General features: G+C 41.3%; 1 protein-coding gene and 1 pseudogene across 1 annotated transcript; one reads left to right on the plus strand and one right to left on the minus strand.

Moving 5' to 3' along the window:
• Nucleotides 1-11850: 11850 nt before the first annotated feature.
• LOC144458986 (uncharacterized) lies at nt 11851-33380 on the minus strand. The gene is made up of 3 exons (XM_078163013.1): nt 33356-33380; nt 31179-31439; nt 11851-12579 (listed from the first exon to the last, which is right to left on the minus strand). The coding sequence occupies exons 1-3, from the start codon at nt 33378-33380 to the stop codon at nt 11972-11974; spliced, it is 894 nt and encodes a 297-aa protein (XP_078019139.1). The 3' UTR covers nt 11851-11971.
• A 2800-nt stretch (nt 33381-36180) lies between these two features.
• LOC144458941 (uncharacterized) lies at nt 36181-37513 on the plus strand (annotated as a pseudogene).
• The last annotated feature ends 34576 nt before the right edge of the window (nt 37514-72089 follow it).

Below are 72089 nucleotides of genomic sequence, written 5' to 3' on the forward strand. Positions count from 1 at the left end.
GTATCAACAGATATGCTTTTTATGTATTTAACTCTTTATCTTCTCTTTTATTTTCTTGGCATTCCGTCCGCGCAGACCTGCCTTCCGACACAACACTCCTGCCCCTACAGGCTTAAAGGAGTGCCGACAAGATAGGCAGCGGTAACCACGGATATGCTTTTATGTATCTCTTCTCTTTTTTCTTACTCTTTTTAACTCTTTACCAGTTATTTTTCTCTTCCCTGTGTAACTCTTACAGGTTCCTTCTTCTCTTGTGCACTTCTTATTCTTGTTTGTCTTCTTAATACTTTAACTACCTTACTGCTTGTACTACATTTGTTACCATACATTCAGCACACACACATTCACTCTTTCCGCTCCAAGATCACACTTATTGTAGCAGACTCAACTGCCTCCAGTGATGTTAGTTGTATCTCAGTGATATCCCTAATTATCTTCCAATCAATCAGCACATCATAATTAGGTTCTTTAGGGGAGGGAAATTTGCCAAATACCTTTGACCTGGGCGGCCCCAGTCCTGCACCCCAGACACACCCGGTTTAGGCAGAAAAAAGCTCTGCTTACCTTTTTTGGTGGCCACCTGTATGTCTGGCGTGCAGCCCAGTGCTCCCAGTCTCCGGCTCTGACTTCCTTTCCCTCCTGGCTGGCTTGCCACTTGATGAAGAGAAAATGGGTGCCTGGAATTGGGCCAGATGGCTCCCAACCTCGTCCTCACCTTTTCTTCAAATCGTCCTCTGTGTTAATTTAGTATCTTAGGTTCGGTTGGCTGGTACTCAGAGAAACACTGGAGACCAATTGAATCCGGCACAATCGAGTTTAATGTGTTCACAACCTTTAACACATACAACTCATGAGTCAGGCTCCGGAGCAAGACTGAAGATTCACTTTCTGAGCTCTCCCTTTTATGCTGGTGAAGATTCGAGAGAATCTCCACCCTTTTCCTTTTAGTCCTTCCTACCCGGGCCCAAACCTACTGGTGGCAGGCCTTTTTGCCTTTGTTCAGACATGTCCGAACATGCCCAGGCATGTCTTAATGGTGTAATCTTTTTTCCCCGGCCTGGAAATCCCCAAACTCTCCCACCATTATGTTCGAACTCAGGTTCACACTATTTTTTAAAAACATATGGAACTTGGGGACTATTTCTATAAGGTCCCTTGTGCCTTCATGCAATATAAAACCTTAGAGTGTGTGTGTCTATTATCACACTTCCAGGCAGTACATGGTATGGTATGTGTGTGTTTTCAATATATGAATACAAAACTTGTGTAAAAGTGTTTGGCCATACATGGATACATAAAAACATTATTATATGAACTTCAACCTTAATCAACTTTACTAATTAATGATTAATGATTAAATTTTACACTACAACACCCAGCGTGGGGGCGTCTCTCCCCATGGAAAAGAACAGTGGGCAGTGCGCATTGTTCCTGGATGCAAACAGATCGGCAACTGCCCTGCCGAAAAACAACACCAGATTTCCTCGACCACCTCCGGGTGCAGTCGCCATTCCCCTGGGGTTGGGTCACCCCTGGAGAGCAGGTCCGCCCCCAGGTTCACTTGCCCGGGCACATGCATGGCTCTGAGCGACAGGAATCGTGTGCCTGCCCATGTCCACAGCCTGTGTGCCACCCTGCAAAGGCGTGGGGAGCCCAAGCCCCCCTGCCTGTTGACATAAGCCGCCGCCGCCGTGCTGTCCTTTCTCACAAGCATGTGATGGCCCTGCAGGCTCAGTGCAAAGTGCCGAAGTGCCAAGTAAATGGCCCTCAGCTCCAGGACAGTGATGTGTTGGTCCATCCAGGCACCACTCCAGCTCCTGCTGGTGCCCTCACCCTCGTGGACCGCGCCCCCTCCTGCCAGGGATGCGTCCGTAGAGATCACCTGGCGACGCAGCACTGGACCCAGCAAACTCCCCCTGGAGATGTTGGCCGGGGTATCCCACCATTTGAGGGCCAAACGCAGCCTTCTGGTGACCCACACTGTGGCTTGTAGGTGCCTCTGTGGGCATAGCCCCCAGAAAAAGAGACACCTCTGTACTGGGCGCATGTGCAGAAGAGCCAGTGGCACCACCTGTACTGTCGCCGCCATAAGGCCCAAGAGGCGAAGACAAAGCCTCCAGGTAACCTTGGCTCCCAGTGAAAAATGAGAGAGGCAAATCCTGAGGGATTCCTGCCTTTCCTGTGTCAGTGTCACCAACCCAGTCCTGGCATCCAGCCACATGCCCAGGAACTGGGTGGTCTGTGCGGGCTGTAATCTGCACTTTTTTTCGTTGATACGCAGCCCCAGACTCCTGATGTGTGCCAACAACACTGATACATGGTGGCAACACTGCTCCTCCGTCTGAGCACATAACAACCAATCGTCGAGGTAGTTCATTATCCTGAGACCCTGACACCGCAGAGGCCCCAAGACCGCGTCCATACATCTGGTGAAGGTGCGGGGGGCCAGAGAGATGCCGAAAGGGAGGACACAGAACTCGAAAGGTTCTGCCTTCGAAGGTGAACCTGAGAAACCGTCTGTGCCCTTCCCAGATCGGTACTTGAAAATAGGCATCCTTGAGGTCGACAGATGCAAACCAGTCGCCTACCAGGATAGCCTGCTTCACCCTCGGTGTAGTTAACATCTTGCACTTCAGAGGTCGGAGGAACTTGTTCAGTCCCCTGAGGTCTAATACTGGCCGGAGGGTATCGTCCCGTTTCGGGACATGGAAATAACAGGAATAAAACCCCACCCGCTGGTTCTCCCTCCCCACCTCCCTGATGGCCCTCTTCTTGAGGAGAGTGGAGATCTCTGAATGCAGAGCCCCTCTGTGCTGCAGGTATGCAATGATTGAAAATGCAGCCAACCGAGTCACAGGAGGGGTGCGTATAAACTGTAGGCGGTACCCCTGGGTCATTGTAGAAATAACCCAGGGGTCTGCCCTCAGAGCTTCCCATGCCGCACGAACCCCCTGAGGACAGGGTCCAGCTTGGGATGGCCATAGCACCATGCATTTTGGTGAGCAAGGCGTCCATCATTTTGCAGTTTTTACTGGGGCAGCCACCTTTCCCAAGAACTGACTTAGATGGAGACACCAAGGCCGCCAAAGCCTGGTCCACCGGAGGTAACAGCCCACAGCCTATCTTCTCCCAATCATGAACCACCGCTAGGCGTCTACAGAGCCCAGACCAGCGACATGATGGTGTCTGAAACTGCTTCCGGAGCACATCCTCCAAGTCCGAGAGGAGGGGCACCAGGAAGCGTGTGGACTGCCCCCCCCGCCTCATCATCAACACGGGAGAGGGCAGGCCCCTGATCAGATGGCAACTCAATATTCAACGCAACAGCTGCCCTGCTCACAATCTCCTGAAGGAGAGGGGGCTGCTGCTCACATTCTTCCATGACTGTCCACCCTTGCTCCAAGGGGAACACATAATTGTCTGAGGGCTCCAGGCTCATAATATCAATCTCGCTATCTGACTCTGAGTCAGATTGGCAGCCCCTATCAGCCCCAACTGATATCATGGTGGAGGGTCCAGGGGCGGGAGGCTTGCTAGTTGTCGCCTGCGGTCCATGTGACACAGACCGCTCATGCCCGACTGATTTAATCACAATATTGGAGGGTGAAGGGGAACCTATGCCAGCTGGACTCTGCACTGCTGGAGCCACAGTCCTACGGCGCTTGGCCAACTGCAGTCCATGAGCAGGTGTGGGTGGCTGTGTTCTAAACACATGGCAGCAGGCCTCCCTTAATCTCGCTGACAAACAAAAACAGCTCATGCATGAGGATGGGTCATCCCTTGCCATGAGTGCATGATCAATGCCTAAACAAATCACACAATTATCATGGCCATCCTCTGCAGGCATTTTTGCATTGCAGCCCCTGCAGGGAGGTCCCTCCCGACTTGCCATACTGACGTACCGGGCAAACCAGGAAGTGCCCTCGCACGCTGTGCCTTATGTTTGTAGCAACAGCAGCTAACTGTTGCTACGGTGGTTTGTGGACACAGCAGCGAGCCTCCACGCTATTCCCACCGACTCGGTCGGTTTCGACAGTGGATAATGTGTTTCAGTGTTTGCTGTACACACACAGGAGGACACGCAGGTGCGTTAGTCGGACACCCAGCGATACACCTTGCGCCACTCCCGAACGTCACCGGGCAGAGAGGGATGCCACACCACGCCCGCCGACCAAGTCAGCTTCGGTGGTGGACTATACATGGGCGCATTAGCAGAGCGGATCGTGCAATACGCTTACAGTACCCCTTTCCAAGTTACTTTTCCAAACTAAGGATAAGAGAATAAAGAATAAAGGCAGACCAGCAATCCCAAGAGGGGCCCGGAGACCGACTCTTTGCTCACACAAACGGTAAGTGGATCTACGCTAATCTCCCTTCTCAACAACACGTATGCTCTCATGTCTCCTACTGCCAGAGTGAAAATCAATGAATCAGTGATTACATGCGCACCTGGGGCTTTTAAGCCCGCGCATGGGCCATGTAGTGGTGTGTCTTAAATAAATATCCACGTCAACTGTCCCAGTGGGATCAGTCCCCATACATATGGAATATGTAACTGTGTGGAGAGATAGTCTCGATACGATAGAGAACAAGACATTTCAGTGTAAGATACATACAATGTAAGATTTAATGTTTTATACCATTTTCTGGTTCTTGTTATGTATTAAACGAATTGTATTGTTTTGTAAACATTTTCTTTAAGGCCTTGGCAGTATTGCTAATTTTACAGTTATGCCAATAAAGTAAATTAAATTGAAAAAACTGAAATTGAGAGAGACGGAGAGACTTTTTTTTTTTTCTTTTTGCTTTTACAGCAACTTTTATTTACACCATTACACAGAAATTTAGAAACAGGTTGAGGAGCTGCTGGTCGGACAGGTGGAGGAGCTGCTGGTTGGGCTGTGGATCCCATCGTCTCCTCACATTTTTTTTCATGGATCAAAAAATTGTCCCTCCTTAGAAAATTCTTTGGACAACAGCAACAGTGAAAATGTGCACTTCCGGCACATCCTCTATTGCACTTGTATATAGTAAAACCTGTAAAACAATGGAAAATGTTTAATTAGATCAACATTGAACTGTTTTTTTTAAGAGGCCTGATTCAATACACAGCAGCTAATCTATAAACGCAAGTAATGTATATAACAATATAACAATTGATCTTCACCCTGTGCTGCAAACAGAAATGCCTTATATAGTGCAGAACTGCAAGAATGAACTGATTAGTTATCAACTATTAAAATAATTCACAATTGCACACACAACTGTTTTATTTTTGTGTTTTTATGGTTTTGTCTCTTCTTTGCTCTGTTCCTTGTCTGTTCTTTGTTTTTTGGCTTCCTCTGTTTCATATATGTTTTTATCTAACATTTCTATGTACAGGGATAACAGATGGAAATTAGCCTCTGGCTATAATCTGGCATATTTACTTCACTCTGTAAGGAAAGTACATTAATGTGTACTGTCCCTTAAAATAAAATAAAATAAAATAAAATAAAAATAAACTATTTTGATAATCGATTAAGGAGTACTTTAAGAAAAGTAAGTCAAAATTCTCTCATTCTAGCTTATTAAATGTTAATATTTTCCGGTTTCTTTACTCCTCTTCACAGTAGATAGAATATCTTTAGGTTGTGGACAAAAAAGGTATTTGAGGACGTCACATGGAAACAGTGATTTTTTAGGCCAAACTAGTAAGCAATTCATCAAGACATGTATTAGATTAATCAGTAATTAATATAATAAGTTGCAGCCCTACCAATACCAAATACATTTTTCATACCTTTTCAGTCCATTGGTTATTTGAAAACTAAAACATGATTTTTAGATGACATCATGGGTTTTGCATGCAACACATTCATATGTTTTATTAGCACACTTACCTGCATGTTTAACAATGCTGCTTTTATGGCCAAGTAGGTGGGCAAACATGCAGTGGTACTGGCTGTACTTTCAACAAAGAGGACACTCAAATGTTCAGATTCAGATTCAGATTTAGAATACTTTATTAATCCCCGGGGGGAAATTGTTTTTGTTCCAATGCTCCGTGCAAAGTAGAAATAGAAATACAGCATGAATGGAAACAAGAGATAAAGATGAAGATATAAATAAAATACTAAAATAGACAATGAAATAAATAAAATAAAATATTAAAGTAGACATTAAAATAAAATAAAATAAAATATTAAAGTAGACATTAAAATAAAATAAAATATTAAAGTAGGCAATAAAATAAAAAGAAATAATAAAATAGTAAAGTAGACAATCTGAAATATATACAATATACAATGAAATGGTTGTAGCGTTATAAATGAAATGAGAATGAGTAATTATATTGTTTGTTTTGTTTTATAAATAGCCAAATGAGTCCAATCTTCAGAGGGAGTAGTTGTACAGTTTAATGGCCACAGGTAAGAATGACTTCCTGTGGCGCTCAGTGGTGCATTTAGAAGCAATCAGTCTCTGGCTGAAGGTGCTCCTCTGTTCGACCAGAGCATTGTGGAGAGGGTGAGAGCCATGCTGAAGTATCGCCCGCACCTTCGACAGCATCCTCCTGTCTGACACTGCTGTCAAAGAGTCCAGCTCCACCCCCACAACGTCTCTGGCCTTTCTGATCAGCTTGTTGAGTCTGTTGGCATCGGCTACTCTCAGTCTGCTGCCCCAGCACACCACAGCAAACAGAATAGCACTGGCCTCCACAGACTCATAAAACATCCTGTATTCGGTGTATTCGGTGTAATGACCATACTGATTTAAATAATGTTAAGTAGTATCTTATGGAGTCACTGCATTAAAGTTTTGGCATTGAAAATAAAACTTTGCCATTAAACACACTGTATTGTATTGACACTGAAAAATATTACACAGGCATTAACATATGTAAAAACATGGAGAAGCCAGCAACACTCAGTGTCCTTCATTTAAAACTTTTATTACCTCACTGGTAGGCTACAGGTGATCAAACACACAGACCGGTTTCAAACAGCATCTTCCTCAGTGTGTGAATGACAGACAATGAGTAAGACGTGTATAAATAACCTGCATTCCCAATCTCACAGCTGCATGGTATTAGATAATTAACACAGAGCACCAAGCAGGATCCTGATTATCATTTTTCTTTTTAAATGTAGCATAATATGGGACCTTTAAAAACAAGGTTTGTGGAGTGAGGTTGTGGACATAGGTAAGTCGGGGTACCCTATACATTTTTCACTCACATAGCTCTCCATTGTCTAAACACACTAGGTTTTAGGGTTGGTGCCACATCTGTATTTTTTTTTGTTTAAGCTTCTTTTTTTTTAGATAAGAGAGTCAGGTTTTTGTTTAAGTTTTGTTTTCAAGTTCAGACCCAGATTAGGCCTAGTTTTATTGTATTTCTTTCAGTTTATTTGGCACAACCACCTCGTCCCACCCTCCTCCACAATTGTGATCTTAGATTTCTGTTGCTCAATAAACCATTCTCTTTGTGTATACACATGCTCTGACTCCATCTTATTTTTGATCGTCGTGTTGATGTCTCCTTTCCACCTTGTCATCAAAGGAGTTGTAACAGTTAGTTAGACATCCTGAAAACAATGCATCTGGCCAAGGCATAAAAAACTCAGTCTATTTATAAAATATGATAAATCGACAAAAATCAAATCAGTTTTATGACCCCATAAAAAATACTATCATTGTGGAGTTCCATCTCCTTGTCAGGAGACATTTCTCTTTTAATTCAGTAACAAATGATCAATATTTTACTAAAAATGAAAGATAAGAGATGTCCAGAAACTGAAAACAAGATTTCAGTATCAGAACTTAAAGGTCCAGTGTGTTGGAATTAGGGGGATATATATTGGCAGAGATGGAATATAATAAAATAAGTATGTTTTCTTGAGTGTATAATCTTACACAACAGTAACATAGGCGTGGACATTTCCAGTTGCCTCTGTCAGACAGTAGTGTGTTGCTGAGTCAGTCATTTGGGATGAGTAAATCAACTCACCAGTCTCAAACTCTCCTCCTGCTGACTTCTGCTAGCTAGCTGCTAGCTAAAGAGGTTTTCAAATGTAAATTTCAGAAAACATTGGGGAAAGGATGGAGAAGAATGAGCACCAGCTGAACTAGCACCCTGCTAGCCATTGTACAGATATTGGAAACGAACCTGGACCACCTCTGTGCTGCATCAGTTTCCAACAGAATATCAGGAACTGTACTATGTGACCAAGATGGTGCCGCGGATGGCTGCCTCAGGACTTCGCTCTCCCCTACTTCTCCTGGTTTTGTTTGTTTTTTTAGCTTTCTGCTCCCTCTCTCTGGTCACCTTCACCAGAGAGGAACTCCTACACATTGGTCAGTCCTGCACTGGAAATTTGTTGCTGGTTTTCAGTGACCCGGCAAGTTTTGCAGAGATTTTGGTCGGAGGTGCAGCAGCTCTCCTTGAGGTGAGACGGAGACGAGGCAAGACGGGGAGTGCTGGTGAGGCTACAGCAGTGGGGATTACGTGCTCCGCTCCTGTCTATACACCTGGCGAATGTCCACTCTCTGGCAAATAAGATGGACGATGTTGGGAATTAACATATATTTACCTCACACGGTGGCACCAAATATGTTGAGAATCAACATATATTTACCTCACACGGTGGCACCAAATATGTTGGGAATCAACATATTTTTACCTCACACGGTGGCACCAAATATGTTGGGGTCACCATATATTTACCTCACTCAGCGCCACCATAAATGTTGGGGTCAACACACCAGGTTTCACACGGAGGCACCAAATATGTTGGGGTTTCGGAAATAATTAATAATTATTATTAATAATTAATAATTATGTTAAATAATGTGACTTAATTAACATTAAATCACCTCGTGGGGCACCATTCCCATAAAGGGAAAAATGATAGCCCGTTGAAGATATCAGTCTTATAAAATACACTAAACTATTAATTTGGAGTTTGATTACAGTTTTTTACAGTTGTTTACGCACTAAAATGAAAATTTTCACACAATTAACAGCTCTTTACACTCAAGAAGTAAAACACCTGTTCATAGTTGCACAACAATAAGCACAGACTCAGCTTCACACTTTTTGCAAAACATTACACACAGTGATTTGCAAAACTCTACACGCATTATCACACCTTAGACACAGATAAGGATTGTGAGGTTACTTCCTTATCATTACAAAGCCCCTGCTTGCCAACAACCACACTAATTAACGAATTGGATAATCACATCCACCTGGTGTGGAAGCACACAGGTGCTTACTGTAAACCAAGTGGACCACATGCAGTACATTGTCGTTTGGGACAATGTATCTTTCCATCGATCTGCTCTGGTCCACAATTGGTTCCATGAGCACCCTGAATTTGCAGTCTTATACCTTCCACCATACTCCCCATTCCTAAACCCAATAGAGGAATTTTTATTTGTCTACACTTTACAGTAGTAAGAAAAACTACTATTTTGTTCTGATTTTCACTGTTGATCTGTTACTGTAACTGAGTATGGTAAGAAATAAATATTTTCAGTCTGCAGCAGTCTGCAATCAGTGTTGTGTTTGTTTGTTGTATTTGTGTACTTTCTCTGTATACCTCAAAGTAATCATGAAGAATGTTGTGGGTTTGACAATATCTTTTTGTCATCTAAATTATCCCTTACATGAAAATGTCTGGCAAAAAAGTCTAGCACTAGACCAGCTATTTCCTAAAATAGGGGTTTTTACAAATGTATTTTGTATTGATCACTGTAGTGTGTAACTGACTGCAATAGTGTCTGATCATTTGAAGACTGTGTTAGTGAGATGAAAACAAAACACCATTTTTATAAATATGTGTATATGTTTTGACTGAAGTATTTCATTTTGCAAACAATCTAGGAGTTATGCAAATTGAGTGTGGTGTTTGGATAATTGTGTGAATATTTTGAAAAAAGGAGCCCTGTTTTCAAAATTGCGTGTAAACAATTGAGAAAAACTGTAATAATTAAATTAATGACAACAACCAAATTTAACAGTAACGCCTGAAGGATTTCAGAGTTCTTGACGCAGCAGAGGTTGACTATTCATTCACTCTTGTGCAACATTAAACAGACAGCAGGCATGATTCCAAAGGATTATATTTATTCACAAATTAGCAAAGCAAACCAAAACACACAAATTCTAACTAACTATATACAAGCTTAAGTTTAAGTTTAAGTTAAGTTTAAGTTCATTTACTTTATTAATCCTCCTGAGGAGAAATTCAATGTTTTCACTCTTGCTTGTCAATTACACACAGGTCCAAAAGACACACACATGCACAAACAGGACCTATACATGCACAAAGTGGAGAGATGTCAGAGTGAGGGGGCTGCCCTTGGTGAGGCGCCCCGAGCGGTTGGGGGGTTCAGTGCTTTGCTCAAGGGCACCTCGGCAGTGCCCAGGAGGTGAACTGGCCCCTCTCCAGCCACCAGTCCATAAATATATATTTGGTTTTACAGCTGTGTTTTACAGCTGTGTTTGAGGTCAGATAGGTACTATCTGAGGACAGGATGTCATGAATTTTGCCTCTAATAGTTAGAATTTTGTCATTAAAAAAGCTCATAAAGTCATTACTGCTAAGGGCTAAAGGAATACAAGGCTCAATAGAGCTTTGACTCAGCCTGGCTACAGTGCTGAAAAGAAACCTGGCATTGTTCTTATTGTCTTCTATTAATGCTGAATAATAGTTTGCTCTGGCAATGCGGAGGCCCCTCTTCTAAGTTTTGAGACTGTCTGTCCAGATTAAACGAGATTCTTCCAGTTTGGTTAATCGCCAATTCCTTTCAAATTTTCGCGATATTTGTTTTAACTTACGGGTTTGAGAGTTATACGAAGGAGCGAACTTTCTTTGCTTTTTTAACTTCTTTTTAAGAGGAGCTACAGAGTCAAGTGTTGTTCACAGCAAGCCTACGGCGCTATCGACAAAATGATCAATTCGGGAGAGGTTAAAGTCGGTATGGGAAACCTCTGTTACTGAGGGACTTGGTATTGAATTTAACGACGGAGTAATCTTTTCCTTAAATTTTGTGACAGCACTATCTGATAAACATCTAGTATAGTAACTGTTGCTGAATGGCGTGTAATCGAGTAAAAAGAAATCAAAAGTAATCAGATAATGATCCGATAGCGAGGGATTCTGTGGAAAGACTTTTAGGTTATCAATTTCAATTCCATATGTCAGAACTAGATCGAGGGTATGGTTGAAACAGTGAGTGGGTTCATGTACACCCTGACTGAAGCCAATGGAGTCTAATAATGAGATAAACGCAGTAGCCAGGGAGTCATTATCAACGTCGACATGAATGTTAAAATCGCCTACAATAATAACTTTATCTGATTTAAGAACTAAACTGGATAAAAACTCTGAGAATTCAGATACAAATTCAGAATACGGGCCAGGAGCACGGTACACTATAACAAATAAAAGTGGCTGCGAGGTTTTCCAGGTCGGATGTAAAAGACTAAGAACGAGGCTTTCAAATGAATTATAATCTAGTTTAGGTTTAGGGCTGATTAACAGACTAGAGTTAAAAATGGCTGCAACTCCCCCTCCTCGGCAGCTGCCTCGAGGAATGTGGGTATTATTATGACTGGGAGGAGTGGACTCATTAAGACTAACATATTCATCTGGACACAGCCAGGTTTCAGTGAGACTGAGTAAATCAATATGATTATCTGATATTAATTCATTTACTAACACTGCTTTAGACGATAGAGACCTGATATTTAACAGTCCGTATTTAATTCTCCTGTTTTGTCTTTCTGTCACAGAAGAGGTTTTAATTTTTATGAGGTTGTTATGCACAACTCCTCTTTGTTTAATTTTAGATTAAATAATTTAGGTGGTCGGGGGACAGACACTGTTTGTATAAAACTATGAAAACTATGGCTGGGTAACTGAACTAGAAGCTCAGAGAGGCGTATAGGACTGCGACTCTGAGTCCTGATCTCAACTCTGGGTTGTCAGGGATTTAAATTACTAATAAAGTTTGCCAGGTTCCTAGAAATGAGAGCAGCTCCATCCAAAGTGGGATGAATGCCGTCTCTCCTAATAAGACCAGGTTTTCCCCAGAAAGTTTGCCAGTTATTAATGAAACCCACATCGTTTGCTGGACACCACCTGGACAGCCAGTGATTAAATGATGACATGCGGCTAAACATGTCATCACTGGTCAGATTTGGGAGGGGTCCAGAGAAAACTACGGAGTCCGACATCATTTTTGCATATTCACACACCGAGGCAATATTAATTTTAGTGACCTCCGATTGGCGTAACCGGGTGTCATTGCCGCCGACGTGAATAACAATCTTACTGAATCTACGTTTAGCTTTAGCCAGCAGTTTTAAATTAGATTCAATGTCGCCGGCTCTGGCCCCAGGGATACATTTGACTATGGCCGCTGGCGTTGCTAACTTCACGTTTCTCAGAATAGAGCTGCCAGTAACCAGAGTTTTATCCTCAGTGGGTGTGTCGCTGAGTGGGGAAAAGCAGTTGGAAACATGAACAGGCTGGTGGTGAGCTGTGGGCTTCAGCTTGGAGCTGTGCTTCTGGCGAACCATAACCCAACCTCCTGGCTGAACGGGAGTTACCGGAGGACAGTTAGCAGAGGCTAAGGCTATGCTATGTGGCTCCGCACCGGCTACAGGGGGCTGGCTAACTACCGCAGTTACTGAATGGTTTTCCATGGTGCAGAGCCGCGCTTCTAATTCACTAAGCCTCGCCTCCAATGCAGCAAATAAGCTACAATTACCACTGTCGCTAAAGGAGGCAGAGGCATTAACATTTGGCACACCGAGCAAGAAAGAGCAGAGGGAGAAGCCATCACTAACTGTAAAGCTAATGTAGCTACCAAGGCTAGTAACGTGCAAACAACAGCTAAGAGATTAGCGAGAAAGTCGTAGAAAGGAGGAGAGCTATAAGTGCTTAAACAGAACTAGTGTGGGTTAAGACTTGGAGTAGACGTTAAAGCAACTGAAGTGAGAAAGCAGAAAGCAGGCTAGTAGAATTCACCAGAGCAGCAGAGACGCTGCCACAGAAACACCGGAAATGACACAACTCGCTTACCACAATACGTCAGCACACAACTCGCTTACCCAGTACACTGTGGATCTAGTGTGTCATGCTATGACACCAGATCTCCTGTGGAGATGGGTGTCGCATAGCCCTCTTTGTTTGAAGACAAAGAGCATGCAGAGGAAAAAGCTTTTAAATCTCCAGTTATGATTTTACCAAATGAAAAATCATCTGTGGTCCTGTGAATCCCAACAACAAGTTGCTGCTGCTCACTCATAAAAACTCGGACTTAAGCACACCTTCAGCCCTGTGTTTCACCGAGACCTGGCACAGTGAACACATCCCGGACAGCGCATTACAGCTCCCGGGATTCCAACTTTTCCAAGCGGACCGCCTCACGGAGCTCTCGGGGAAAACGAAGGGAGGTGGAACGTGCTTCTACATAAACGAAGATTGGTGTACAGACGTCACAGTGTTAAAGAAGTCATGTAGCCCTCACTTAGAGACTGTCATCATAAACTGTAAACCGTTTTATTCACGCGGGAGTTTTCTGGTCGGTGTTTACATTCCACCTCAAGAACGACGAGGAGAAAAAACATCCAGACTCCCTGCTCATCATCCTAGGGGATTTTAACAGAGCAAACCTCTCTCACGAACTTCCTAGATACAAACAGCACATCAAATGCCCCACCAGGGACTCACTGGATGACTACAGTTTTAAAGGACACTTATAGCTCTGTCCCCCATGCAGCTTTGGGGCTCTCTGATCACTATCTGCTCCATCTCATCCCGACCTACAGGCAAAAATTAAAAACTTCTAAGCCTGTAGTAAGGACTGTAAGGAAGTGGACTGAGGAGTCACAGCTGGAGCTACAGGCCTGCTTTGACTGCACAGATTGGAGTGTTTTTGAAGCTGCAGCCACAGACCTAAATGGACTGACTGACAGTGTGACATCCTACATCAGTTTTTGTGAGGATATGTGTGTGTAGACCAAGACCTTCTGTACATATAACAACAAACCCTGGTTCACACCCAAACTCAGACGGCTGGGCCAGGCCAAGGAGGAGGCCTACAGGAGCAAGGATCGGGCCCTGTACAAGCAGGCCTGAAACAAGCTGACAAAAGAGATCAGAGTAGCCAAGAGGGGCTACATTGAGAAGCTAAAAAACAGCTTCTCAGTCAACGACCCTACGTCAGTTTGGAGAGGCCTGCAGGACATTACCAACTACAGGAGACCATCCCCCCACCCTGTGGAAAACCTCCAAAAAGCAGACGACCCGACCAGCTTCTAGTGCAGGTTTGAAAAAGCCCTTTTCACACGTTCCAACCACACAAAGGGATTACCTGCACCCCCAGCTCCACCCTCCCCCCTCCCCTCTAACCTCCCACCTGCACTAAAGGTCTGTGAAGAGGATGTGTGTCGGCTCTTCCAGAGACAGAAGACCAGGAAGGCACCGGGACCTGACAGTGTATCTCTCTCCTGCCTGAGAGTCTGCTCTGACCAGCTGGCCCCTATCTTCACTGGGATCTTCAACCGATCACTGGAGCTGTGTGAAGTACCCTCCGGCTTCAAATGCTCCACCATCATCCCGGTCCCCAAGAAGCCCTCCATCACAGGATTAAATCAATCAATCAATTTTATTTATAAAGCCCAATATCACAAATCACAATTTGCCTCCCAGGGCTTTACAGCATACGACATCCCTCTGTCCTTAGGACCCTCGCAGCGGATAAGGAAAAACTCCCCCAAAAAAACCCTTTTACCGGGGAAAAAAACGGTAAGACTACAGTCCCGTCACCCTGACATCTGTGGTCATGAAATCCTTTGAAAGACTGCTGCTGCGCCACCTGAAGGACATCACAGGCCCGCTGCTGGACCCCGTGCAGTTTGCCTACCGGGCAAACAGGTCAGTGACTGATGCAGTCAACATGGGACTGCATTACATCCTGCACCACCTCGACTCCCCAGGGATTTCCGCAAGCATCCTGTTTGTGGTCTTCAGCTCGGCTTTCAACACCACCATCCCTGAAATACTCCACAAGAAGCTCATCCAGCTCACGGTGCCTGCCTCCACCTGTCAGTGGATTACCAGCTTCTTGACTGACAGGAGGCAGCGTGTGAGGCTGGGGAGCATCACATCCAGCTCCTGGTCCATCAGCACTGGTGCCCCCCAGGGGTGTGTCCTCTCCCTACTGCTCTTCTCCCTGTATACCAACGACTGCACCTCAGGGGATCCTTCTGTGAAACTCCTGAAATTTGCGGACGACACCGCAGTCATCGGTCTAATACGGGACTGTGATGAGTCTGCATACAGACAGGAGGTGAAGCAGCTAGTCCTCTGGTGCGGTCAGAACCACTTAGAGCTGAACCCTCTCAAGACTGTGGAGATGACAGTGGACTTCAGGAGAAGCCCCCCCAACACTGCCCCGCCTCACCATCCTCAACAGCACAGTGTCTACTGTGGACATCTTCAGGTTTCTCGGTACCACAATCTCTCGGGACTTGAAGTGGACCTCCCACATAGACACTGTCTTGAATAAGGCCCAGCAGAGGCTGTACTTCCTGCGACAGCTCTGGAAGCTCAACCTGCCTCAGGAACTGTTGATCATGTTCTACACAGCTATAATCCAGTCTGTTCTCTGCACATCCATCACCGTCTGGTTTGGATCTGCCACCAAACTGGACAGGAACAGACTGAAAAGGACAATCAGGTGTGCAGAGAGGATTATTGGGACTGATCTTCCCTCCATCGAGGACCTCTACAGGTCAAGGGTCAGGAAACGGGCAGGAAACATCACTGTAGACCCCTCACACCTCAGACACAATCCGTTTAAACTCCTCCCCTCCGGTAGGCGCTACAGAGCACTATTTGCCAAAACCACCCGTCACAAAGACAGTTTCTTCCCCCAGGCTGTCGCTCTCATGAACTCCTAAACGGTCACAGAGTGGCAGGTCAAACAACACTGCATCCTTGTATATTGTATATTTTTTAAAAAAATATATTTTTTACAATATTTTTTATATTTGATGCATAATTGTATATTTTTGTATATTGTATATTCTGTATATTCCACTTCTTGCCTAAATTTGTGTACTTACATCTGGTACAGAGAGAGAGCTAGTCTACCGGAGTCAAATTCCTTGTATGTACACACATACTTGGCGAATAAAGCTGATTCTGATTCTGTTTCTGATATCCTTTGATTCACCAAAACTTGACTTAATCCTGGATAGCAACATTCAACCAGGTAACTCTTTTTCTACATGCTGATCTGACAGCACAGAGGACGTAAGGAGAGAAGGAGAAGAGGAGTGTGCTTTACAGTGAAAAAGGACCAGTGTGACAATGGGAATGTCAGGTGCTGTTCTGTTCCTGCTGCGGATCACAGCTATACACCATTCAGAGGCGGCCGCTGAGCAGTGCTGCCGTGTTCAGGAGGAGCGGCCATGCGGCCATCTTGTTGAAGTCGGGATGTGTGGGCAGTTAAATCATTCCAAAACCAGAAACCATGGATTACCAGAAACAAATCTGGAAACATGGACAATTATAAAGCAGCAGCCAACAATGTAAAAAAGGACTGAATTACAGTAAACAAGTTTCAGGTGAAGTGTGCAATAGTCAGGGGGATTTGGTGGAGTCTACCAGTGAACTGCAGATCATAACCAGCTGAAACTTCTCCTGGTTAGAATTCCTTCAGTGTTCATTATTCAGGAGGTTTTTACTGGGATTTGAATTATCCACAGAGGTCTCTTCCTCTCCAAAACAAACAGACCAGTTGTTTTAAACAAGTAAAAGCACTGACAGTGTGGTATGTAAATATACACAAAAGAGAGCCGTGAGAAAATTTTGTATTGAAGTGTCTATTTGCACCGAGGTGAGAACAGGCACACTGTAGCTATCCAGCCATTTACACCCATCCCTATGACACGTTATCATGGATCCCTCTGTGTGCTGTGATTGGCTAGTACTTGTTATGTTGATGAGTTGATGTCAGAAGCAGTTAGAATTAGGGAAAACAAGTCATATTTAGAGCTAGTACTTGCCAATCTTTGATATTCTCTGAGATTAAAGTGGTACATTTATGTAGTAACCGGTACTAAGATTTACTCTTAAAAGTGCCTGACAACGCCACCTCCTGCTAAGGGGCAGGAGAAACCCTTAAACCTTAAATATTTGATCAACACGTGTGTGACCCACTCTGACTTCCCCGAACAGGAACAATGTAACAAGAGGCGTATCTTGTGCAAAAGTAAGTTGGCTTTATTACAATCTAAAAATATATAAAATGTCAATAAAATGCAGGCATGAGGCAAAACAATAAAACATTGGATGGTGAAATCACTGTCCTTATAAGAAGGTTGAGTCTGCTATGGACAACAACCAAAAAAATGGCTGTGGGAGACAGAAAGGAGGTCTAAATCTCACACCCAAGCATGCACTAAAATCTTAATGTCTATCTATTCGTAAATGACAACAAAATTCATGCAGTGTCAGTTAAGTATACACACCACTACAAAGTATTTATCTATCGCAACCAAATATCATGCAGTGTCACGAGTAAGTATACACACCACTGCAAAGTAGCTACCACCCGTGCAGTCCCACCACAGAAGGGAGGCAGTCTACACCACGGACCCGGCCTTGCACAGAGTCAAGCTGTAGGTACAAAAGAGAGGACAGAAACGTTAAATGAAACCTCCATCCAAAGAAACAGAAACATAAGTTACAATAAATGCCTCAAGCCTACAGCGTAGCTTGGTCCACAGTCCGATGGGACAATTAAAATCAGATAAAACAAACACAGAAATGTAAATTAACTGTAGAAAACAGTGGCTGGCCTGGTCCTTTAAAGAAAACACAAAATACATTAGTTGCCAGCCCAATGTTCAATGTATTACACATATTTAAAAAAAAAAAAAGACACTAAAAGGTAATAAAATATAAGCCTACTTTGCAAAGGTACACAAACTCCCGTGGTACAATAATGCAGGAGCAGAGGGAGGAATCTGATGCACTGAACTATTAATTAAAAAGAAAACATTATAAATACCACACATCTCAAAGTACATGAAAATGCAGATAAACACATGTATTTTGCTTACCGGTATCTTTGGGTATCTAGCATGGCAGCTTATTGTTTACGTTATCTTTGGGTCTCTGGCCTAGCAGCTTGTCGGTCGTCATGGCAATCCTGGACCAAAACATGAATAAATGCACAATAACTTTCGGTAACATTACACACAGTTTAAAAATATTATAAACACAAAGGGCATCTGCAGCACACAGACAGGTGGTTACATAGGTGAGACACAAACAAAAGGCTAGCACAAGCCTGAGCTACTCAATGCTGAGCATTACCGTCAATATCGCTCTGTACCCCCGTGATGGGCAGGACGCTCGCGTCTGGCTGTCACCCTAGCAAAGTTAAAATCACAAAAGTTCAACCTTATGCTGCGCTCATTAAAACATTACCAGAGTGAACACCACAGCGATGAGTCTGCATACCTGTGTGAGAGGAGACTTCACCATGAACAGGTGCTGCAGCCAAGTCAAAAGGCTCTCTACTGAGACGGTCAGCAATTTATCACTTCCTGATTGACGCTTGGTCACATGGCTACAGGCAATCAGTCAGGGAAAGGGGTACATTTTCCACATTCCCACATTTATAAGAAAAAAACTCACAAATGACAGACTGTCAAGGGATGAATGAGTGTAGCACAGGACTTTCACAAAGGAGACTGGAATTTGAGTTACGCATGAGTCAGCGTTGGCTTATTTTTTTTTAGATTTAGCTGGCTTATATGTATAAAGCTGCTGAATGCACATTGTGTGTGTGTAATCTTTAGTAGAAGAGCTGAATAGACACATTAGTGTTAATTCCATATTTCAATGTTACTAGGATGCCCAGGAATATAGACTCTTTTAGAGCTGACATCATGATGATGTCAAAGTATTAACTGGAAGCAAAACGTGACTCTCAACCACAGGGCTGTAGGCTACATAGGAGTCTTGAGTCACCACTAGATGCAGCTAAATCCTACACCCTGGATCTTTAAGAGATGGTTTTTTGAAGTCAGTTTTTTAGCTTCCACACGCACATGCACCCCGAGTTATCTCAGGATTCTTTCAATCAAGCCGACACTTCTTGACTTCCTGTCTCATCATCGTGGTAATAACTCTCCCTCACAATCTCTGTCTCTGTGGTTAAGATGAAAGCATGATGAAGCATCATCTTCATCCTTAGTAGTCCTTATTACGGTGACTCATCAGCACAGTGTGACAGAGATAGAAGAGCTCTGATTGGTCCAGAGGTGATACCTTCAATAACACACACACATTTAAATCAGAAAGGGTTACTGAGTTCATTTCAGCCGTACAGCAGATACACTTATGTCCAAGGTGTCACCTCTGGACCAATCAGAGCTCTTGTCTCTCTGTCACATTGTGCTGATGAGTCACCACAAAACAACCACAAAGACAGAGATCGTTAGGGAGAGTTATTACCACGGTGATGAGACAGGAAGTCAGGCAGTGTTGGTTTGATTGACAGAATCTTGAAATATATCGGTGTGTGCGTGTCTGTGTGTGTGTGTGTGTGTGTGTGTGTGTGTGTGTGTGTGTTTGTTTCTTGAATACACGTGCAGAAAAACTGACGTCATATACGCCTCATTTAATGAGCTTCTATTGTAGTGCGTGTCACAGAGTTCACGTCCAATCATCTCTCTCTCCCTCATTCGTCCATTCATTTGTTCTCTTTCTGCCCATTCATTATTTTCCGTCTGTCTTCTGAACTGAGCTCATGTTTTTCCCCCGTTAAAGGGTTTTTTTGGGGGAGTTTTTCCTTATCCGCTGCGAGGGTCCTAAGGACAGAGGGATGTCCTATGCTGTAAAGCCCTGTGAAGCAAATTGTGATTTGTGATATTGGGCTTTATAAATAAAATTGATTGATTGATTGATTGATGTTTCCTTCTTGTTCTCTCAATCTTTCATTTTCTTTCTCTTTATTTCCTGTGTCCACTGCTGCTGCTCTTTCTTCTCAAAACTCTGTTCTTTAACTCTAGTTGAACTGCTTTACAATACTGTTCATCATTTACACGGTGTCTGAATTATTATCAGCTTTGGAGTAAATATTCAACTTCTTTACTGCAGTAGAAGTACTAATACTACACACTAAAAGTCCTCTGTTACAAGTAAAAGTCATCCTTCAGTAAAAGTATGTAAGTGTAATAAGTTAAACATAGTGAAAGTATTAAAAGTGACAGTTGTATATTATATATGATCTCATTAGAATATTCTGACTCATGCTTTAATGTAAAAGCAGGATTTTACTGTTGCACTTTGTTGAGGTGGAGCTCATTTTCAATTATTGACTAATGATTATTTTCATTATGGATTAATCCGCTGATTATTTTTGATTGTTTGGTTTGTAAAAATAGTGACATATGTTTGTCACAATGACCCCGATCCAAAAAGTGACACCTTCACAATGTTTGGTCATTTAACCTCAACATCATTACTAATACATTGCAAGTATTAACATTGCTATACCATCAAAATACAAATTTACCATCAAAAAACGTTAATACCATTGAAAACCAAATTCATACAATCTAAAACCATATTTATATTATCTAAAACCCAATCACCTATTCTCCATCTGCAGTGCTTTAATGGCATCGACCAACTGTTTCTATGTATTATACTCATAGCAACATACCCTCATACAATGGTAAGTATGCTATCGTATAAAGTAGCTCCCCATAAATGACATTATGTAAATGAATAATTAATGTATATTGTATGTATAATTAACATAAAATTACTGTGGTTAGGTTTAGGAAAAGGACCATGGTGGGGACGTACCTTAAAAAAACTCAAAGGTAACTCAAAGTTCACTCAAAGTTCCGACCACCACTCTCCTGGGAAAATGTCCCGCAGGAAGATCCTGTGCTGTGACCCATCCTCCATTCCAACCTGCCTCTTTAATGGACTGCTTGGGACTTCTCCCTTATTTTCACCCATCAGTGCATTAGTCACATGATCACAGCCATCCAAAATAAGTGGGTTACGCAGGAATTACTGGCTCATGATTACGTGGGATATGTTCGAATTTTGGAGCATTACTTTTCACAGGAAAATGTCCAAACAGTGCATGAGACCAGCCTGACAGAAGTGGATGGAAACAAGACTTCAGTCAGGTTATATTCTCATCACTCTCTGGAAATGTAGTTACACTTGGATGACTTGGATGACTTTGGATGAAAACTTGACTTTCGAACATTTCAATGATCTGAACGTAATGACAGACTCACTGGCTGGAGGATGGGAGGACGCAGAATTACTTGAATGAAAAGCACAGCCCATTCTCATTCCAAACATGTGAAATACCACTAGTCTGTCAGTGATTTCAGCATCAGATTCTGATGCAAAAAGACACCTTTCACAGTGGTGTGATGCGCCGCCAAGTGGCCTCAGTGTGTTGCACTGCTGGACAGCGTCAGTTGAAAACATCGCCGTTGACGATGTGATTTAAAGAGCTGGAAAGTCTATATACGGTGGGCAGGAGGGGAGGTGGATGGGTCCACCAAACCCGTGACTTTCACACAGGAGGCTGCTATTTGCTCCCTGTGAATGTTGAGACCAGCCATGATGTTCTCTCTAAACCTCACTATGTGCTTTTGTTGCACAAGGAAATAAACGTAAACAAGTTGCTGGAACCTCATCAAGGGACGCTCCACCCGCTACTCTATATAAAGGCGTTGCCACATCACACGTGTGAGATACCATGGCTGCTTTACAGCATATTCTCGCTGCTAACCAACAGCGTCACCATGTGCAAAGCCAAACCATATATGTAAATGCATTTGTGCATCAGCACTTCAGCCCACTCAACGTGCTGTCAGACCGGGCTGTCCAAATGAAGTACCGGCTGCCCCGTGCTGAGATACAACGCCTTATCAACTAGTGTCTCCACACATCCGGAGGGCAACCCGGTGCAATTTCGCCCTCAGCCTGGAGGTGCAGTGCCTGGCTGCGTTGCGTTTTTACGCAGTGGGGAGCTTCCTGGAGGTGGTGGGAGACAGCACCGGAGTCAGCAAGGCGTCTGTTTTTTTTTGTTTAAATATAATACATTTCCTCATGATTCTCTTAGAAGACTACTTCTTATTTAGTTGTAGTCTTGTTTTTATCATGAAAATAGGTCATTAACAAATATTTATCATCTTAGTTTTTCATTAGAATTATTAGAACACACATACACACGAGCAGCAGGGCATTAGTGCGTTAGGTAGCAGCGCTGTGTGTGACTTATGCGCTGATTAAGTGGTGGGTGATCGATTTACCTGACATTGATTGATTTAGTTTCAGCACTGCGGTAGTGGCCAGCTCCTGTTAAGAGCTTCTTAAAGAGCGATCTTAAGAGCGACCCTAAGAAGGGCATTAAGAACGCATCTGGCAAACACTCGTATCTTAGCAATCCTTCTTACCAAAGACGTTCTTAACTGTGCTCTTAAGTCTTAAGATCGCTCTTAACTGGGAAACACGGCCAATGTAAGTTTTTTTTGAAGAACACTGCATGCATCTAATAAGCAAAAAGTGTAGCCTACATTTGCTGTGAAAACAGAGGTCTATTTTGAAAAGACAAAATGCTTGTAAAAGACATAAACTGACATGATGTCCCTGAATGTCAACAACAAATGCATATTTAGACGTGAAAGACCACTGACAAAGCAACGATATCTGACGAGTTGGGATAAGCATTGGGGAGCACCCAAACTTAAAGGTAAGGCTTGAGTGTAGCACAGTTGGGGGTGCGTTTGATACTCTATGGTGAGCAATAACCTGAAGAAAAAAGAAGAAAAAAACCTTAAAACTGCAAAGGATGAGATGACAAATATGTGGTCACGTGTGGGGAGAGATAATGGAAGTGAACCAGTAAGGTTATATAAGCGTTCAGGTGTTTATTAATCCAGTGGAAACTGAGCAGACTATCAGAGTGAATACTCCTGAGGTGTTACACTGTATCTGTGTGTGTGCGTGCGTGTGTGTGTGTGTGTGTGTGTGTGTGTGTGTGTGTGTGTGTTGCCCAGCGGAGTCATTTCCTCATGGTGGGAATCATCCTTCATTAAACTCTCTAATCCTATTTTGACGACTCTGCTGAGTAAAACGATAGCAGTCCAGGAAATTAAACAGATGACACACAACACATTGTGTGTGTGTGTGTGTGTGTGTGTGTGTGTGTGTGTGTGTGCAGGAATGTGTTGGCTGGCCTTTCAGCAGCAGGATGATGAATGAGATGAATGAACACAGTCTGTTTCATAGCCCTCTCTCTGCCTCTGATCATTTCTGATGTTCATTTTGTCCTGATGGTGGCGCTGTCATTTGAGGTCTGTGGGAATCATTCTCTGGGGAACACGAATATTCTGTCCATGCCTCACTGCTCAGGTGGGTGTCTGAAGGCAGCAGTCTGGACGGGTTTGTCCATAACAGTAAGGACAACGTTTCCGTTTGACAATGGAGACCTTCCTTTTTCAGCCAATGATCCATTGCACCTGTCTTCAGATGATGTTTCTGTTTTTATTGCGCTGTCTCGCCACTTTTTTAAGCTGTGCAAATCAATATATTTACTTTAATTACTCAATCAAAAGCCTGTGTGAAAGTGTCTCCAGCTCTGAACCCGCAGACGCTTTTAGCTTGCAGCACATTTCCTGTCTGGTTTAGTGTATCAGATGTTTTCTGACCTTTGAATTTATGGATTTCTTTAGTTGACTTAGTTACTTTAGTTACTTTTTTAGTTACTTTTGCAGGACTATCGGTCACTGTCTGTAAATGCGCTCACTAGCAATAGTCAATCTAAAAGTTAGCCCCAGATTGACTCTCATTTGGAATTTAGCCTTGTTATATTTGTGTTTTTATTTGTGTATTGGATACCTACTGCTTACAGTCTGGCACCTGGTCTCTACCCTAATATAAAGCCCTGACCTCACCTTGAGCACTGTGGGGGTACACACCCATAAATAGCCTGAACAATTCAATCAATGAATTTTATTTATAAAGCCCAATATCACAAATCACAATTTGCCTCAGGGGGCTTTACAGCATACGACATCCCTCTGTCCTGAGGACCCTTGCAGCGAATAAGGAAAAACTCCCCCCAAAAACCCTTTAACAGGGAAAAAATATGGTAGAAATCTCAGGAAGAGCAACTGAGGAGGGATCCCTCTTCCTGGACGGACGGACGTACAGTAGGTGTCGTACAGAACAGATCAACATAATAAATTAACAGTAATCCATATACAAAATGAGACACAAAGAGAGACAGAGACAGAGAGAGATGCAGGACAGACGGTAATGTCAGTAGCTTACAACATTAATTAAAGTAATAATAATATAATTTTAATTACGGCTATTGTGGTACAATATGTTGAAAGTATCTATTAATATCTGATAGTATACATATGTGACAATAATCATATGTGTATAATAACAGTAGAAGTATGACTAATGATAACAGCAGCAGGAGGCATCTGGCAGGACCATGGCACCAGCACAACCATGACACGTCACACTATCCAGGCACTGCTGTGATATGAGTTAACCTGCGAGACAGTGGAGCACAAAGGCTCCGGAGAAGAAGCCGAATTAGTGACATGCAGTACAGCCGAGTTAGCGAGATGCAGTAACAGGACATGAGTGTTAGCAAAGGAGATGGAGAGAGAGTGAGAGAGAGAGAGAGAGAGAGAGAGAGAGTGTCAGAGAGTGAGTGAGTGAGTGAGTGAGTGAGTGAGTGTCCTCTCAGGTACTATAGGAGGTCCCCCGGCAGACTAGGCCTATGTCAGCCAAACTAGGGTCTGGTCCAAAACAAGCCTGAGCCAGCCCTAACTATAAGCTTTATCAAAGAGGAAAGTCTTAAGTCTAGTATTAAATGTGGAGATGGTGTCTGCCTCCTGGACCGCATCACTGGAGAGGAGCCTGATAGCTGAAGGCTCTGGCTCCTACTGTTGGTGACTTTAGGGACCATAAGTAACCCTGCATTCTCAGAGCGCAGTGTTCTGGTGGGATAATAGGGCACTATGAACTCTCTAAGATATGATGGAGCCTGACCATTTAAAGCTTTGTAAGTTAGGAGTAGGATTTTTAATTCAGTTCTGGATTTTACAGGGAGCTAGTGCAGAGAAGCGAAAACAAGAGAAATATGATCTTGTTTCTTAGTTCCTGTTAGTACACGTACCGCTGCGTTCTGAATTAGCTGGAGAGTTTTTAAAGACTTATTAGAGATACCTGATAATAGCAAATTACAGTAATCCAGCCTAGAGGTAACAAAAGTGTGTACCAATTTTTCTGCATCTTTTCGGGGCAGGATAGGCATAATTTTCACATTATGCAGATGAAAAAATGCAGTCCGTGAGGTTTGTTTTAAATGGGAATTCAAAGACAAATCTTGGTCAAATATTACTCAGAGGTTTCTTACGGTAGTGCTAGAGGCCAGAGCAATGCCTTCCGGAGAAACTACAGTATATCATCAGATAAAGAGTCTCTGAGTTGTTTGGGGCAAAGAACAATATCTTCAGTTTTGCCTGAATTTAACATCAGGAAATTGGTGCTCATCCAGGTTTTTATGTCTTTAAGGTATTTCTGAAGTTTAGTTAATTGATCAGTTTCTTCTGGCTTTATCGATAAACACAACTGTGTATCATCCGCATAACAATGGATATTTACAGAGTGATTTCTAATGATGTTACCTAAAGGAAGCATATAGAGTGAATAGGATTGGTCCGAGCACAGAACCTTGTGGAACTCCAAAACAAACTTTAGTACGGAGAGATGGTTCATCATTAACATGAACAAACTGAAAACATTCAGATAGATAAGATTTAAACCAGCTTAGTGCAGAACCTTTTAAGCCAATTAAATGTTCCAGTCTCTGTAGCAGAATTTGATGGTCAATTGTGTCAAATGCCGCACTAAGATCTAATAAAACAAGTATAGAGACGAGTCCTTTGTCTGAAGCAATCAGAAGATCATTTGTAATTTTAACTAGTGCTGTCTCAGTGCTATGATGCACTCTAAATCCTGACTGAAATTCTTCAAATAAATTATTATCATGGAGAAAATCACACAGCTGGTCTGCGATTAGTTTCTCAAGGATCTTTGAAAGAAAGGGAAGATTAGAAATTGGTCTATTGTTGTCTAACACCTCTGGATCCAGGATGGGCTTTTTTAGAAGAGGTTTAATTACAGCTACCTTAAAGGACTGTGATACATAGCCTGTATATTGATCATGTCTAATATGTGAGTGTTAACGAAAGATAAGACTTCCTTAAGTAGCCTAGTTGGGATGGGTCTAAGAGACACATTGATAATTTAGATGAAGAAATCATTGCGGTCAATTACTGAAGAGTAATCAGGAAGAAGCTATCTATATATTAGGTCTTACAGCTGTGTTTGAGGCCAGATTGGTTATGTTTGACGGCAGGAGGTCATGAATTTTGCCTCTAATAGTTAGAATTTTGTCATTAAAAAAGCTCATAAAATCATACTGCTAAGGGCTAAAGGAATGCAAGGCTGAATAGAGCTGTGACTCTCAGTCAGCCTGGCTACAGTGCTGAAAAGAAGCCTGGGGTTGTTCTTATTTTCTTCTATTAATGCTGAGTAATAGTTTGCTCTGGCATTGCTGAGGGCCCTCTTATACATTTTGAGACTTTCTTCCCAGACTAAATGAGATTCTTCCAGTTTGGTTAATCACCAATTCCTTTCAGATTTTCATGATATTTGTTTTAATTTTCGGGTTTGAGAGTTGTACCAAGGAGCGAACTTTCTTTGCTTTGTTAACTTCTTTTTAATAAGTGCTACAGAGTCGAGTGTTGTTTGCAGCGAGCCTACGGCGCTATCGACAAGATGATCAATTCAGGAGAGTTTAAAGTCGGTACAGGAAACCTGTGTTACAAAAGGACATGGTATTAAATTGAACGTTGACGGAATCTTTGCCTTAAATTTTGCGACAGCACTATTTGATAAAATCTAGTATAGTAACTGTTGCTTAGTGGCGTGTAATCAATTAAAAAGAAATCAAAAGTTATTAAATAATGATCTGACAGAGAGGGATTCCGTTTAAAGTCTGTTAGGTTATCAATTTCAATTCCATACGTCCAGTACTCAAGTTGTAAAAAAAAATCAGGGGGGATGGTGGATTTTATCACATGGTGACATAATTTGTGCTGCTGACCGTGCAGAGGGTCTGCCATAGCACCACTGCTCTTACATAGTTAGGGTCAAATCAATTCAATTCAATCAATCAATTTTATTTATAAAGCCCAATATCACAAATCACAATTTGCCTCACAGGGCTTTACAGCATACGACATCCCTCTGTCCTTATGACCCTCACAGCGGATAAGGAAAAACTCCCCAAAAAAAACCCTTTAATGGGGGAAAAAAACGGTAGAAACCTCAGGAAGAGCAACTGAGGAGGGATCCCTCTTCCAGGATGGACAGACGTGCAATAGATGTCGTACAGAACAGATCAGCATAATAAATTAACAGTAATCCGCATGACACAATGAGACAGAGAGAGAGAGAGAGAGAGACGCAGGTAATGACAGTAGCTTACAACAACATTATTGAAAGTAATAATATTATAGTTATAGTTCCGGTTACTGTGGTACAATATGTTGAAAGTATGTATTAATATCTGGCAGTATACATGTGTGACAACAGTCATATGTGTATAATAACAGTAGAAGTATGACTAATGACTAATGATGGCAGCAGCAGCAGGAGGCATCTGGCAGGACCACAGCAGCAGCACAACCACACACGTCACGCTGTCCAGGCACCGCTGCGATATAAGTTAATCCGAGAGACAGTGGAGCACAAAGGCTCCGGAGAAGAAGCCGAGTTAGTGACATCCAGAATGGCAAATGCACAGGACAAGTGCAAAATCATTTCTTCTTCTTCTACTTGGGTCAGCCGATGATACTAACAATAATCAAAGTCAATTTTGCTTTTAGAATATTGAATTATAGTGTATTTTTCAAAAAAGCAGTTAGTGGTATATGATCAAAACTGGTATCTAAGGGTGGGGGCGGCAGTAGCTCAGTCCATAGGGACTTGGGTTGGGAACCGGAGGGTCACCTGCTCAAGTCCCCATCTGGACCAAAATATGGAGTGTGAACTGGTAGCTGGAGAGGTGCCAGTTCACCTCCTGGGCACTGCCGAGGTGCCCCTGAGTAAGGCACCGAACCCCCCAACCGCTCAGAGCGCCTGTCATGGGCAGCCCTCTCTGACATCTCTCCACTTAGTGCATGTATAGGTCCAGTTTGTGCATGTGTGTGTTCGGACCTGTGTGTAATTGACAACAGAGTGAAAAATTGAATTTCCCCTCGGGGATTAATAAAGTATATAAAATTAAAAAAATAAATTAAAAAAAAAAAATAAATTGTGATTAATTAAATCATAAATTAAACAAGAACCCCTTCATGAAAAAAATGAAAAAGAAATTGGGAAAAATGTTGATCTTTATTGATACAAATACAAATATTGTAGGTTAAAATTCCCAACTTCTGGGCATGGAGTGCAAATTGAAACTTAAAATATAAAAATATATTAAAAATACAAATAATACAAAATACATAGGACCAATTCTATGGCTGTCTAACCCACGCTCCCCTATCTCAAAGTTTCCAGAGATTTTCATAGTCATGCTTTTTGTTCTCAGTATTTCTTGTCCTTGCTTGCTGGCCATAGTTATCCTCTATGTGAAGAAAACAAGCTCATTATGGTTTTGTTAGAATGACTGAGCAGAAATCTTATGCAAGCACATGACATTACTCTTCCAGTTGATTTTTAAGAAAACTACATATTTTCTTGAAAATGCCCAGCATTCAGGTGTGGATTTAAAAAAAACAAAACACTGAGGATAAAATAGTTTTGGGGCTGAAAATAATTTCTCACCTTCCTTTTAATATCACTGTTTAACCCTTTGGGCCCTAGGCCTTTTTGGGTTATTTTTACTGCCTTTACTTTTAAGCTCATATCACAGTCATTATAAAGGCTACATACACATTCGTCATCACCACATGTCCTTCTATGTGCCTGTATTTTATATTAATTTTTATATTAATGAAAAAAACAAATCTGTGTTACTAAATTCTTACATTTTTACATGTATCTAACCATAGCAGGTTGGAAGTTGACATATCCTGCCATATATGAAGAGGGGAGATTCTGGAATCTGGCGATATAAGAACCATGATGGTGGGACATTCTGTCACTTCACAGTTGTTCAAAACATGTAGTTTGTGCCAGGCGGACATGATAGCCAGCATTTTTTCATTATTGCAAGGAATTCCATTGACTCATTCACAAGTCAAAAATGTGTTTTATCTGAAAGAAACATGCAATATTTACATCTAAGATAATAGAAAAATAGTAATATTATTCCTCACTATATGAAGTGACTGATAACAAGATCTGTATCAAGGATTGTAAAGAAATTCATCAGGTTTTTATTTTGTAGACAATTGATCTGTATTTACAGCATGATGGGATGACAGCACAATGATCTGTGTGGTATCATTGTAAAGCTCTGGTCCTGCGCTTTCATGTGATATGCATGGAATTTCTGTGCGAGCCTGCATTCCCGAGTAATCCATCCAAGAGTAATGTGTGTGCAAAGCTGTATGAAAACTTTGTTATACATCATTTTAGTGTAATTTCATCATTTTTTTTTGCTGTGAAAACATTGGACTACCGACAAGTGCTTGGTCTTGTCGGAAAGCTATGATTCCGCTGTTTCACGTGATATGAGTGGCTTCTCGCCATGATGCACGGTTGCGGAAAAAATCCATAGAGAAGAACAGGTGTGAATTTGGACGCACTATGCGTCGTTCGGGTGCCCTCTGTAGGGCACAGGCATAACATCCATGCCGCAGCTCGCTGAGATACAATATAAAAATATCTTTGCATGCATGCCCTCGCCCACAGTATTTTACTCGATATGCGTAAAACCAAAGGTGAAACTAAATGTTGAAATAGCAGTAATACCACATTCATTCGGGATGGAAAGGGGGGATGGCAGTTTTAGAAGGGGGATGATTTTGACCGTTTTTATTTCAAGGGAGATGCCATACGTCAGAACTAGATCGAGGGTATGGTTAAAACACTGAGGGGGTTTATGTACACCCCGACTGAAGCCAATGGAGTCTAAAAATGAGATAAACGTCGTAGCCAGGGAGTCATTATCAACGTCAACATGAATGTTAAAATCACCTACAACAATAAATTCTTCTGATTTAAGAACTAAACTGGATAAAAACTCTGAGAATTCAGATACAAATTCAGAATACAGGCCAGGAGCACGGTACACTATAACAAATAAAAGTGGCTGCGAGGTTTTCCAGGTCGGATGTAAAAGACTAAGAACAAGGCTTTCAAAGGAATTATAATTTAGTTTAGGTTTAGGGCTGATTAACAGACTAGTGGTAAAAATGGCTGCAACTCCCCCTTCATTCATTTCGACTGACATATTCCTCTTGACACAGCCAGGTTTCAGTGAGGCTGAGTAAATCAATATGATTATCTGATATTAATTTGATATTAATTCATTTACTAACACTGCTTTAGACGATAGAGACCTGATATTTAACAGTCCACATTTAATTCTCCTGTTTTGTCTTTCTGTCACAGAAGAGGTTTTAATTTTTATTAGGTTGTTATGCTCAGCTCCTCTTTGTTTAATTTTAGATTTAGATCATTTAGGTGGTGGGGGGACAGACACCGTTTGTATAAAACTATGGGTGGGTAACTGCACTAGAAGCTCAGAGAAGCGTGTAAGACTTCGACTCTGATTCCTGGTCTCAACTCTGGGTTGTCAGGGTTTTGACTTACAAATAAACATGGCGAGGTTTCTGTATATGAGAGCAGCTCCATCCAAAGTGGGATGAATGCTGTCTCTCCTAATCAGGCCCCAAGGGATATATCTGACTGTGGTCGCTGGTGTTGCTAACTTCACGTTTCTCAAAATAGAGCTGCCAATGACCAGAGTTTTCTCCTCAGCGGGTGTGTCGCTGAGTGGGGAAAAACAGTTGGAAACATGAATAAGCTGGTGGTGAACCATCAGCTTGGTACTACTCTTCTCCCGAACAGTTACCCAACTTCCCAGCTGCACAGGGGTTACTCTGGGACCACTAGCAGAGGCTATGCTAAGTGGCTCCACGCCGGCTACAGGGGGCTGGCTAACTACTGCAGCTACAGAGTGATTTTCCATGGTGCGGAGCTGCGCTTCCCGTTCACTAAGCCTCGCCTCCAACGCAGCAAATAAACCACACTTGTTACAACTGTCGCTAAAGGAGGCAGAGGCATAACTGAACATCTGGCACACCGAGCAAGAAAGAGCAGGAGAAGAAGAAGCCATCGCTAAGTGTTAAGCTAATGTAGCTAACAAGGCTAATAACGTGCAAACAACAGCTAAGATTAGCAAGAAAGTTGTTAAAAAGAGGAGAGCTATAAGAGCTTAAAAAACATAACAAACTATAACACAGAGACCAAGAATATCCTCTCTAAAATATATTAAATACTAGAAGACAATATCAATAGGGGAGAACGGGGTTGGTTGTCACAATTTTTACTCTTGTGTGAATATATCCTCAACAACACACCTTAGAATAGTCATTCCTACATTGCAGGAAAGCTTAAAGTCTTGTGTTGCAATGGGTATCGCTTTCATTCTTTTAGCTTATTTTATCAGTGATTTATTAATCATCAAAGACACTCTGACACATTGTGACAACCAACCCCATCACGGGGTTGGTTGTCACACACTATGGGGTTGGTTGTCCCATGTTATTTCAGTGGGAAAAAATTAAAAAATGATGCTAACTTTCAGAATAAAATTTAAAAGTGAATTTTTATTCAAACATTATAAACATGAAGGAACATTAACAGGGCACATGGAACATCATATCCTTGAGGTTTTTGTTGAACTCTGATATCAAAACACTGGAGAAATCATAGAACATAGAATAATTCAACTATTCACTGTCTGAAACACAGTGATGACAGATGAAGGGTCCAAATGGTAACAATATTTTGTTATAAAACTAGCCCAGAACAAAAAATACTGACAAGCTTAATATTTACAAAGTGACATGAAAAACAGCCATCTCCTGTGAACATAGGGGTTTTGGGGTTGGTTGTCACATGTGACACATGTGACAACAACCCCCCTCAAAATGTGACAACCAACCCCAACTGGAATTTTTGGCTAGCAAGAAAGTTAGCAACCATCCAGCAACTACCTGGCTAGCAAATGACAACCAAAACTATAGCTTCCCCTTCATACTTTTTAATGGTAACAATTTCTTTGTTAGAAACCCACTGTGTAAAAGTCATTTCAATACCAATATTGTGTGACAGCGCCCTCTGGTGGGTGAGTTATAATGAGTGTGACAACCAACCCTTGTGACAACCAATCCCGTTCTCCCCTACACAAGATATGATTAGAGGCACTCAGAACTACATGGACAGATAAAAGAGGAAGATTGGGGAAACGTATACAAAGCAATACATAAAACAGCAAATTCTAGATACTGGAGAGATTATGCATGGAAAATAAATACCAGATTCTTTATCACACCAATAATGCAATCAAAATTTACAATATCCATTAAACCAGACTGTTGGAGAAGCTGTGGCGAAAAGAATGCAAATCACTCACGTCTTCTTTTTCTGCCCAATACTAAAAACGTTCTGGCAATTAATTATAATTTCAATCATGAAAACATTCCAAATTCAACAGACATTCGAATCCAAGTGTATTATTTTAGGTATATCACCACCTGAACTCACATCAGAAATAGACAGATACTTATATAGGACACTTATAATTGCAGCTATGAAGCAGATAACAAGGAACTGGTTAAAATCCACTCCACCTTCACTTAACAGCTGTAAGATAAATGTAACAACATCTCAGAAATGGAAAGGATAACTTAGAGAATCAGGAATAAAGAACTGGAATATTTTAAATGATGGAATAAATGGTTTAAGTATAATGAGTACAATAGATACAATTGAATAATATCAAAAGACTCAGCCCTGAACCTTTTTTTTTTGGTTGGGTTGGGTGGGGGGGGGGGGGGGGGGGTAAGAATGTAAGTAAATGTAAAACTATGTAAACTTTGGCACTCTGACAATAAAGTATATAAAAAGACTAGAGTGGGTTAAGACATGAAGTAGATGTTAAGCAACTGAAGTGAGAAAAAACAGAAAACAAGCTGGTATGAGTTCGCTAGAGCAGCACAGAAACACCGGAAATGACACATCACGCTTACCACAGTACGTCAGCACATCAGCCATTTCACTGAGATCACTGAAAAAGGAAAAAAAAAAGCTTTTCACATCAGCGGTGTGTCAAAGGACTATATTCAACTTATCTTGCATTGTAACATGCATTATGACAACTTAATAAGGTTTATGTTTGTTTATAAATGAAGTGGAGGAGCCTACAAGTGTTTTGTTTAGTTTGTCTTGTAGTGTAAAAGTCAAAACCCTCATCAGATATTAGACCATATAAGTTGGATGAGATACAAATAGCTATATAACCATGTTAGTGTGTAGACGTTTGCAAAAACTAATCCTGCATTCATGTGTAATATGCAATATAACAGTGTGAACTCTTAGTGACATCTCAGCTGTGAACTCTTATTGACACACATAACTTATCACGCGCTGTGTAATGATATAATGTATTAACCTACACTTACATGATGTTGTGAACTTATAATGACACTCATACAAGTAACCACGTGCTGTGTGAAGAAGATAGCACACTCACTTGATTGTACTGCTTAATGCACTTAGGAGTTTATATAAAGGTCACACATACATTCAAATGATTGTGTCACGAGGAACTGTAGCATGTGAGTCACCAGGGATCATATGTTTTTCTAAAAATAAGAGCACGAGGGACTGTAGCATGTGAGTCCCCACAGATCACATGGGTTTTTAAAAAATAGAGCGAGAGCAACCCCGGAAATACTGGTGGCAGATTCCAGCTTGAGCAGGAACAAAGGCAAAAGTCTGCTACCAGTAAAAACAGGTCGAAGTGGGAAGGACTACAGAAATGGGTGGAGATCTCCTCGACCTCCACCAGCATATAAGCCAGAGCGCTGAGAGCAGTTTTTCAGTCGTCCTCCGGTGGCTGACTCGTGAGTTTGTCTGTGTTGTTGCCTGTGAACACAATAAACTCGATTGCACCAGATTCTGCCTATCTCCAGTGTTTTTCTAAGTATCTGCCAGCTGAACCTAAGATACTGAATTGACAGCAAAAGACATTTTAGAAGAAACAAGGAGGACGAGGTCGGGAGCCGTCAGGCCCAATTCCAGGCACCGATTTCAGTCACCTCAGTCTCAGAGGCTGCAGAGGGACTCGCAGCTCCGCTCAGCTGTCTGCTGCTGCTGCGAGAGATCAAATTTCATTGGGGGCAGGGAAAAGTGCGAGGGAGTCAGCAGTCATTCAGTTTGTTGCCCTAACCAAAGTTACTGGATTATTACTTAACTATAGAGTATATACTATACTGTACTATAACTACTATTATTACTGGTTTATCCACCGTCTTTGCCCTAACGTCTTCGTGTCCTTCTGCTTCTTCTTCTTCTTGTATAACCTTGTGTGTATTGGCGGTTAATACAGCATTTCCACTGCTACGCTGACGACATCCAAATCTACATCTCCACAAAATCCATCACCCCGGCCACCCGCTCTACCCTCACCAACTGTCTCATCGGCCCAAAATCCTTCTCTACAGCAACACAAAACTTCACCCTCAGCATTGACAACACCACCCTCTCTCCCTCCCCATTCATCCGCAACCTTGGTATCATCTTCAACAATAACCTCTCATTTGAACATCACATTAGCCGCCTCGCCCAAACTGCCTTCTTTCACCTTAGAAACATTGCCCGTCTCCACCCATTGTTCTCCTTCTCTGCCGCTGAAACTCTCATCCATGCTTTCATCACCTCAAGACTGGACTACTGCAACAGCATCCTCTACAGCTCATCATCCAAAGTCCTCAACAAACTTCAGTACATCCAAAACTCTGCCGCTCACCTCCTCACCCACACCAGCTCCCGTGAACATATAACCCCTGTCCTGCAAAACCTTCACTGGCTCCCTGTCCCGTACAGAATCAATTTCAAGATCCTCCTCCTCACCCACAAAGCCCTCCACAGCCAGGCCCCCTCCTACCTCACAGACATGCTCCACCACCACACTCCCTCCCGCAACCTTTGACAAAAACCTCCTCTCACCCCCACACAGGACCAAGCACAGAACCTGGGGCGACAGAGCCTTCTCCATAGCCGCCCCCTCCCTCTGGAACACCCTCCCTATACACATCCGTGACTGTCCAAATCCATCCACCTTCAAATCACTCCTCAAAACCAACCTTTTCAAATCCGCCTTTAACCTTTAACATTAGCTTTTCATTCTCGGTTCCTCATGTGCCCTCCTTTTCTTTGTTTTGCACTATGCTTTTGCACCTTGTTGTTTTATATTGTCCTTGTCTTCTGTTTATGTCTTTGCACTTACATGTATGTACTTCTTTTCTTTGGTTTTAAATGTAAAGTGTCTTTAAGAGCTGTAAAAGCGCTGTATAAATAAAATGTATTATTATTACAGTTTTTCTCAAATGCTAAAACACAAAAGCCAATCCTCTAAACCAAATGACCAGTTGTCTAAACACATTTACTAAATCTAGCCATCATTTGCCAATATCATAAACACATTTCACATGAAGACACAATTCACAAAACACAATCCTCCGTTCTCATAAATCTAAACACATTTTTCCTTGCTAAAACACAAGTTGCAAAAGAACTCTGCTCATATTCTCAAATGAAAGCTCATGTGATGCAAAATGCTTGCCACAGTCAGCAATATTTGAACACAATGAACACACCTGGCGTCATTCATTACACACAACGACTCAAAATTGAAGACACCTGTTGCTAATGCTGTGACCACATGTATAAAAGCAAGTTCAGAGTGCACAGTTTCCAAACAAACACAATGGATGAAGGCAGAGTCAGGGGAAGACGAATCCAAGTCAGAGGAGGGAGAAGAGCTGGCCATGAAAGAAGAGGAACAGGCCAACGAGGAAGAGGAGTTCAAATCAGAGGAGGAAGAGGAGCAGGCCAACGAGGAAGAGGAGAAGGTCCAGGAGGGAGAGGAGAAGGTCCAGGAGGAAGAGCAAGACAACCTCGCACCATCATTACAGACGAGATGCGAGCAACAGTCATTGACCATGTCATTGTCCATGGCATGACAATGGCTGAAGCAGGACTAAGAGTCCGTCCAAACCTGAGTAGGTTCACCGTGGCCAACATTATCAGGGCATTCAGACAACACAACAGGTATTGTACTCTATTGCTTTCTTTGTCACAATACAGTTTTACAAGCCTGTGAAAGTAGTCTATTGGTTTCAAATCAGTTGTTATTGTAAAACATGTCAATTGACAACACATGTTTCTGTCTTTAGAGTTGAAAGAATGCCACATAGAGGTGGGAGGGCTGCCATATTTACAGCGGCACAAGAAACCCTCATTGTGGATATGGTTCGTGAGAACAACCTCATCAGACTCCGGGAGATCAGAGACAAAGTCATTGCCGATAATGTCAACTTTGAGAGCATTGATGATGTCAGCTTGGCCACAATAGACCGAGTTCTCCGGCGCCAAAAGATGCGGATGAAACAGGTCTATAGGGTTCCCTTTGAGCGCAACTCTGCGCGACACAAAGACCTACGTTACGAGTATGTGCAAGTAAGTATACATCCATGTTCACAGTACAGTTAGTGGACATACTGTGTTGCTCAGTGGCCTACATTACTTCTGGACAATACTGTGCTACCTGATTGACTGTTGTTCTGAACACCTGTGCACTTTCACATTTTCACAGAGGATATTACAGTTGGACGCGATGGCCAGACCTCATGAGTACCTCTTCCTGGATGAGGCTGGCTTCAACTTGCAGAAACGAAGGCAAAGAGGCCGTAACATCATTGGCCAAAGAGCCATCACTGAGGTTCCTGGCCAACGGGGGGGTAATATTACTCTTTGTGCGGCCATGGGTTCGGAGGGGCTTGTCCACCGGCATGCTGTCCTTGGGTCTTACAACACCCAACGTCTCCTCACCTTCCTAGAGGAGCTAAAAGACATCCTCCTGGACCGCCAACAACACCATCCTGGGCCCGCACATCCCATTTATGTGATCATTTGGGACAATGTCCGCTTCCACAGAACAAACCAAATCAGAGAGTGGTTCACCACCAACAGTAACCAGTTTTTAAACGTCTGTCTGCCACCCTACTCCCCTTTCCTGAACCCTATAGAGGAGTTCTTCTCATCGTGGAGATGGAAGGTTTATGACAGACAACCATACACTAGAGAGAACCTCCTAAGGGCAATGGAGCTGGCCTGTGTTGACATCCCAGTGGAGGCCTTCCAAGGATGGATTCGCCATTCCAGGGGGTTTTTCCCGCGGTGCCTGGCAAGAGAAAATATAGCCTGCGATGTGGATGAAGTGATGTGGCCCGATGCAGCTCAGCGACATGATGCCGCACAGTAATTGTGGTGTGAATAAAGTAAATAAAAAAACTTCACACCCTGAACATGTTTTCAAGAGTTGTTGTGTGCAATAGATTCTGTTTTTGCATTGAGTTGTGTTACAGTAGTGTAGATGCAGTATTTTCTATAGATTTATACTCTTCATATGAAACTCACAAATCTAAATGCCTAATCCTCTACAGAGATCTAAGAAGATCCGTTACTGTAAAGTTTCTAAAAAAAATATGCATTGGCAGTTATGAAACAAAGAACCTTCTCACAAATTGAGCATTGTGTTTTCAATTGTTTTGCTGTAGTGTGTAATGATGTGTATAGTGTTTACATTTTTGAAAGCTTCGAGCTGCTCTTTTGGTGTGAAAGTTTGAGTTTTGAAGTGAGAAGGTGTGGTTGTGTTTATGTAGCTTTAGAAAAGGGTGTTGTGTTTAGACATTGGGGAACATAGAGGAAACGTTTGTGAAATGTGTTTTAGCATTTGAGAAAAACTGTATTATTATCATTATCATTATTATTATTACCGCTACCTAGTGGATTGGAAGCGCATTACACTTATAATGGGCTTTTATTGGGGAAAAATAGCTCAAATGCAACCCCCAGTGGTAAAATATATAATTCGATATATTGGTGTGGTTAGATATTTGGCTTTAAATCAAACCGGTTGGAACATTTTCAAATGTTCAAACTGGCACAAGCCTAGCCGGTACCACAGAAACAATGCCAATGTAAAGTCAATTAGGATCCTTTCTCATGAATCCCTGATTCAACAATGTCACGTCAACCTCGTTTTCCTCAATGATATCTTTAACATTCCTGTATACACACAAAAACACGGAAGTGTCCTTGATAACTCAACAATATGACAAGTTAATGTCAAGGCCATAAATTATAATAGACTAAATAAACATAACCTAACTAAATTGTATATATATATATATATATATATATATATTTGGAAGTTTTTGGGGTTCGTTGCCTGGAGGCAACATTGTACCATAATGGTGCATAAGTGAAAAGGAAAGTTTTTTTTTTCTCAGTTTGAACATCAATCATTTCATAAACGTGTAAAATATTCAGTAGCTTCAACCAGCTACAATACATGCCATTTTAAATGTAAAAGCATTGTAAAAGGAACTCTCTTATAGGGTTTCTTGTCTGAATATTTAAGCATCTAAGCGCAATTCTTCAAACTTTACACAAAGTACTAACCATTTGCAATACAAGAAACTGGTGTCAAATTCCAGTGTTTGATCATCAATGCTTCATTTCAATGCATGTCCTGTCCTGTGTCTTTCCTGACATCATTTGCTCCTTCACAGCATTAACTGAGTCGATCAGAGCATCAATGGACTTTTTAAGTTCACCATAATCAACCTTGGGAGCCATCTTGACTGTGGTGTTAGCACGGCCACCAGCTGTTAGCTTGTCAGCTGGTTAGCATAGCTGGCAGCTAGTTAGCCTGTCAGCTAGCTTAGCTTCCAGTCCTCTCTCAGCTGTTATCACAGCCAGCTGTTAGCTCACCGACCAGTTAGCCAGTCAAGCTGCTCCAGTCTTTCTCAAACAAATCAGAGTTTTAAGCCTGTCAGAGTCAACTGAAGGGTTCCAACACTAACTCTGTGGCTTTCTTCCAAACTCGTTAAATAAATGTTTCAAATGCTAGAAAACTAGCATGATAGTGTGCCGGTGGTCAGAAGACAATGAACACATCTCAATCTTTAAAGTCATTCTGGCATCAAACTGAGCACATTTATGAGCTTGAGCCTCAGTGAATCGACTGTATGTGTTAAATAGAGGTTGTGAATTTGATGAAATTGTTCTCTCGTTAATCCTGTTGGAAACTCTGAAATGAAACACTCTGAAATTGAATCAAACTGAAAGACAAAAGCTCCGACATAGAGAATGCAGAGGTTTAGTGTTGCATGCACCCACACTGAACAGTACATACTGTAACATGCATACAGTGTAAACACATGCTGACACACGTGATAACTGCACGAGTTAATTTCCTCATCCCAAAAGAGTGACTCGTAGCAACATGCCACTACTGTAAAACACCAATCACAAAAAGCTTTACCAAGGCTTGTAAAATAGACATAAGAGCCTAAATTTTGGCACAAATTTAGCGGAGCTGATAGAGAGGTGACTTGAAATGTATTCCCCTATGCCATCTTTTTTCACAACATTTTCGGGGGTTTTGCCAGTTTAAATCAGCTGGTCTGTTTGTTTTGGAGATGAAGAGAACTCTATGGATAAGTCAGCTCCCAGTAAAAACTCCTGAATAATGACACTCAAAGAATTCTAACCAGGAGAAGTTTCAGCTGGTTGCAATCTGTAGTCCTCACCACTAGATGCCACTAAATATCTTTCCTAAAAATAATGCATAGAGTCAAACAGCAGTACTCTAACCTGATCTCACAAAAATACGTGAAATGACCACAACCTCTTAACACCACATTCCGTGGTGGCAGCACGTAATGGGTTGAAATTACGTGCCGGTACCACGGAAATAATGCCAATGTAAAGTCAATTAGGATCCTTTTTGGTGGTGGACACACAAATTCCCTGATTCAACAACGTCCTGTATACACACAAAAACATGAAAGTGTTCTTGATATTAAAACAGCAAATATATTCCTCATTAGTCACACTTCTACTGTTATTATACACATATGATTATTGTCACATATAGTCGCCCAGTGGCAAATAGCTGCCGGGCACCTAATAGCTGCCGGGGGTTTGACCCCATGATAACAGCAGCAGCAGGAGGCATCTGGCAGGACCACAGCAGCTCTTGTAGGCTGAAATCAAGACAATCACATTAACCAGTGCGCAGTCATCAGACTTGACAATTATATATTGAGATAACGAGATAATTAATTCGTTATCACAAGAAAACAATCTCTGTTATGTCGGCCGTTCTCGGCTTCCGTAGATAACATAGAAGAGGTAGCCAATAGTTCTAATAAATTCTTTGTCAGTGTTGGACCTGATCTCGCAGGAAAAATCCCTGTTCCAGGGACAACTGGCATAAATATGGAGGGATTGTTGGAGAGAAATCCCAGTTCAATGATTTTAAAAGCAGTGGATGAAGAAGAAATTTTGGATATTGTAAATAAATGTAAGTACAAACAGTCCACTGACTTTAATGATATTGATATGACTCTAGTGAAAAAGGTCATTACTGGGATTTCAAAACCATCAACACATATAGGTAATTTATCCTTTCGAACTGGTTCATTTCCAGATGAAATGAAAATAGCTAAAGACATACTTTTGTTTAAAACTGATGATTAAAATCAATTGCAGGAGGTCATTACAAAAGAAATTATTAAACTAAAACTTTGGTTTGACTGTAACAAACTATCATTAACTTTGTCCAAGACAGAGATAATGGCCGCGTTTCCCAGATTGCTCTTAGTGCTAAGAGAAAGAACGAATTTCATTCTGCAGGGAAACGTGTGTCCTTACTGTGCATATGACAATAAACACTTGAATCTTGAATCTATATGTTTTATGAAGACCCTATGTGCGCTCAACGCTCTGGCACAAGTTACGCACCGAAATCTGGCGGAATAAAAATGATAATAAAAAGAAAAATAAGTATGAGGAATAAGAAGTGTGTTCCTGTATGTGCTGTGCACATCAGGCACACAAATAAAATGAATCATCATGACTATCATTTATCATAATTTGTCTGCACATATCCCACATCTGCATGCCATATGAGATAGTTTACTGCATCCAAAAAATGCATCAGCGCACAACAGAAACACATCCACCATCCAAACCTGCGACATTCAGATATCAGGCAACTGACAGGTGTAATTGAGCTCAGCTGGAACCTCATCAAGGGACGCTCCACCCGCTACTCTACATAAAGGCGTTGCCACATCACACGTGTGAGATACCATGGCTGCTTTACAGCATATTCTCGCTGCTAACCAACAGCGTCACTGTGTGCGAAGCCTAACTGTGTATGTAAATACATTTGTGCGTCAGCACTTCAGCCCACTCGACGTGCTGTCAGACCGGGCTGTCCAAATAAAGTACAGGCTGCCCCATGCTGAGATACAACGCCTCATCAACTAGTATCTCCACACATCCGGAGGGCAACCTGGTGCAATTACGCCCTTAGCTCTGAGGTGCAGTGCCTGGCTGCGCTACGTTTTTACGCAGTGGGGAGCCTCCTAGAGGTGGTGGGAGACGACACCGGCCTCAGCAAGGCGTCTGTGTTTTTTGTTTAAATATAATACATTTCCTCATGATTCTCTTACCAAGACTACTTCTTATTTAGTTGTAGTCTTGTTTTCATCATGAAAATAGGTCATTAATAACAAATATTTATTGTCTTAGTTTTTCATTAGAATTATTAGAACACACATACACACGAGCAGCAGGGAATTAGTGCGTTAGGTAGCAGCGCTGTGTGTGACTTATGCGCTGATTAAGTGGTGGGTGATCGATTTGCCTGATATTGATTGATTTAGTTTCAGCACCGCGGTAGTGGCCAGCTCCTGTTAAGAGCTTCTTAAAGAGCGATCTTAAGAGCGACCCTAAGAAGGACATTAAGAATGCATCTGGGAAACACTGGTATCTTAGCGACCCTTCTTACCAAAGACGTTCTTAACTGTGCTCTTAAATCTTAAGATCGCTCTTAACTGGGAAACACGGCTAATGCTGTTTGGAAATTGTAAAAGGGACACACGGGCGTGGAAATCTAAAGAGTTTCTGAAATAAAATTTCTTGGAGTTATGATTGATGATAAAAATTAATTGGAAATCACACATAAAACATGTACTGATTAAGTTGTCAAGGAGCATTTCAGTGATAAACAAAGCAAAGCAGATTCTGGATTACAAATCACAACACATTCTCTACTGTTCACTAGTTTTACCATATTTAAATTACTGCGTGGAAGTCTGGGAAAATAATTACAAATGCTCATTATATTCATTAACTACCCTTCAGAAAAGAGCCGTACGCATCATTCACAAGGTTGGGTATCTGGACCATACTCATTTTCTTTTCTTACAGTCAAAAATATTCAAATTTACTGATATTGTACAGTATCAAACTGCACAAATAATGTATAAAGCTAATAATAATAAACTACCAGAAAACATTCAGAAATTATTTAACGTGCTAGAGGGAAATTTTAATTTAAGGGGAGAATTTCATTTTAAAAGGCTTAAAGTTCGAACAACTATGAAAGGTTTTTGTATTTCAAATTGTGGAGTAAAAATATGGAACAGTCTGAATGTGGAGTTAAAGCAATGTCCAAACACAAATCAGTTTAAAACAAAGTATAGACATATGGTTTTCCAGAGGTACAAAGTTGAACTGGGGGTTTTATATCTACCACTTGTTTACATGAGTTAAGCTAGTCAGCAAATGGAACTGTGGTGGTAGTAATGGTGCAATGTGGATAATGTGCTGGAATATGTCACAATAGAAATCCTAATGGAAAAAAATAAAAATATCATGGTGTGTTGCATATATAGAATGCCGAGCTCCAATATAGATATATTTAAGGAATGGATAGAAGAAAATTTCACAAATGCAAATCAAAAAGTTATGTATATCTGTGGGGACACCAACATTGATCTTCTAAATCCAAATAAACACAAAATGACTGAAGAGTTTATCAATACCTTGTACAGTCTCAGCCTATATCCCAAAATCACCAGACCCACCCCAATTACTGCTCAAGGTGCAACACTAATTGACAACATATTCACAAATGTAATAACTAACAATTCTGTGAGCGGGTTATTAATAAACGACATCAGTGACCACCTGCCAATCTTCACAATTCACCACTGTAACATTAAAAAAAACTATCAGGATAATGGACCATATTACAGACGGACTAGAACTGAAGAGACTATGGAGGCATTTAAAAATGATCTTAAAGCATATAACTGGGAACCAATTTATAAAGAAAGGGATGTGGATAAAGCCTATGATGAATTTATAAGAATATTAAAATTATTATATGATAAAAATTGCCCAACTAAACTAATTAATAGAAATTGTAAATATAATAATAATAATCAATGGATCTCAAAAGGATTACAAAACGCCTGTAAGAAGAAAAATACTTTATATAGAGAATTTATAAAACAGAAAACGAAAGAAGCTGAAGATAAATACAAGAAATATAAAAATAAATTAACTAATATTATGAGGACATGTAAAAAAGGAATATTATGACAAAATATTGGAAAATAACTCATAACTCATTGAAAAAATAACTAATTCCATGGATAAAAAGAAATTTGCTGTTGGGGTGTTCATAGACTTGAAAAAAGCTTTTGACACAATAAATCATAAAATACTTGAGCTGAATTGGGTGGAAAGTTATTTAAAGAACAGGCAACAATTTGTGAAGATGGGTGATTTTAAATCAAAATGTGCAGATACTGTGTGTGGTGTCCCCCAAGGGTCAGTATTAGGGCTGATATTGTTTAATTTATATATAAATGATTTATGTAAAGTATCTGACGTATTGAAATGTGTATTATTTGTTGACGATACTAATATCTTGCGAACAGGTGAGAACTTGCAGCTACTTTAAGACATGATCACCTCAGAAATGAGCAAAATGAAAAAAATGGTTTGATCAAAACAAGTTATCTTTAAGTACAAGTAAAACCAAATTTATGGTATTTGGAAATTATAAAACAAATAGTCAAATCCAAGTACAGATAGATGGTGTCCAAATAGAAAGAGTTAAGAAAATAAAATTCCTGGGTGTGATCATTAATGAAAAAATTAGCTGGAAGTCTCACATCAAACATGTTCAAATCAAACTGTCAAGAAGTATCTCAGTATAAGCAAAGGCAAAACATTTCTTGAACTATAAATCACTACTCATCCTATACATCTCACTGGTTTTACCCTATTTGAATTACTGTTCAGAGGTTTGGGGTAACACATACAGAAGCTCACTTCATTCCTTGTGCGTGCTACAAAAAAGGGCAATGAGAATAATACACAACGCAGGTTATCAGGATCACACAAATCAATTATTTTTACAATCCAAATCATTAAAATTTCTGGATCTTATAGATTTCAAAACAGCACAACTAATGTTTAAAGCAAAGAATAATTCACTACTGGGTCATATACAAGGGATATTTTATGAAAGAGAGGGAGGTTATAATCTCAGGGGTCAGTTTAACTTAAAAATTCTCAATAGACGCACAACACTGAAGAGCTTCTGTATGTCTACCTACGGAGTGAAACTGTGGAACAACCTTAGCGTGGAACTAAAACAAAGTGGAAACATATCACAATTTAAAAATAGTTATAAAGGAACTTTTTATACAAAATAAAGATGTGAATAATCCATATGTTTATGTAGATATGAAGATATACGGATTTATATGTATTTATGTGTATGTACAGATTCATGTTTATATATAGATTTATATTTATTTATATGTATATATGGATTTATGTTTATATATAGATTTATATGTATTTATATGCATATATATGAACCAGTGTATATAACACATCTATTCTAATGTAGTTAATCAAGTATATTTGGAGGTATATATATTGTTGTTATATCATTGCTGTCAGTAGTTCACTATTATATTACTATATATTATGATGATTATTATTATTATTACAATTATGATTATGATTATTATTATTATTATTATTATTATTACGGACTGTATAATAGGCTATACATATTATTACAGCCAAATGTTGGGCACTGTATATAATTGAATAAGTATTTATATCATTATATTATACCGTTAGCTAAATATGGGTGTGTGGATATGTATGTTTATCTAAGTGTGTTATTGATACTATAGATGGTTGTAAAATATGAGATTATTCTGGAATTAAGGGGTAGGACTAGATAAGTGTATACTTCATCCTACTCCTTTTCGAACCTATTGGTGGATCCATGTGGTCTGCCCCAGTGTTGCCTTACCTTCTGGTTACATAGATAAATATATATTTTTTTGTATTTTATTTTATTTTATTTTGCATTGTTTTTAACACTGCTTGTTCAAAATAAAGACTTAAAATCAAATCAAATCAAATATGTATCTGTGTATGTATATGGGTGGATATGTACATAATGTGTATGTACGCATGTCTGTATGTATGTTTGTACTAGGGGTGTCCCCAACTAAGAATTTTGATATTCTAATCTGATTTGACAGATTTTTCCTTTAGCTGACTAATCGTTGAATCATGTTGTTTTCCCCCTCATTGATTAATGAGCTCATTTGCGTCAGTTTCCGCTCCAGAGAAAAGAGCTAAGACACCCAAATAAACACATTTAATTCTTTAGTTGGCATAATAAGATAATAATAATAAAAGTAAAAGGGAAGATTTAGCAGACCTGGATTGGTGGTGCACTGTTCTACTGTGCAGTGTTACCTGTACAAATATGACCTTCATGGAAGAGTCATCAGAAGAAAACCTTTCCCGTGTCTTTACCACAAAATTTAGCGTCAGAAGTTTGCAAAAGGAACATCGAAAAAAAAGCCTGATGCTTTTTGGAAACAAGTCCTGTAGACTGATGAAGTTAAAATAGAACTTTTTGGATATAATGAGCAAAGGTGTGTTTGGAGAAAAAAGGGTGCAGAGTTTCATAAAAAGAACACCTGCCCAACTTTTAAACAGGGGGGTGGATTGATCATGCTTTGGTATTGTGTTGCAGCCAGTGGCACGGGGAACATTTCACAGGTAGAGGGAAGAATGGATTCGGTTAGATTCCAGCAAATTCTGGAGGCAAACATCCCACCATCTATAAAAAAGATGAAGTGAGGATGGCTTCTACAACAGGACAATGATCCTAAACTGGCTTGAAATCCACAATGGACTACCTCAAGAGGCTCAAGCTGAAGGTTTTGCCATAGCCCTCACCGTCCCCCGACCTAAACATCATTATTTGATAGCCATTTGCAGGAAGAATGGGTGAAAATCCTCCAAACAAGAACTAAAAGACTCCTAGCTGGTTACAAAAAGTGTTTAGATGCTGTAGAATTTTTTTATTGAATATTTAAGTACACACAGGACAACTAGACAAGTACAGAACAGTATGGAACAAGGAGCAATTACGGAACAAACAAATAAACTAACAAAACAAAAACAAAAGCAAATCAATAAGTCAATGTCATCATCGAGTTTTTCTAACTCAAAACAATTCAAGAACAGGGGGGCTGTGCTAAGGAGTATTGAGCAGACCTACTGAGGGGTGTCAAATTTCTTGGTGCGAGAAAAAAGAGAGAATGAAAAAAAAACAATGTGATGTGGTGTTTGGAGGGATCTGGTCTGGATAAATTGTAAAAATGGCGACCAGATGTTGTTGTAATAGGTGATATTTTCTTTTATGGTAAATGAGAGTTTTTCACTAAACCACTGGTACAACAAGTTGTACTAGTGGTTTAGTGATAATTTAGTTCGGTCTTTCAAGTTGAGTAAAATGATTTTTTTTTTTGCCACAGCTGTAAAGGTGAGGATGAATGTTTGAAGATGTTTTGGGGTTGATAGAGAGGAGAGGTCACCAAGCAGGGCTATGGAGGGGGAGAGTGGGATGCTGAGGTTGAGGATCTTGGATAGCTCTCCCATGACCTCCGACCAAAACTGTTTGACTGGGGGGCAGTACCAGAATGCATGGGGGTAATTATCTATTATGGATGGACAGTGTTTACAGGTGTTGGTGTCGGTGAGGCCTATCAGGTACATTTTATTGGTGGTGATGTGTGCTCTATGTAGTACTTTGTATTGAATTAGCTGTATATTTGAGTTGGATGACATGGTGAATGTGTTGTTACAAATTATTTGCCAATTGATATCTGTTTGAATCTGTAGGTCTCAAGTCCATTTGTCTATTGGTAGTGAGGTAGTAATGTCATGAAATGAGAACAGTTTATAGATCTGAAAGAGTAATTTTTTTAGGTTTGAGTGAATTTATTTGCAATAATAAAGGAGGGGTTGGTATGTGGAAATTGTGGATATCAATAACTTTTTTATGGTCTCTTTTAGTTGTAGGTATTGGAATTGACAGTTTTGTGGTAGGTTGTAGGTCTGTTTCAGAAGGTTGAGGGTCATGAGAGAGCCACCACTGAAGAGGTCCCCCAGGCTGGCTATTCCTCTCCATTTCCATACTGCGAAGTTGATTGTTTTATTGTTAATTTTGAACATGGGGTTATGCCAGATAGGGGTGGATTTGCAGGGGAAATATGGAGGTTGAGGATTTCATTTGCTTTCCACCAGGCTGTGATGGTAGTATTTATTGTATTATATTTGAAGTAGTCATGGGTTCTGATTGATTTGTCTATAAAGATAATGTCTTGGATGGGCAGGTCTTTACAGATGGTTTGTTCAATATCTAGCCAGACAGGATTTGAATTGTTGATCCAATGACTTATATACTGCAGTTGGTGAGAAAGAAAGTAATGGTAAAAATTTGGGGCATCAAGTCTGCCATACTGTTTGGGTTTTTGAAGAGTGTTTAATTTGATCTGGGGTTTTTTTCCTTTCCAGTAGAACGTTTTTACTGCTGAGTTCACAGAGGAAAACCAGCCTAGGGGTGGGGTAACGGGTGTCATGGCAAATAGGTAGTTGATTTTTGGGAGAATGTTCATTTTAACAGATGAAAGGCGGCCAATTAGGGATAGTGGGAATGTAGTAGTGGCGTGAAGTTCAATTTGAATATGTCCTTTGGATTTGTTGAGATATGAATTCCAAGGTATTTGATGGATTGAGTTGCCCATTTATAGGGTAAGTCCCCAACCTCAGCATCCCAGTCAATATGAGTAAGACGCAAAATCTCAGATTTAGTCCAGTTTATGGAGTAGCCTGAAACCTTGCCAAAACTGTCGATAAGCTTACGGACTGATGGAAGGGAGGTGGCAGGAGCTGTTAGATATAGTAGGATATCATCTGCATATAAACTGATTTTGTGGCAATGTGAAATGGTTTGAATACCTGAAATGCTATTGTTCTGTCTAATGGCTGAGGCGAGTGGTTCTATAAACAGTGCAAAAAGTAGTGGTGATAATGGGCATCCTTGTCTGGTACCTCTGTTTTTGGTGAAAGATTTTTGGATATTATTCCGTTGGTGATTACAGATGCTGAAGGTGAGTTATATAGAATATATATATATATATTTTTTTGGCTATTTTGCCTTTAATGGACAGGACAGGTAAGTGTGAAGTGGGGGAGAGAGAAAGGGGGGATGACATGCAGCAAAGGGCCACAGGCTGGATTCGAACCTGGGCCACTGCGGCAACAGCCTTGTACATGGGGCGCCTGCTCTACCATTAAGCCACCGACACCCCGAGTTATATAGAATTTTGATCTAGTTGGTGAAATGGGAGCCGAAGCCAAAGTGGTTGAGGGAGGTGAAGAGAAAGGGCCACCCTACCCTGTCAAATGCCTTTTCTGCATCTAAACCTAATGCTATGGCTGGATGTTGGATGTTAGTGTATGTTTTGTTTGTGTATCGATCCATTATATTGAATAATTTTCTCATGTTTTCTGAGGAGTGTCTCCCTTTAACAAATCCAGTTTGGTCCGGGTGTATAAATGAAGGAATTACTGATTCTAATCTTACTGCTAGGGCCTTGCTTATAATTTTGATATCTGTATTTATATAGATAGATAGATATTGGGCGATATCTAGAACATTGTGTGGGGTTTTTATTTGGTTTGAGAATGAGTGTAATCAGGGCTGTATTCATGTGATGAGGTATTTTTGAGCTATGGAGGATTTTGGAAATCATGTTGAAAAATATGGAGAGAAGGGACCAAAAATGTTTATAGAATTCTGCAGGGAATCCATCTAAACCTGGGGACTTGTTGTTGGACATAAGTAGTAACGCTTTTTTCAGTTCATCTATGGAGAGTGGTGTGTCTAAATAGTCTACTTGGTCAGTGGATAGTTTAGGGAGGGAGACACTCCTCAGGAAAGTGTCAGCCTCTGTGGGTGTGGTGATATGGTCCAGGGTGTACAGATTGGAGTGGTATTTCCTAAATGTTTTGTTTATTGCCGTATGATGACATTTATATGACATTTAGCTGCAAGCGTTTAGACACACAGAGCCGGATTGGCGAGTTGATCCGAGGTGCCCAAATTTCTGTCTTGTAGGGTAGTCATATTGGCAGAACCCTTTTAGTTTAAAAAGACCAAGGCGCCCTTCTGCCACGGGAGGGGCTGTTGAAGACTTGTGGGAGGAGCTGTTGATGACGCCACACGTGTGACCCACAGGCAGTGGATAAACAGGAAACAGCTGATAGCAGGAATTAGCAAGCAGCTAGTAGCAAGAGGGAAATGCAAACCTGACAGACACTGTAAAGATGAGCAAGTGGGGAGACAAAGAATTGCGCGCCCTCCCTGCCCTCACAAAAACGAAGAGGCCATTAACCGCCAAGTGACGGGATTGATGAAGAACGGGCTGACTTATGAGAGAATCGCCGAAGGACTGACTAGCCGCGGCTTCCCTCCCACATCACTGTTTATGTCACAGACCCCCCATTGCCCGAAAAAGGCACATTCTGTAGAAACAAAAGTACTCCCGAATTTGTTTATACTGCCAATGCCGAAAAAAAGACTGATTGGGCTTTCCTGCAAATTTGCACAATTCCTATTTGAAAAAGGCTTGCGATACTTGCCAAAGGGGCCACTAATAAGTACTGACCATGCAGGGTGCCCAAACTTTTGCTTAAGGGCGCTTTCATTTTTTTTTTTTTTTTTGTTATTTTAAACTGTAAAAGATTGAAATTAAAAAGTAATGTTGCTTGAAATACTGAAGAAATGTTTCATCTTTAACTTCATGTCTTTTGGAGATCAGTTCATCTTCTACATACTTAACTACTCACAGTAAACAAAATTTTGACCAGAGGTACTGTAACACTTGTATTCCATATGCAATTGAAATCATGACTGAATTTTCAAAGCTATCAGGTTGCAAAATAAATGTAGCAAAAACAGAATTATTGGTAATAGGTAAAGTTGTAACTAATTCGGAAAGCTTACAGCAATTTAAAGTGCAAACAAAGAACATTAAATACCTTGGGTACTACATTAGTGCAGATTAACAACAGCTGTATTTCCCTCCATTAATCACAAACATTAAGAAGGACTTTGAAAAGTGGTCTCATCTGAAGATACATTTAGTAGGTAGAGTCAATCTTTTTCAAGATGATGTGGCTGCCAAATATTTATGCTTGGACAAAAATGAAGAAAATACTAGGTCAAGAAATAGAAATTACTATACATATACAAGTCTGGAATAACCTATTAATAACTTTTCAAAATGCCCAACTACATTGGGAGGCATGGGTAAGATGTGGAAATCATCTGACATTATCCATCATAATTCAGTTGTTTGTTTTTTTTCATTTCAGGAACTAAAATAAAAGCTAAAAGATGTGTAATGTTTATAGTTTCTGCAATTGAAACTGGATAACAGAAAACTTTGATCTTGGAAATGGAACCTCAGCTGAGATAGGGGAAATCCTAAAGAAAAGGGAAAATAAAAGGAGATGTTTAACAGGAGCTGTATACAATATTTGGTAACACTTTACTTGAAATTATCTACATAAGGGTGACATGACACTGTCATGAACTTGTCATAAACATTGTGTACATGTCATAAACGTTTATGACTGCTGTCATTAAGTGTCATTCGGTTTTTGTAATGACAAGTTGACATTGTTTGGATTGTCTTGATTATGACAACTTGACATTAATTAAAGTGACATTACCAGAAGTTGTCTTTGTCATGACAAGCTGACATTAAATTTGTTTGGGATGTCCTTATAATGACAACAGTAAATATAAAGAATAAATTCTTTGACAGCCCGTCTTATTCTTCATGATATCTTAATGACAAAATGGTACCACTTTACTTGAGGTCAAAGAATTTATTCATTACACTGTCATAATGGTGTAATGATAGCCATTTCTGTGTCATATCCTGCCAGACATCCATCTGACCGAGTGTTAGAATCGTAACCTTGGACATCTAATTATAAACACAAAAAGAGGTGCCTTTTTTGTTAATGTCAAGTTGTTATGACAAAGACATCTTCTGGTAATGTCCCTTTAATTAATGTCAAGTTGTCATAATCACGACAACCCAAACATCAACTTGTCATTACAAAAAGTCTGGCTGACTTTGATTTTGCGACACTGCCTTAATGCATTAATAAACACTAACGAACCCTATTCAGCATGTTCATCCTGTCCTTTCTATCGTGTGTGTGTGGGGTGTGTGTGTGTGTGTGTGTGTGTGTATGCAAGGGTGTATGAGCGAGTGTCTTGAGTGGGTATGTCTGTGTGCATGTATGTGTGAGGATTCAACATCTCATGCAATGACAATTGTACACGCCTGCATTGTATTTGTGGATGAGTAACTCAAACAGGAATAAGTCATGAAATTTGATTTCTTGAAGAAACAATAATTATGTAACACGTGAAATGTGAAATGTGCTGTATTCAGAACCATGCTCACTCAATAATACAAAAATATTTTTTTTAAAAAGTGAGCAGCGGAGCAGTGACGAGCTGATGGTCTCCAGTCTGACGGGCAGCTGTCAGTCTGTCTTTATACAATCAAAGCGGTTTGGTGAGCTCTTTCCATTTTCTCTCTCTCTCGTGGCTCTGCTCCCAAGGTGACTCTGACTGAAGGTTACATTCTTTCGTGACCTCCAGTTTTTATCCATGAGCATATCACATGGTATCAACCTCCATCTGTCTGTCTGTCTCTGTCCTTTGCTGTTGCTCCATCTTTCATCCAAAAGTGAAAAATAACTAAAGTAAATTGCTTGTGGTCATAGTAATACTTTAACTTTAGCACTTTAACTTTCCTCCTTTTTACTTCTTCAATAATTGTGTATCTACTGCAAAGTTGTTGGAGATGTATACAGATCTTTTACAGAAGTACAACTAGTAATACCACAGTGTTAAAGTTCTACATCTAAGCTCTTAGGTAAAAGTACAAAGGTTTTAGCATGAAAATATATTTAAAGTACCAAAAGTAAAAATACTCATTTTGCAGAATAATATATATATTATTGTATTCCAATTATTGATGCAATTATCACTTCAATGTTGCAACTTTACAGCAGAAATAAACATGTTTACAGCCTGGTACAAAAAAACTGTTACGATGGCTGGAGGTGAACGAGGTGGAGGAGGGCAAGAAGATTCTGCCTAAAATGATGGCTGACAGCAGCAGAAGACAAAGCAGATTTAAAATTTTGCAGTAACATCCTGATTGGCTGAGAGAGACTGTGGCAAAGTTTGATTGGATAAGTAAAAGAGTGAACACCCATGGTCACCTAATTAGAGGAAGCAGTGGAAGTGGGATGTAGAGATTTGTGAATGAATGAGCACAAAGAAAGTCTTCCTGATTGAACTTAGGCTGAGCTTCATTTCAATCAGGAGAGACATGTTTTTATAGTAAAAAGAATATTTATTAACATGTGCACATAGGAATGCGAAATGTGAAGTCTTTGGCAATTAGACCGCGTAGAGATGGTATGATTTAGGGAGGGTAATGAATCCATAGTTGAATAGGGAACCCCCCCAAAAGAAGAGTAAGAACAACAATTGACATGAAGTTATCTTTACCTTACTAGCAGGCAACAGGCTTCTAATAAATGAGTAAAGAGGAAATTACAGGGAGATGTGCAGCTAGAGAAACACGCATAAAGCAAAAGGTGAAAGACTATGGAATGGATATGTGCAAGTATATGACAGAAATAAGCTAGTACAAGACTGATGAGAAATGTGTGGTAGCAATATGTCTGGAATGACAGCTAGGGAGCTGACCAACTAGTAGATGATGATAGATGCAAGGAAATGTGTTGAGGTCTAATAACCAAATGATATGAAAGCCAGAGATAAAGTAAGCTGTGACAAAAGAAATGATGGTGATATGCCAGAAAGGAAAGCCGAAAAGTGTGTGGTTCTGCAGACCGTGGGTGTCTATATGTTGAACATAATAAAATGTCAACGAGAACCAACTGAAATGAAAGGCCATAAGACCAAACAGAAATTAAGGTCAGAAGACCAACTTAAATAGAATGTTAAAAATAACATTAAGGTCTGGCGACCAAACAAATTAAAGTCAGCAATTTTCAGCATGACAGCAACAGAAATTAAGGGTCTGAGGACCAAACTGAAATTACCGTGACCGGTGTGAGGTCTTAGTGACCTGGGCCTACATGTAGAACATAATTAAGGGTCAACGAGGACCAAACATAAATATAAGATTATAAGACCGAAAAAATAAAATGGTGAAAGTAAAATAAGGTCCGGTGACCAAACAGAAATTAAAGTCATCATGACAAACAGAAATTATGGTCCGACGACCGAAAAGAAATTACCATGTATGAGCATGAGGTCCGGTAGACCTTGGGTGCATAGACTGGGGTTGCAAAGACCATGTGTTGCATGGGGTCCCATGGACCACGTATGAGCATTCAGAGGGCGGTCCCGAAGACCTTGGGTGTTGGTGTATACGGCATGAGGCCCCACAGACCATGACAGAGCATTTGTGTTAACTTATGACCAATTTGAATAAATGAATACAGCAGAATAGGTCCCAAAACCAGCAGATAATGAATCAGCAAGGCAGAAATTGTGGTAAGATAACCAAGAGGGCATAATCATGGGTGATGCATGATAGTAGGTTATAAAGTGATAAAGGGGAGGAATTAGCAGACAAGCAGGTGTTAGTGCATGAATTATGTAGTTAGAGGACCATGGATGACTGTGTATATGGCATGAGATCATTGAGTGTTGTGGGAACATGTGACAAATGACAGCAGGCCAAACTGAATCAAGGCAGACAGAATTGGAATCATATTAACGAGTGCAAGGAAAAGAGATCTGAACAGCAAGAACATATAGCACAAATAGCGATGTGAAAACCAAACAGAAATGGCAAATGGCTGATGCATGGCTGTGACTCTATCAGATATGAAGATGGGCAATAGGATGGCAGTTAGGGTTGCTACACCTCGGCAGTACAGTGAAAAGATGATCATCAGCTGGAGGTCTAGCAAGCTAAAGTAAGAAAGAAGATTAGAAAATGGAAGTTAAAAGAACTGAAAGTGCATCACAGTGCTCAAGAAAATCCAAGAGCTCTCACTCTTCATCATCAAGTGCAGCTGTCAAGGTGCACGCTGCAACAGAGGCGGCAAAAGCACATGCTGCATTTGCAGAGAAAGAAGAAAAGCTGAAAGTAGAAAAGGCTGCAAAAGAAGCAGAATTACAACTAGGCAAAGCAAAGCTTGAGGCTGAATTAAGTGCACTCGCACTTCAGAGAGAGGCAGCCGCAGCTATTGCACAAGCCGAGGCATTAGAGGCAGCTGAAGAATTAGAAAATTCAATAAAGACTGATTCATCTCCTCAAGAAAACCTGCAAAATGAAATTGCATTGCGCACTAATGAATATGTTGAAGAACAAGCTGGACTTCAATTACCATGGGCTCCAGTGTCTGCCCATGCCATTTTACCTGAGGCAGCAATATCTGAAGCAAGCTACGTCACATGGTATCCTTCATCAAAGATAGACCTAGATCTGGATGAAGAGCATGAAGAGGGTGATCTTCGAACCATCTGGCCACGATGAACCACTGAATATGACACGTCGTGATACACCACTGAATACAACACGCCATGACAGGCCACTAAATACAACACGTGTTCACAACCTTACTACATTCAGAGATGGACTCAACATCAACACACCCCATGCTGGAAATCACACAAACACCAATCAAAACAGCGGACATCCTGGAACAAGCAAAAGAAACTACACACAGCCTGGAGCCAACAAAAGAAACAACATACAGCCTGGACCAACTAACACAGACACCAGAGATCACACAAAGCCCCAGAAAACTCTCCAGCCACAGCCAGCCATCTCTCTCTATACTTCATCTACCCCAAGTGTACCGCCTGAAACAGAACACCTGGCACGATACCTGGCTTGTCTTGATCTAGTGAGTACAAGCCTCTATCACTTTGATGATAAACCTGAAAATTATCTGGCATGGCAGTCATCATTCGATAATGCCACTTCAGGCTTAAGACTCACATGCACTGAAATGTTAGATCTGCTAATAAAGTGGCTGGGCCCAGAGTCCGTGAAGCATATCAAGAGAATTTGCTCTGTGCACGTTGGAAACCCAAAAGTAGCACTAGAAAAGGCTTGGGACAGCCTCCAAGAGTGTTATGCCGCACCTAAAGTAATGGAGAAGTCTCTCTTTAAAAGACTTGATGATTTCCAGAAAATATCATCCAAAGACTATGGGAAGCTGAGGGACCTAGGCGATCTTCTCATGGAGCTCCAGGGTGCCAGAGAAGAGGGCTACCTCACTGGACTGATGTACCTGGAAACCGGCAGGTGCATCTGGCCCATAGCAGAGAAACTTCCACATGGGCTTCAAGAAAAATGGCTCACAGTCGGCTCTAGATTTAAAGAAGAAAACAATGGCTATTTCCCTACATTTGACTACTTTGCTGATCTGTCACAAAGCACGGAGAAGGAATGATCCCAGCTTTATTCTCTCATGTGCCAGCAGCAGCGGACTGAAATCAGACAAAGCAGTCCCACGAAATTATGGAAGCAAGATAGCCGTTCACAAGACAGACATCTCTTCAGGTAGAAAAAAGCAGATGGGCCAGAGAAAAACTGTCCCATTCACAATAAACCACATGCACTGAGAAAATGGAGAGCATTTAGAGGGAAAAGTCTTGAAGAAAGGAAGACCATTCTCAAAGACAATGGAATGTGTTTCAAGTGCTGCATGTCTGCCAGCCATCTTGCAAAGGACTGTAAGTCAACAGTAAAGTGCACTGAGTGCGACTGTGACCGACATCATGCTGCCATACATCCAGGTCCACCGCCTCAGAACTCCAAAGGGCCTCCACCGCTGTCAGATAATGGCAGGGAGGAAGAAGAGAGGGCTGTCAATAGCACAGCCATCACCTCACACTGCACCCAGGTGTGTGGCCCGGGGCGAACAGGGAGATCATGCTCAAAGATCTGTCTGGTTCGAATATATCCACAAGGTCAAAGTGAGAAAGCAGTCAACACATACGTGATTTTGGATGATCAAAGTAAACGTTCGCTGGTTCATTCAGAATTCTTTGAACTGTTCATCATCAAAGGCCAGCCATTCCCCTACTCACTGAAGACCTTTGCCGGGCTGGTAGAGACATCAGGCCGCAAAGCAGAAGGGTTTCAGGTTGAATCCCTCAACGGGCAGACAAGCCTATCACTCCCGGCACTAATTGAGTGTAATGAAATGCTCAATGATCGCTCTGAAATACCGACACCTGATGCAGCCCGCCATCATCCTCATCTGAGAAGTGTTGCATCACACATACCAGAGCTCGACCCCAACGCTGAAATGCTCATCTTGCTCGGCAGAGACATTGTGAGGGTCCATAAAGTCAGACAGCAAGTGAGTGGACCTCACAACGCCCCCTTTGCACAAAAATTGGATTTAGGATGGGTCCTTGTAGGCGAAGTGTGCTTAGAGAATGCACAAAGGCCAGTAGATGGCATAGATATATATATACGTAGATGCCGCATTCAACGGTGCTCCTCATTGGAGCGATACGTCAATGTGGCCGCCATCTTGCCCAGGTGGAGCCGCGCTGCCTAATGCATGTATGTCTATTGAGGCAGGAGATTATTTATGATTAAAATCATCATTACTCGCTGAATTCTCAACCGATTTTCATGCGGTTTGGTTTGTTACAATTGTCATACATGTAGTTATGATACAGGATACTTGGTTAAATAAAAAATGCAGCTTTTCATACCAAAATATTTGATCTTATGTAGATAAAGTAACAGTAATAGTTCTACAACACATTTAAACTAAACTTTCCCCATGTAATAAATATTCTTTTTTCGTACTAGATGTACAATGCCCACCGTGATGTTATTTAATTATTAATTTTGACTATAAATGTTTATTCACATTTCACACAATGTGCAAAAAATAGTGTATCAGCAGGGTTGTGCCGAGCTGCAGTGTAGATTCTTCTTAACAAATGTTGGTTTTGTACAAGTGAAAATAAATGACTTAGAGCTGCATGTTTACACAGAATTTTGCTTTAATCTCATATGTATAACACCACAGTGCTCATGGGAGCCTGGACACAGAACTGTTTACATTATTAGGTCATATTTACAAAAAATACAGTGTACAGTAGCTAGTATTATTTTTAGGAGTCTGCCCAGCCCTGTCGAAGTCCTCAGGTCTGAAGTGACAGCTGCAGATGACTGAGGAGTCACTCGGGACAAAGTCCTTTCTCCTCACTGCTGCTACCCATGCCCGTCTCCTGTCTGTGTTTTTTGGGAAACTACACACAAAATAAGTGTGTCAGAAAAACGCAGTTCCACATAATTTGTAGTTACAATTCAGGCCACAAGTTAACTACTAACGTTATACTGCGTTATGTCACGTTGGTGCCATGAAACAGATAGTTGACAATTTGGAATAACACATACACCGACATAGCTGTTTGACAAAGCATCATAATTTTGTAAGAAATATTATATAAATGTTAACCTTTTTTCTTTATGTTGTGTGACATAGCGTTAGCTTAATTTGGCATTAGGACCAGATCAGGACAGTTACTTTACTTGATTAGCTTAAAAGAAGGATCACTTTTTGAGATATATATCTCATTAAACATGTTCGTAACAGTAAAATATTGTAAAACAACTTCTTACCTGTGGAATGTTATTCCCTTCTGCTTGGTTTTAACACTTCTTTTGTTCGTACACTCAAATGCAGAGCAAAAATGTGGCATTTTTGCCTAGTCTGACATGGGTCTGAACCAGTCAGAGCACCTAGGCAAGATGGCGGCAGTATTGACGCATCCCACAAGCCAGGGTGTGGCATCTATGTATATATATCTATGAGTAGATGGCACATAGAAGACCAGTGTGCTAGAAGGTGGCCGCCCCTCCTTACTCACACCCTGCAAAGGCTCCATAAAGCTGACTGAGAATGTGTTCCATGGTGGGGAGCACATGACCAAATCCAGTGAAGCATCATTGGAGGTCCTCGGAAGGAAGGTCTTCAGTGAGACAGATTTCGACAACAAACCAGCCCCATCCATGGAGGACACAATCTTCCTGGAAATCATGGACCGAGAAATATACAGAGACATTTCAAACAACTGGGTCACTCCTCTGCCCTTTAGGACCCCTCAGTAGAGTTTATCCAATAACCACGAGCAAGTGCTCACTTGCCTCACCTCTCTACAGAAAACACTACAGAGAAAACCAGAGATAAGAGACCAGTTCCTCAGATTCATGAAGAAAATATTTGACAATGGACATGCAGAGGTGGCTCCGCCACTGCAAGAAAATGAAGAGTGTTGGTACCTGCCAACATTTGGAGTCTACCACCTGGGAACATTTGCATGGTATTTGACTCCGTCCTACAGGCATTTGCGCCAGAAGACAGAGCCGTCTTGAAAGACCTTGACTTCTGCAGTGATGCCACAATAGTGCAGTCTCACAGCACAAAAAGGCCTTCACTTGCAGGGGAGTGCTGTCTACAGTGAACAGCGTCTTTGATCCACTAGGCATGGTTGCACCAGTGACCATTGAAGGCAAAAGTCTCTTGAGAAAACTCAGCGTCGACATGTGCGACTGGGTTGCACAGCTTCCAAAGCAAAAGCTGAGACAGTGGGAATCATGGCGAGAGTCATTGCATGATTTAAGCAAGCTGCACATCCCACGCACATACAATGCTACGTCACTCTCCAAGGCTGAACACAAAGAGCTCTGGGTGTTCTCCGATGCATCTACAAAGGCCATTGGAGTCATGACATATCTAAGGACTATCCAAATCCAAGTAGGATTCATCTTAGGAAAGGCTAAGCTGGCACCAAAGTCTGAGCCTACCATTCCTCGGCTGGAACTGTGTGCCACAGTATTGGCCGTAGAAGTTGCTGAACTCATCCAAGTTGAACTGAACATGAAGCTGGACACCATCAAGTTCTACTGTGACAGCAAGGTAGTGCTAGGATATATTCACAATCAGACCAAACGCCAAATTCGTCAGTCTACAACACCTGACCAGTGGCACTATCTGAATACAGAAGACAACACCGCTGACCATGCATCATGGTCAGTCCCTGCATCTCAACTGGCACAGACGACGTGGTTCACAGCACCAGACTTTTTGTACAAAGTCCACTTGAAGAAGACACAGAGTACACATTTGAACTTGTAAACCCAGAAACAGACGTGGAGATACACCCTGAAGTGAATAGTTTCCTGACTCAGACTCAGAGCAGAGGCCTAACCTCCGGACGTTTTGAGCGCTTTTCAACCATGCGCTCCCTTATCAGGGCCATTGCACTACTCATTCACATAGCCAGAGCCTACAAACACGACAATTCCAGTCAATGTGAGGGATGGCACAACTACAGTCTTCCACACACTCCTGATGAGCTGTCTCAGGCCAGACATGTCATCATCAGAGCCGCTCAAGAAGATGCCTACTCCAAAGAATTGACAGCTCTTGAACATGGACAGGCCGTGACCAAAAACAGTTCCCTTCAAAAGCTCAGACCTGTTCTTGAAGGTGAGCTGATTTGTGTTGGTGGCAGACTGAAACATGCTGACTTGAGCACTCCAGAAAAAAATCCCATCATCTTGCCCAAGAACAGTCATGTTTCCTTGCTGTTAGTGCGACAGCACCATGAAGATGTAAAGCACCAAGGCTGCCACTTCACCGAAGGAGCCCAGAGAGTGGCAGGCTTCTGGGTCATAGGCGGAAAGCAGCTCATAGCCTCAGTCTTGCACAAATGCATTGTGTGCCGAAAGCTCAGACGCAGAACAGAGCAAAAACTTATGGCCGACCTGCCTCCAGAACATTTACACGTGTGCCTACCCTTCACCTATGTGGGAGTGGATGTGTTCAGACCATGGCCAGTCATCCCCAGGCGCACCCGAGGTGGACAGGCCCAAAATAAGAGATGGGCGATGCTCTTCTGTTGCATGAGTTCCTGAGCCGTGCACATCGAGATCCTCAACTCCTTGGACACTTCCAGTTGCATTAATGCACTGAGGCGTTTCTTGGCTATAAGGGGAAGAGCAAAACAGATAAGATCAGACCGTGGAACAAACTTTGTAGCCACTGCAAAAGAGCTGGCACTGAGCCAAAAACAACCTAATGCCGCAGTTCAGCACTTCCTGAGTCAGCAAGGGTGCTCATGGGTGTTCAACCCTCCCCATGCCTCTCATATGGGGGGACCATGGGAATGCTTAATAGGTCTGTCGAGACAAATACTGGACGCCATCCTGCTCCAGGAAAACATTCAGCTCACCCATGACGTCCTGTGTACACTGGAAGTGGCTGCAATAATCAATGCCGGACCTCTTGTCCCAGTTTCCATAGACCCCGAGTCACCTTTTATACTGTCCCCTGCTATAATACTCACCCAGAAGGGTGGGGTGACCCCACCACACGGAGACATCACAGACAAGGATCTTCTCAGCAGACAATGGAGACAAGTGCAAGCACTCGCCGACAAATTCTGGCGTCTCTGGTGCAGGGAGTACCTTCCCACTCTGCAAACCCGACGAAAGTGGAGAGAGACCCAGCGGGATTTGAAAGCAGGGGACATTGTGCTCCTGAAGGACAGTCAAGCTGCACGTAATGCCTGGCCTATGGCTAGGATCACAGCTGTCTTCCCTGGGAGAGACAGCAGAGTAAGGAAGGTGGAACTCAAGACATCGGATTAAGACCCCGTGAAGATGTTCCAAAACCAGTGTCAGAAGTAGTTCTTCTTCTGCCTAGAAACTGTAATTAAAGTTCAGTGACAATTGAAAGTTAATAGTGACCTTTGAGGTCAGACGGGGAGTGTTCTGCCCTTCAGGCATTTCAGTTTAATTTTGCACATTTATTTCATGTTTACTTTCAGTTTCATGCAGACTCTTATTTTGATGGGCAGGACTTTCGCTGAAAAGGAAATGACGAGTTAGGAAGTACAACTGTAAAGGAAGTAGGAAGTTAGAGAAACATATGTTGAACATATCAGCAGATCAGGAGCCAGAGAGCAGATCAGGAGCCAGAGCCTTCAGCTATCAGGCTCCTCTCCTGTGGAATCATCTTCCTGTTACGGTCCGGGAGGCAGACACCGTCTCCACATTTAAGACTAGACTTAAGACTTTCCTCTTTGATAAAGCTTATAGTTAGGGCTGGCTCAGGCTTGCCCTGTACCAGCCCCTAGTTAGGCTGACTTAGGCCTAGTCTGCCGGAGGACCCCCTATAATACACCGGGCTCCCTCTCTCTCCCTCTCTCTCTCTCTCTCTCTCTCTCTCTCTCTCTCTCTCTCTCTCTCTCTCTCTCTCTCACTCTCATCCTATTACTGCATCTTGCTAACTCGGCCATTCTGGATGTCACTAACTCGGCTTCTTCTCCGGAGCCTTTGTGCTCCACTGTCTCTCAGAATAACTCATACCGCAGCGGTGCCTGGACAGTGTGACGTGTGTGGTTGTGCTGCTGCCGTGGTCCTGCCAGATGCCTCCTGCTGCTGCTGCCATCATTAGTCATTAGTCATACTTCTACTGTTATTATACACATATGACTATTGTCACACAAGTATACTGTCTGATACTAATACATACTTTCAACATATTGTACCACAGTAGCCAGAACTATAACTATAATATTATTACTTTCATTAATGTTGTTGTAAGCTACTGTCATTACCTGCATCTCTCTCTCTCTCTCTCTCTCTCTCTCTCTCTCTCTCTCTGTCTCATTGTGTCATATGGATTACTGTTAATTTATTATGCTGATCTGTTCTGTACGACATCTATTGCACGTCTGTCCGTCCTGGAAGAGGGATCCCTCCTCAGTTGCTCTTCCTGAGGTTTCTACCGTTTTTTTTTTCCCCGTTAAAGGGGTTTTTTTTGGGGAGTTTTTCCTTATCCGCTGTGAGGGTCTTAAGGACAGAGGGATGTCGTATGCTGTAAAGCCCTGTGAGGCAAATTGTGATTTGTGATATTGGGCTTTATAAATAAAATTGAATTGAATTGAACATAGCAGGCTGGTGAACTTTGCTGACTTAACAGAATCATCTGTCATCCATCTTTCATGTTTGATACTCCAGCAGAAGCATAGTCTCTATTAGTGTTGTCACAGTACCAAAATTGGGACCCATGGTACGATACCAGTGAAAGTATCATGGTTCTGAGTAGTATCACGATACCACAGCAAAAATTAGGCAGATGTGCCTTTTGTCATTTATAAAAAGATGAATCACTTTTCTATAATACATCAATGATATTTCAATGGAATAAATTACTTATTGATGCTGTTTTTGAAGTATGAATAAGTCAATTAAGTAAATAACGTAGGGGGGATCAAAATAAAATAAATAAATAAAATAAAAATCAACCAGCCACGCGCCTCCTCTGATAAGTTAAGAACAGTCCCTTAAGTGTGATGAGGTTTGTGGACCGTTACCTGCCACAAAGAGAGAAATGTGAACGGCTCGTTTCTCCTCTGACACGTCACATACCTGTGTGCCGCCACGGCTCAGCTGTTCAGGTACTTTTGGGCAGTCATGACACCAACAAAGATAAATTATTGGACCTGGAGCCGGGCTTCTCGGTCGCTGGTAAGCTTTAAACTTGTGCCGCAGAGCACTATGGCCGCCGTATTTGACTGCCATATTCCTGTCTGTGACCCCCGTTCAACCCACAACCGTCAGGATTCGCCTTTAGTTTCTGCTGCTGGTTGAAATCTGTACTCGCACAGCGTGCTCCTGAAAGATTTCTTTTGCTCACACAAAACTATTTTTAGTCGCAAATGCGAGTAAAATGCTTGCACCGTAGAGCTCTGTGGAAAACAAATCACTGTAGCATATAAACAAGTCTAGCCTACAAGTAAAAATAAATAAATAATAACTTTCACTGCTTAAAGATACTCAATAGCTCAGCTAATACCGGTATTGTCACTGCAAAACAAACCACTGCAGCAGCATATTGAGTGCCAGATGGCCAGCACACGCCGTTATTGGACGGCGCATGGATACTCACCCTCTTGCGATTGGACTTCGAAATTATCCCACAGTAGTGATGCCGTGAGGTACCGTAGTACTACGATACTCCAACATTATGGTATCATATGTACCGTGGTGTTTAAGTTCTGCGGTCTACCGTTGGTACCAGTATAACGTGCAACACTAGTCTCTATGTATTAATATTCTTTAGTTTCATGTAAATTCATGAATATTTTTGGAAAACATGCAGTTAAAAACAAGGAAATAAGTTAAAATGTGATGCTATGCTCGGCGATTGTTGTGCTATGCTAGGCACTTACCTGCTGTAACACGCTAATGTAATAATAGCAACTTGAGCTTCTGATGTGATTTGAAGAAAGTTTACACACTGGAATGTTAATAGGGGCTGGAGACTTATCTAATTGTATTTCTTCTTTGTTTTCTCTTCTAGTTGTACTCTCCTCTGTAATCTTCAATATAGCCCATCTCTATATGGTCTTAGTACGGGCACAGATCTAGTCTCAAGCAATGTCTCATGGTCTCATTGTCATCACATGCTTAACTCACTGCATAGTTAGGGTTGCTACACCTTGGCAAGGGCAGTACAGTACGATATTAAGAAACTTGCCTTGCCTTAAAATATAACTTTGAAGAAGCCTATTTTGGTAAACCAGTCAATAAGAAACACATATATAAAGCTAGTAATACAAGTCTTTTGTTTTCAGATCTCTGTTGTTGGCATCACAACAGTTTGATTTATATAACAGATGTAAAAGCAGCTTTAAACACTGATGTTTTATTATATTCAAAATACACAGTCGCTCATTAGGCCGGGGTCACACTGCGAGTTATCAGTCCTGTTGCGTCTTGAGTGTCACTGTGGAGGACGGAACAGGGCCAGAGGATATCACTGTAACGGAAAGTAAGTGTGTGTGTGTGTGTGTGTGTGTGTGTGTGTGTGTGTGAATCCAGTTCTCTAAATCAGAAGAGGAACTTACTAGATATTAAAGACAGGAGGGTTCGCCAATACAGTGGAAAATGACAAATTTCCTTATTTGGAGAGAATTTTGAAGAGTTTAGTTCAGTTCTTTATTACACCTCAGCAGAGACACAGAATTATTAGCACAAATTGTTGGAGGCAACACCAGGCCGATAATGTGAAAAATCATATATTTTGGTCTTGTCCTGTCCTGGCCACTTAAGGTAAAAGGTAAAGTTCCACTGATTGTCACACACCTGAATGTGTGAAATTTGTTCTCCACATTTGACCCATCCCCTGAGGGAATCATGTGGTGATCTAACCCCCCAATTCCAACCCCTGATGCTGAGTGCCAAGCAGGGAAGCAATGGGTCCCATTTTTATAGTCTTTGGTATGACCCGGCTGGGGATCGAACCCACGACCTCCCAGTCTCAGGGCGGACACTCTACCACAAGGCCACTTATTGGAAGAATATCCATCAGATTTTAGAGGAGGTATTAAAAAGCACTATCCCTGTCAGATTTAATGTTCCATATATCTATGCAATATTCCAGCCCGTTCTCACTTCCAACTCATCAAAATCTCTTTCTTAGATATCAGTGCATGAAGGCACCTTTTGCAGCAGAATGAAGCACATCAGGTGGCAGCAGTTGTTGATATAGCAGGCAACAACCCAACTCGTCAAATACTGCTGCTTTGTCAGTGGGACTAAGGGACAGAGGCACCCTGTGCAGCAGTATGAAACCCACTAGCTGGCGAGAAAGTCCGTACAGGGTGGGAAGGAGGTTAGGTGGATGAGTTAAACAAACTGGCCTTTCACCCAGGAGCCTGCAGTTTGTGTCCTGTGTGACACCAAAAGTCAGTGGAGTTATTTTAATAACATTGTATTGTGCTGGTATGTGTAGCATGCTTTGCTAGTGATGTGGGTCACATGACATGTCATGTAACGTTTTATGATGTTAGTAACAAGTTTAATATTTTTAAAGCCAAACAAGGATGTTTTTCTCTAAACCAACCACCGACTTTTGTTGCCTTAATTTAAGGAAATAAACCTAAAAATGATGTGTTCAAACTACATTAATACTGATAATAAACTTTATTTATATAGCACCTTTCAAAACATAGTTACCAAATAAAATACACATTGGATAGAAACACTCAATAATAAAGCAGCTAAAATCACTGAATGGCTCCAAGGAGGACGTTTTTCTGCTGGCCAACAGGGAAGTTAGCATCACCCTGGTTGCCTCATCAAAAAGCCTATGGGGTTTTTAAATTCGATTTTGGATTATTAAAAAATGGTTTATGATACTTAACATTTTATTCAGAAAGATAATCTTCACAATAACACTACTTTTATGATCTATCGATCAGATCACCCCTGTCCTCCAGAACCTCCACTGGCTCCCTGTCCCACAACGCATCCAATTCAAAGTCCTTCTCCTCACTTACAAAGCCCTAAAGTCAAAATGGCTTTCAATGTGTGAATGTTGTTGTTTGTATTTTATTGTAGTCTATTTTGTGATTGTTTTTAACCAATGTAAAGTGTCTTTGAGTACCATGAAAAGCACTCTATAAATCAGATGTATTATGATTGTTGAAGCCTAAATGCATTCGCCAGAGGTAAAAAGCTAATGTTAGGCTATGAACAAACTACACTACGGTCACATGACTTTACGTTAACGACAATATTCTAAAGCCGTGTTCAGTGTCATGACCTTCTGTAGTCTCATTAAGCCTCTTGTTAACAAACACCTTTTTAAAGACAAATAAAAGCTTCAAAATTAACAGTGGGGTATTTACTGACGTATTATGTCATAGAACAAACCATGAAAGTCTCTTAAACTTGTGTTAACCACAGACCTTATTTCAGACAACTAACCAAAGCCCACTGACTTCAAGACAAGGGAACCAGGAGTAGTAAAATGCCAAGTAATTTCTAGGTTTTAGGATTCATCCCCGGGCCACTCACAAGACATAAACTCCAAAGATGCATGTAAAAAAAACAAAACTAGTAAGTGGCTGAAGCCCCAGGCTCTCTTGATTGAGGACTGGACAGACAAAGGTCATCAAATACAATGGATAAATTGGCACATTCCATCAGAGTACACCAAAATAAATTTACCAAGATATGGCCAAGGTGGATTGACTTTTACAAACCCTTAGGACGAGACTTTACATAAAACACTGCATAATTTTAATATCAACATTCCTTCCTTCTGTTCCATACATAGCTTTGTTTGGTGCCAGTAATTGATGTAAATAAAATATGGCAATTTAGGAAGGAACTTAATACAAGTAAGAGACAGTAAGAGAAAACTGACATGAAATATTCCCTTAGATAATAAAGGTGGCTGTCTTGATGAGGGATCTAGTGGAAATTGATTTGAACCTGGATGTGTTCTTTTTAATTCATTTTTTGTGGAGTCTTTTGTCTTGTTTATTGTTTTGTTTCCTTTAAACACATGATTTTGTTGTGATATAAAATTGCCAAAAAAGGCATGAAGTAAATATTTCTTTCTTTCTTTTTATAGGTTTACAGATGTGAGATTTCTGCACCAGATACTGAGCTGGGATTTAGCCTGTGGTCCTCAAATCATCCAAAATGACATTTGAAAAAACTCAACAGCAATGAGCCTTTCCAGAAATAATTTCCCTGGCTACCATACATACATACATACACATCCATATATGCATTACATATATTTGATGTTTTACTGTGGGAGAACAAGGTCAAGTAAAGATGGGCGGGGGGGGGGGGGGGGGGGAGATTGGATGGGTAGATGATATAAGGAGCAAAGGAGGCTGGGAGATGAGTTTTCAATTCACAGCAGCAGTTGGGGAGTATAAGCAGTAAATATACAGATATGACAGCAGTAATCCCTCTGGAGGGGAAACATGGACGACTGGAGAGGAACCAGCTGACCCAGTCTGTAACGTGCATGTTAGGAGACAAAGAACATGAAACAAAACTAGAAACAATCACCAGGTTCTACAGACAGTCAGAATATTTGGATAAAATCTGGTGGAAGCATCAATCTCAGCACAAACATGAAAAACTGATAGAAGTCTAAAGTCCTGCTAGGTCTGACCTGTATTGGGGCTACAAATATAAAGTTTGTGTTGAGGATTGGGGCAGAGGAAGGATTGCAGTGTATCCTCAGACAACAGTTTGCATGATAACGAACGAATTAATGCCCAATCAGTTAGCACCCCCAATAAGATTTAGGAAAGTAAAGCTACATAGGTTTGGTTTAGGACAGTACAACTATGTGGGTTTGGTGGATAAAATTACTTAGGTTCAGTTTAGGTAAGTAAGTTACATAGGATAAGGAAGGTGAAGTTATGTAGGTTTGGTTTAGGCAAGTAGGCTACTTAGGTCAAGTTTAGGCAAGTTAAATAGCATAGGTTAAGTTAAGGAAAGTAAAGCTATGTGGGTTTGGTTTAGGAAAGTAAATTTATGTAAGTTCAGTTTAGGATAGTAACGTTACTTGGGTTCGGTTTAGCTCAGTTATGTAGATTTAGTGTAGTTTAGTGAAATAACCTAGGTTCAGTTAAGTAAAGTTACATAACAAACTGGATATTAGTGAATCTGACCAAGATAACTATTTGTACATTGTCCATCATTTGTACAAACAAGATAACATTTTGTGCAGACAAATTAAGTTTACTATGTACAAACTAGATAATAATTTCTACAGACAATATAATATGTTGTGTGAACAGGATAAAAGTTGTGTGCTGTAATAACAAAAGTGAAAGATACCACAAAATTTGGTTTCAATCTAACATAATCCTAAACCTCCTGCAGCTTTCAGTAACAACACTTGTTTTTTTGAAGTTCTGTACAAAAACATCCCGAACCCTCCTTTGTCCTATGTGATGTGGATCAGCTGGAGTTGCTGCTGCTGTCAGACTGAACCACAGTGAACCTGGCTGATGACTAACACTGTTCTTAACCTCCAACCTCTGTGGGCGGGGGGGACACATGCTGCCTGTGCACATACTGCCCTGGGTATATTCGTCTTTCTGCTTGTTTCACTGTAATGATGGTGACTAATTTAACAGGCATAACCTTTCAGCGGTGAGGTAGTCAGACTGGTAATTAGCCAATTAGGACATTATTATCCTTCATGATGCCTCACCAGCGGAAAGTTTCCCTGTTCACTCTGCAGTGTTGATGTGCAGATAGGAAGAGTAGGAGGATGTTTTTTTAACAGAAGAGTTCTGTTATTCTGCCAGTTTTATGTTGGAATGAAAATGACTTCCTACAGAGCTTCACATATGCTGACTGACTTACAGAGAGGTTGTGACTTTGATTTTCTGGCTTAACGTTTCTCCCTTTGTAAGATGAAAGAACGTAATGTCTCCCCATCCCACCCCAGATTAATTCAAGATAAAAAAATTACTATCACGGAAATCATGAAACACTGCTCTGAACAAGGACCCCCTTTTTTACCTTACATTAAAATGTGTCTTGAATCCAGATTGTATGTAGATATTGTAGCAGTAGGTCACTAGGTCAGAGACCAATCAGGGGAGACAGGAACTGGAGGAGGGGCTGATTGGCAGCAGGTGAGACTGCAGGCTTCACTCTCCTCAGATCCTTTTTGTGCTCTCCATGTGGATGTGATTGTTTGATTCCCTGTGGCTCCGGTAAGCTGTACTTTTGGGGTTTTTAGCATTGTTTTATAATCATGTTAGCATTTTAATTGTTAGGGTACTGTAGGGATGCATGCATCCTGAGGTATTTGTATTTTAATGATTTTAATACTGGGTCTGCCATAATCTGTTTGTAGGAAAAAAGAATAAAAAGTTGACTCTGATACAAAGGTATGTAAAACATGCAACATTTAAACATTGTAATGTGCCCTACAAACTAAATTAACAGTGCTTTGTTTGTTTCTAGGCATAGCACTGACTACAGTTTATTTTAGTTTAGTATTACATGTTTTAGCCTTATTGATTTTATTGTTTTTATTGTTTAGTATAGGATTGGAGTTTGTTTAGTTTTAGAGTTTTAACATTCTGTCTCCTTCTGTTTCTAGTGCTGCAGCTGGTGGGGTCCACCATTCACCAGTGTGGTTGGGGTGCTGGGAGTTCATTCTAGATGGTGATATGGTTTGTGGTTGCACATCTTTATTAGTGTGGTGTTTTATTTGAAGTGTGTCGGGTTTATATTTCTTTTGAATACACAGTATACCCCCAGTGCCCTAGCAGTGAGTGGCTGGTTTCCCAGCCGTAGTATGACTGTCTGTCCTCTTGTCCTTTCTTGCCTGTGTTCTTAAAGTTGTAATTATTGTAAAATAAATGGCATGTTTATGACCCACACTGACTGTTGCGGCCTCTTTATTGAAGCCCCTGTGTGCTAGTTCTCCCTAAAGGTACCATATGATTTAACCTGATTACATTTACACCTTGTGTGTGTCTCCAGTGTCCACACTAGAGATCCAGATCTTTGTTGCTGTTGATTCCACTTCCCCATCCTGTCACAACTGCCACTGTTGTTGAGGTCCATGCTAACATTAGCATCTTCAGGTGACATACCCCTTTGCCAGAGCAGAACATGGATCAATCACCCAGCACTGCAATCAGCCTATTAAAAAAGTCACCCTTGCCCTGCCTTGTTGTTGACATTGGCGTTTCTGTATGCCAGCTTCATGTGCTGATTTTTTTTACTAACATCACAGGCAGGACCAGTTGTAACTATTCTTCATCATTTGCTAAACCATTGCTTCATACAGTAAATGGTTCGGTTGTGATATAAATTGCGAAGTTTTAAAGGCAGACCACTGACTAAAAATAACATAGTTAAAGTGACGTCACCCATTGGTCTGTGGATTTGTGTTTTAAAGCCTCAAGTTTGGCATTTCAGCCATTGCCATCTAGATTTTTTGGAGCCAGAAGTGACCATACTTGGACGAGACAGTGGAGACCTCATGAGCAGGGCCAGTGGGACAAACACTACAGCACATATTCAGTAGACAACATACCAGGGAAGTAAACCCGCAAACTAAAAACTTTTTTTACTGCTAGCACCAGGCCAACACCGCTTCTCATTGCAAGTTGTCACACAACACCACTTTTATATATTACATTCTAGGTATCCTCATGTATCTACCGTTGACATTTTTGGACGTTGCAGCCACCAGGGATATCAGCAAAAGCACATGGTTAGGTTTTGTAAAAAAAACATTATGGTTTGGCTCTACATTCATAGGGAAGCGAACACCGGCCTCCCGGGTGAAGGTCCAGGTTTGTTGGACCCATCCACCACCTCTCCCACCCACCCTAGAGGGACTTTCAAGCTCCTTGTATTACATTGTTACTTGCAGTGTTTTAAGCTAACGCCTTCCAGCAGTGTGTCATACCGCTGTGACAGGTGCTGTCCACCTGTGTCATGAACTGACGCTGTCTGTGTATCAAACTTCTGCAACAGATGCCATCCAGCCAACCAGTGGTGTATCATAACACTGTGAAAGGTTCCCTCTGGCCATATTACAAACTGATGCTGCCCGGTAGTATATCATACTGCCGCAAAAGGTGGCTTTTAGCATTGGTGTCTGATGCCGAAATCACTAACAAAGTGCACTATTTGACAACTTTGGAATGAGAATGGGATGACCAGGCAAGATGGCATCTCTTTTCTCTACAACTGTACTTTTTGGCACTTTAGTGTTGGCTTCATTTTCCAGTCCTGGAGCTTGCCGACTGAAGCAGACATTTGTCTCAACTACATCTATGAGTGTCTTAAATATCCATAACACATAATATTTCTTGCTAGTAGCTTATCTCGCTTGTACTTTAATGTGATCAAGCACTGTGTGACGGCCATGCCTCTTGTGGCTGTTGGGCTGGTGGTGTCTCTTTCTTTTTGTATTACAGGAGTCGTTGTGTCCGTCATTAGTTGCCGGGAACACCTGGGCCCGGTGTTCCCCGCTGTGACGGAGCAGCCCCGTCACTGAGTGCGGGCACTGCACATGTACACATACACACACACACAGACACAGACACACATGCTACGCGCTATGCGCTACACGTTACACACCACTCATCAAACATTTCCGAGCCCCGTTCTGGTCCACTACATTGGTTGCAATTATCGCCATAATTCATCGCCCCACAGTTCTGTAGTTCGCACGAGGGTGCACACTTGCCGTTCTGCACGCCTGTTCATACCCATCCATATCACATAGACAGTCACCACAGACGCCAGGTTGTCCTCCCCGCTGCCCTCTGTCAGACACCGAATCCGCCAAACAGGGGCGCATTGAGTTCCTGGGGTTTAAAGGGGACGTAGTGGGAAAATGGTCACCTGATTAATTTAAATGTGTGTTTGCGCTAATTATGTTTATTTTGCAGTATTGGAGACTGTATGTTGAGATGTTGAACAGTGAATATTTAAAGGAGGTATT

The sequence above is a fragment of the Epinephelus lanceolatus genome, chromosome 20, assembly GCF_041903045.1.
Source record: "Epinephelus lanceolatus isolate andai-2023 chromosome 20, ASM4190304v1, whole genome shotgun sequence".
Lineage (NCBI taxonomy): Eukaryota > Metazoa > Chordata > Actinopteri > Perciformes > Serranidae > Epinephelus > Epinephelus lanceolatus.

Excerpts from the sequence above, each read along its gene's own strand:
- LOC144458986 (XM_078163013.1), bottom strand. The coding sequence starts at position 33,380 with ATGGCTGATGTGCTGACGTACTGTG. Across the intron at positions 31,440-33,355 it reads TGATGTGCTGACGTACTGTG|CGATGGCTTCTTCTTCTCCT; the intron begins GTAAGCGTGATG and ends CTTAACACTTAG. Across the intron at positions 12,580-31,178 it reads AACCCCTGTGCAGCTGGGAA|GAGGTTGGGTTATGGTTCGC; the intron begins GTTGGGTAACTG and ends CCGTTCAGCCAG.